Source organism: Drosophila virilis, unplaced genomic scaffold, assembly GCF_030788295.1.
Source record: "Drosophila virilis strain 15010-1051.87 unplaced genomic scaffold, Dvir_AGI_RSII-ME tig00000197, whole genome shotgun sequence".
Taxonomy (NCBI): Eukaryota; Metazoa; Arthropoda; class Insecta; order Diptera; family Drosophilidae; genus Drosophila; species Drosophila virilis.
Window position 1 is genome coordinate 1 of NW_027212802.1, and position 56,068 is coordinate 56,068.

General features: G+C 41.5%; 3 protein-coding genes and 2 non-coding genes across 8 annotated transcripts; 3 read left to right on the plus strand and 2 right to left on the minus strand.

Moving 5' to 3' along the window:
• The first annotated feature begins 2,056 nt into the window (after positions 1-2,056).
• LOC116651748 (dedicator of cytokinesis protein 1-like) lies at positions 2,057-16,755 on the plus strand. The gene is given in 25 exon segments (XM_032438756.2): positions 2,057-2,179; positions 2,752-2,776; positions 2,851-2,942; positions 2,944-2,963; positions 6,379-6,535; positions 6,595-6,843; positions 6,845-6,865; positions 6,930-7,064; positions 7,066-7,267; positions 7,270-7,352; positions 7,354-7,387; positions 7,390-7,529; positions 7,531-8,233; positions 8,347-8,635; positions 8,700-9,050; positions 9,113-9,287; positions 11,247-11,360; positions 12,007-12,850; positions 12,914-14,239; positions 14,308-14,539; positions 14,605-14,691; positions 14,920-15,001; positions 15,060-15,236; positions 15,308-15,452; positions 15,513-16,755. Coding segments are annotated over 25 exon segments (6,129 nt in total). The 3' UTR covers positions 15,836-16,755.
• Positions 16,756-16,851: 96 nt separating this feature from the next.
• LOC116649728 (cTAGE family member 2-like) lies at positions 16,852-36,766 on the minus strand. 4 transcript variants are annotated; one of them, XM_032438758.2, is made up of 8 exons: positions 36,627-36,766; positions 25,220-25,422; positions 24,967-25,153; positions 24,604-24,910; positions 24,434-24,546; positions 23,500-23,689; positions 22,621-23,011; positions 16,852-17,352 (listed from the first exon to the last, which is right to left on the minus strand). In XM_032438758.2, the coding sequence occupies exons 2-8, from the start codon at positions 25,404-25,406 to the stop codon at positions 17,183-17,185; spliced, it is 1,545 nt and encodes a 514-aa protein (XP_032294649.1). In that variant the 5' UTR covers positions 25,407-25,422; positions 36,627-36,766; the 3' UTR covers positions 16,852-17,182. The 4 variants fall into 4 exon arrangements, 3 of the variants coding, with proteins under 3 accessions (XP_032294649.1, XP_032294654.1, XP_032294672.1); XM_032438763.2 differs by lacking the exon at positions 36,627-36,766 and adding an exon at positions 25,506-25,769; XR_004304785.2 differs by lacking the exon at positions 22,621-23,011 and adding an exon at positions 23,217-23,408 and having other exon boundaries at positions 17,213-17,352.
• On the minus strand, positions 25,897-36,767 carry LOC6630530 (uncharacterized). Its single transcript, XM_032438757.2, has 6 exons — positions 36,627-36,767; positions 33,140-35,055; positions 32,275-32,433; positions 31,312-32,217; positions 30,096-31,246; positions 25,897-30,024 (listed from the first exon to the last, which is right to left on the minus strand). The coding sequence occupies exons 2-6, from the start codon at positions 35,034-35,036 to the stop codon at positions 27,682-27,684; spliced, it is 6,456 nt and encodes a 2,151-aa protein (XP_032294648.1). The 5' UTR covers positions 35,037-35,055; positions 36,627-36,767; the 3' UTR covers positions 25,897-27,681.
• An 11,538-nt stretch (positions 36,768-48,305) lies between these two features.
• LOC6630529 (U1 spliceosomal RNA) lies at positions 48,306-48,471 on the plus strand. Its single transcript, XR_049163.2, has one exon. It is a non-coding gene; the product is annotated as a U1 spliceosomal RNA (small nuclear RNA).
• A 1,912-nt stretch (positions 48,472-50,383) lies between these two features.
• Positions 50,384-50,548, plus strand: LOC116651779 (U1 spliceosomal RNA). The gene has a single exon (XR_004304787.1). It is a non-coding gene; the product is annotated as a U1 spliceosomal RNA (small nuclear RNA).
• The last annotated feature ends 5,520 nt before the right edge of the window (positions 50,549-56,068 follow it).

Below are 56,068 nucleotides of genomic sequence, written 5' to 3' on the forward strand. Positions count from 1 at the left end.
CAGTCACGATTGTTTTTTTTTTTTATGTACACACGTTGCTTGTGCGTGTGTGTGTGTGTGTTTCGTATGCTTGTGTGGTGAGGTAAGATGACGAAGCGTCGTTTTTTTTTTTTTTTTTTACTTGTTGGCAATTTGTTGTTATTGTTATTATTATGATGATGATTGTTGTGCTTCATTTTCTAGGCAACATTGGCAGCAGCCGCTACAGTAGCTTCGAGCTGTTTGCACATTTGCACGTGCTGCCACGCTGTGTTTAAAGAGAGGGGGGGGGGTGGCACATTCAGCTGCATCCGCCAGCCAACAAAGTCGTCTCCCTCACAATTGCGCTCTTTGTTGCACAATTTGTCCACAGCCTGGCTGGTCGTAAAGTGTGCAGAGGAAAAGGGAACTCGTCTTCGTGTTCGTCGGCGTCTCGTCTACCTGGCTTTTACCTGGCTTATGCTGGGCCAGTGCCCTTTCTTCCCAGACCATTCAGCCGTGACTTGGCCTGTTGCCACATTTATTTATAACCCTCAACGGTTTGCATTTCATTATTCACGATTGTTTCCGTTAGCCCAACGACGATTTTCGATATAGTTATAGGTCTGGCTAGAGTTAACAATCGTGCATCAGCAAGGGAAATGAGTTCAATTTAATAATGACCCTCTCATAGCCGATGTTGCCGAGCAAGGTGTGTGCCCCGCCCGATGACTGATTGGTTGACCGTCGTCGTCATCATCATCGTGATGAATCATTCGCCGATTCCCAGAAATTGTGTGCTTTATGCATTGACGTTTAATAATCTTGCATAAGAATATTTTAAGTTTAACTTATGCATAATCGCTTAGCGTATTGAAATTTAATACAAGTAACAGAAAGATAGAGAGAAGAGAGAAAGCCGAGAGCTCAAGTTCTTGACGAGCGGATACATTTGATTGCACCAAGAACACCCATTAAAAAAAAGCACAGAAATAAAAATGCTATTTTTGATTCAATGCTAAAACAATTATAAAAATAAGAAATACAAAAGAACTGATCTTTAAAGAGAGAAACTGGAAAATTCAAATTAAATAAAAAAAATTAACATCAAATTAAGCGAGATTTGGAGCATCTTGTAATTTTATTTCAATTGACAAGCAGAGCAACCAAATGTTATAAATCTAACCTACTGACAATTTTAACTACCTTTTTTAACGGCAGGTTAAAGCTTGACAGCCTAAACGCATTTCAGATTAGTTGAGAGCTGGCTACAGGGTATCCCATGGTCGGTTACTTCCATATTGTTTTCTTTTAACCGGCACTTAACATCCAATTTCCTCATTTGAAGCGTAGCTGTTAAAAAATGCGCATTAATTCGCATTTGCAGTCGCAATTTTTGCGCATAGACTAAATTTTGCTCGCCAAGCTCGACTGGTTTTTGCAATTGACCCACTCCGTGTCCAACTTTCCATGCAATTGGGCAGATAATGAATAACTAACTTACTCTCCAACAAATGCGAGTGAGAATACTGAAGAGAGCGAATGGAAAATAAGAGTGATCTGGGTAGTGCCCGACTCGGAGATACCCTGTACTGTACAACCACTCTAAGATTTTTTCGATATTAATATGAGAGAATGTTATAGAAATAGAAATAATAGAAAATAATATACGATAATATTTATTAGAACTTTCAAATCCTAGCTTCCATAGTCAAGAGATGTGTCTCTATATAATAAACATTTTGTCCTGATTGACTGACTGACTGACTGATTGATGTACCGATATTTTTACTGTAGTTCTCGTTAGGACGGGATTTTGAAAAATTTCACACGCATTTGTGGAAAAAAGTGAAACGCTAATATCTAAAAACGTGCCGCGGGCAAGGCTGGGCAAAAGCCTCTAGTAATATTTATGCCATTCTTAAACCAATACAATAAACGTTTATATTAAAAAAAAAAAGTGTTACATATGCTTGCGCTAAACCATAATACCCGGTTACAACCATTTTCAAAGGGTATCAAGAGATACCTTTGCAAATTGCTGCTGCTGTTGTTGTTGTTCTTCGTTTATGTGCTGTGGAGGTCGTTCTTGCTGGTTATGCTCGTTCATCAGAGCCACAGAGACCGCGTGTCGGTCATTGGACCGAGACGCCGTCACCAGCAGCACCACGAGCAGCACCACCATCGCCACCACCCGGGCGTGTTACGCGAAGGCGGCAGCGTTTTTATTGTTGTTGTTGTTGGTTTTTTTCTGTTGCGCTGCCTAATTATATCTACATACATGCATATAAAAAATGCATACACATGCATATGCATACATATGTATGTATATGTTGTTATGCTTGTGTGCAGCTTTCGTTATCGGGCGAGGAAGTGATGACGATGTCGCCAGCGACTCGACTTGGTTGACCGTCCCCGCCAGTTCCATGACTGTGGTGACAGCGGCTTTGTCTCGATCCTCATCTGCTGCTGCCCCGCCCCGCAACGCTGATTGCATTTCTTCGTGCTTCGAAAATGCGTCATTTAACTAGAAGTTTATCAGCTTTATGCTGTTGAGGAAGCGTGCAGTCAATGATAAATCTCACGTAGAACGGGGCATTGTTATCAGCCCCATCCGCCGGGCAAAGCGGACAACCCTAGTTTCCTATTCCCAGCATCACATATGTATATATATTTTTGCTAAACTAGTAATTGATAACCCTCGCCCCAAATTGCGCCCAGTGCCAGATCGGGGCTTTGGCCGAGCTTTAAATCCGACTGAGCTTTAATTTGCACGCACATAGCTCAGTTTAGCTTAGCCAACGAAGCCGCACAACAGGTGATTCCACTAATACATATATATATATATATATATAACATTTTTTATTAAATTTAATTTATTTTCGTTTCAAGCCAAATGCAATTTTGATCAGGATACGAAGCCACATCGCCTGAACTTGGATGTGGGCGATGCTGTCATAATTCTCAAGGAGACCACACACTGGTTTTTACGGCTACAAACAGAAGTACGTATACGGATTATGTAAATCCAACCATAATCTCTTCTCTAATCCAACATTTGCATAACTGCACTTTCACTTTATTTATATTCACACGTGCCCATCGTATGCTTTGCTTGTAAGAGACATAGATAACATTAGATCTCATTAGATCTCATTAGATAAAATTAGTTATACATTGTAATTGAGGGAAGCAATTTGTAGAGTCTGTTGTTTTGTTAGACATCTGATAGGGGTCCGTGCATACTGTGAAAAGAGTCTAGTTTAATAGTCTGTCTGGTCTCAATTACAAGTTCTTATCTTAAGTTCAATGTTTGTTTGGAATACTACTTAAGATTGCCTCTGAAACGATACGAACTTGCAGTTTTTGTTTTATTTATCATAATACTAATTAATAGTTTATTTGTTTTTTGCCCTCAATTGAAGTATTTGAATTTGAAATGTTTCTAAAACGAGATAGATCCAGCTGTTACAGAGTGCAAAACATTCTAACTTTGATAATTTCCCTCAAAATCAACTGAGCTAAATACAATATCTAGTAAATTCCTATATCTACCATATATAATAATATATAATATATATTCTATGTGCCTGTTCTTTTTTTGTTGTCATAAAAATTGTCTGTTATTTTTGGCCCAATGCAATAACACGTTAAATCGTTTTGCCTTTTGACCAATGTTGTTTTTTTCCCTCTACATTTGTTCACACACACTGAGTAAATTTTCCTGTCAAAGCACTGAAAGGCTCTGGTTTGATTAATGTCTTCATTGAATCTCGTTTCGGTTCTCGTTATGAGCATCCCAGCCCATAGTTGGGCTATTTGCTGGCATTGGAACTTGAGGTAAAAATTGTACTAAAAGTATTACGAATTATATGATATAAAAAGAAAATAGTATTTAGAGAAATAGTTGAGTCACCATATAATGTTTATTATAAATGGATTTATATATAAAATTTATAGATTTCTTCACAATATTCAAAATAATTCCTAAAATGAGTGTTTAGATTTTTAGATTATTTTAACATCAGGGCTTTTAAGTCTTGTGCTTGTTTGTGTGCATTGGTAATTTATTTAACAGAATTGTAAATAAATGTGTTGTATATATATGGAAGAGGGCGAGGGTTGTGAAAAATCTGTTTCCGTTGCTCTCTCCCACCTCATCTACCCTCTCTCTCTCTCTCTCCTCCTTCGCCCTCTTATTATTTCATCTGCCCTCCCTCCTACAACGCGGTGTTTTCCAACAACAATAACAAAATCCACATTTCTGGAACAAAGAGAACGGAACGGTTCCAGAATTGTTCACATGCCTAAATCAGGTAACCAGCTGTGGGCCAAGATGTGTTGTTTATTTAATCAATCTCTGTTTGAATCTGTGCCAAGTTGCCCAAGATGCTACAAGATGCACACTCGTTCCAGGCTAAACAGATGCGGCATGTGGCAAAAACTTCCATCGAGTCATTTCAAAAGGGCACAGATAAAATTGACCCTTTGCTCTGCCGGGTTTTCACAAGTTGCTTTTCTCAGTATCTGTTTTATATGTGTGTTGTATTTGGTGAAAGAGGTTTTTGTTATTTATCTATGTTGTTTTGCGCTTGGACACGCACTTGAGGCAGCTCTGGTGTGCCTTATCGTGGACAGAGGGAAAAATAAAACAGCAACAACAACGAAGAGAGAGAGTACAGTAGCTACAAAGAACAAGAACGTACATCACGATTGGCCAGCTGACCTTTTTCCATATTTCTGCTGACCCATAACCCAGACAAACGCAGCCAGACACGGCGAATGCAGAGCACGACATCAGTTACAGAATTCATGTTGAAGTACAGTTGAAACCAACTGATGTGCACTATTTTTTTTATAATATAAAAGAATTACTTGAGTTGACTTTAGTCAAACATAATTTGAGCATTGGAAAAATCATACGACTTTGGCTTCGATATGTTTTTTGCGTCGGTTCGTTATCGCCGGCTTTCACTGTGCTTAGGCATTTATTACTGTGGAGCGATAAAAAGTAAAATGAATGTTGTTGTTGTCAGAGTGTGAGGCGCATTTAAAAGAAATTCAATTGCGTCGTCTTGATAACCTCTTTGGTCCCGAAATTCGTATTTGTTGTTGTTTGCTAGCGCGATTGTTTATTTATAGTAAAATATCAATTTAATTGTGCATTTTCTCACGATTTTCAAACGATAAGCAATCCGAAAATCCAAGAATTTCTCATGCCAACCATTGATGCCGTACCCCGCCCCAATACGAAGGTCACACCAAGTCCGGTACCTGTACGAACTTCCATGGAATAATTTGGTCACAGTTCAACAAGAAAAACAGAAAGAACGGCTACGAAATACCCTTGCAGACCCAGCCTTTTCATAATCCATATCATTTTCGACCCATCGTTCCTATGCAGCTATATGATATAGTGGTCCGATCCAGCTGGACTGCGTGACTGACAGAAAGAGGGACATCTGCAAAGTCACGACAGACGGACATGGCTAGATCGACTCGGCTATTGATGCTGATCAGAATATATATACTTTATGGGGTCGGAGATGCTTCCTTCTGCCTGTTGCAGACATTTGCAACAAATACATGTTACCCTTTTTCAGGGTACAACAAAATGGGCTGAAGAGTCGGTTAACTATCGGTTAAATATGTATGTCTGCTGGGAGGCTACTGATTGATGGTTACCCAGTTTTGTTGTCTCGGGCAATTAAGGCGGCCACCCCCGCATGTCAAATGCTGAATTGAGCCAAATTGAAGCATTCCATTTCATTGCGAGTGTCACACTTTGCGCGCACTTCCTCTGCCCCGAGGGCATCCCGTACAATGTCCACTCGAGGGTTGGATTTGGGCTTGCGTTGGGTAATTCATCAGAATGAATTGTGTCATGCTGCAGCCATAAACATATCTTTTATGTATATATACATATATATACATTCAGATAAAGGCAAAAGCATGCGAGGGCAGCTCTTAAATAGCTGAATTGAATAATTGGTATATATGAAAAATTAATTATATTATTTTAGTTTTGACTTGAACTCAACAAACACAAATTCAGAATTGGAAATGCACTATTAAATATGTAAATGTAAAAAGCACTTGGCATATTCAATAGATTTATTTATTTATTTAATTTAGTTTATACAGAATCAAGCTTTAGAATCTCAAGTAATCTAACTTATTTCCTGCAATATTATTGTACATTACAAAACTCCCAGAATAAAATATCTTCAAGTGGTTTCTCAACCAATCTTAACTTCAAACTTTGCAGTTGCCCCAATTTTGTATTTCACATTTTATATATATTTTTTATAAGCACACATAATTGTCAAAGTATGTCTCTTTGTTGGTTTAGCAAAGGACCATATGCAGGCCACATTTTTAATGGTGTTGTCTTCCTTTTTGTTTCTGTTTCCGCTGCAGGGAGAAGCAAACACGCGGCATCTTCCCCAAGAGCTATGTGCATCTGTGCGAGTACATCATTGTCAATGGCGAGTATTGCATACAGCGCACCGATATTGTCGAGGAGATCACCAAAGTGCTGCTGGAGTGGGGTGGCATAGCCAAGAGTTACTTTTTGGTAAGCATTTGTCAGATTTTATTTTTGCAGTTGAATTGACTTTTGCTTCTCTCGCGCAGAGCACAAATCCCGACTTTCAGAAGATAAGACGAAAAATGAATGAGCTGAATAACAACAGAGCTGCCCTGATCTCCGGCAATCTGCCGCTGGACGAGATGCGCAAGGTGAAGCTGCAGGCGACGGCACAGATTGACACCGGCAACAAGCTGCTGGGCCTGGACATGGTCGTGCGCGACGAGAGCGGCGACATACTGGACACGAACGCCATCTGCACCACGGAACTGTACGAGAATCACGTGCATGCGGTTGCAGCGCATAGAAAAGGCAAATGTGAGTCAACAGCTTGTTATTCAATTAATTGTGTTACTCAAAGTCTCCATCCGTTCCTCTATAGCGTTTGTCCAGCGAGCGCGAGACGACGCGCGGCCTCAACAAATACTCGCACAACATACTGCTGCACGTGAATGCGTTCGTGTGCAAGTTCCAGGAGGACTCCGATCTGCTGTTTACGCTCTTCAACGGCGACACACCACAAGCCCATCAGCGAGAACTATGTGGTGAAGTGGTCGCGCACCGGCATTGCCCGGGACATCGATCAGTTCGATAATAATCGCGTGCTGTTCACCGATCTCAGCCGCAACGATCTGAGCATCTCGAAAATGTATCTGGTGTGCTATGCCATACGCATCGGTTCCATGGAGATGAAGGACTCGACCGACTCGAAGCGCACCAGCAGAACATTGCCAACAGCGTCCTCACAGCGGCCAGCCGGAAGCATTCGCAGCTGTCGGTCAACTCGAACGGCTCCTCGGGCAGCGCCAGGTGAGTACATGATGCGTCGGCCGTTTGGTGTTGCTGCAAGGATTTAACGCCCATCATCAGTAAACCCGAAGATTTTCGGGGGCAATCTCGACCTTGCCGTTCATCATGTGGCGAGAAGGACACGCTGGATGGCACGCTGCGCAAGCTGATCGAAAAGGACGTTGGCAAAATTCGAATCCAAAATGGCCGTTACGTTCGAGGTGCTGCGCGGCGACATCAAGCAGATCAAGGAGGACTTTCCACGCCTCGTGCACACCAATGTGCCGGTCGCACGCAAAATGGGCTTCCCGGAAGTCATACTGCCGGGTGACGTGCGCAACGATCTCTATTTGACCGTTTGCAGCGGTGAATTTGCGCGCATTGCCAAAACATCGGAGAAGAACGTGGAGGTGACCATTTGCGTGGCCAATGAGCAGGGCCATCTGGTGCCGGGCGTGATGAGCATTGGCGCCGGGCATCCGCCCATCGATGAGTATAAGTCGGTGGTGTACTACCACGACGACAAGCCCAAGTGGCAGGAGACCTTCAAGATACACGTGCCCATTGAAGAGTTCAAGCAATGCCATTTACGATTCACGCTCAAGCACCGCAGCAGCAACGAGCAAAAGGATCGTTCTGAGAAACCTTTTGGGCTGTCGTATGTGCGGCTAATGCAGGCAAATGGCACCACCATACCACAGGGTCAGCATGTGCTGGCCGTCTACAAGATCGATCACAAGAAGTACGACAAAACGCTGGCCAATAGCTACATGGAGCTGCCGGCCACCACAGCTGAGCTGCTGGGCACCAAGCCATCCATAAGTGGTCTAAGTCTCCTGCCCAAGGATCAGCTGACCATCGATGTCAATCTTTGCAGCACAAAGCTAACGCAGAGCGGTAAGATTTTTCCAATTATTATCCACATGATAAGTTAAATGTTGAATATCACACTTAACTTAAACTCCTCTTGTGTGGAAGTCTCTAATTTATCTCTGCTCTCCTTATTCCAGTAAGCCTGTTGGGCTTGTTGCATTGGTCAGCGCACAAGGAGACGTTGGAGCAATCGTTGAATGCTTTGTCTACAGTGCCTGGAGAGGAAGTCGTCAAGTTTCTGCAGGACATATTAGATGCGTTGTTCAACATACTCGTGGAGAACGATAATCCCGAGAAGTACGATCAATTGGTCTTCATGAGCATCATTCATCTGATTGAAACGGTCTCGGATCTGAAGTATCAACACTTTTTATCCGTACTCGATGTGTACATCAACGAGAGTTTCTCCGCCACGTTGGCCTATACGTAAGTGTTCAGCTCAGACTGTTTAAGAACTGTATTTATAATTTGTATTTCGTATTCTATATAGAAAACTAATGGATGTGCTACAGCGCAATATAAGCGATGCGATCACGCCGTGCGAGAAGTCTGCCGATGGCATTGAGCACGAGGAGAGCGCCGCAGTGCGTCGCCTCTACAAGACGACTCGCTATCTGCACTATGTGATGAAATTTGTCATCAGATCGCGCGTTCTATACGCGGCGATGAACTGTAATAATGACTATGTGGACTTTGCTGCGCGTCTGCAGGAGCTGCTAAAAATGTTCATCGATATGATCGGTTGCCCCAGCAATCTGTTGAAGTCGGAGGGAGCGCTGCTAAAGAATCTGCACATCATAGCCACCGATTTGATGGAGGTTTTCGATCAGGTGCATCTCAGGTACGTTAGAGAGAACTCCATGAGAATGTAGAAAAATATACATTCTTTGCGCATACTTGCAGCATTTCCATTGTGGAGATCTTGGAAAAGTTTCCGCCACGTCGGCTTACCCAGTCAAAAATGGGCTGCATCAAGGACTTTGTGGAAACGAAACTGTTCAGCTCGCCCAAATGCCGCGCCATACTGTTGCCCGTGTTCTGCAAGCACATCAAGGATCATCTCGAGAGCAAGGAGGAGGTATGTTCTGTGCCAGCCAGCTAATGCTCTGCTTGTGCCACTAATTAATAATCCATCGGGATTTGCATATTGTTTATAATCTAATGCATCGTTTCAATTTTGTGTTCGATAAATGGTCTTGTGTATGCAACAACAGGATGCAAAATTAATACATAACACGGCACATGTTCAACTCAAATGATCGAAAAGTAACTAATTTCAATTAACTGCCAAATGTCAGCGCTATTTTGTTCAATTTAACTGATCCTACACTAATCATACACTCGATTGCCATTGTCATATTCCTAAAAAAAAAAAAAAGTATTTATAAAAAGCGCTTTGCTAATATATTTTGATATTTTGATAAATCAAAGCGCTTGACATTGAATACCATCTGCTACATCAGATCATTCAGTTGCCAATTGGACATGTGAGCTGTCTTAATTTTGCTCAGTTTCAATCTAGATATACATATTTAGGTATATATATATGTGTAGTATATATATATATATATACATATATGTGTCTGTAGCCTCTTGAGATGATTTGTTAGTTAGTTTTAAGCATGCTGCATCCATATGTGTTCTTAATACTCTTGCAGAGGGTAATATAATTTGGTCGTGTCCAGGCATAAATAATTGATAAGCATCAGACTTGTTTTATTATATATGTATCTATCTTTAGATGTGCTTATCTTAACATTTTTTATAGATTTCTTTAACAAATCTATCTATCGGTGAACTGTTTTACGGTTCGAGCCAATGCCTCGTCTGGCACTACTTCATTTTACCAGCTCAGATTACTTGAAAATATCGTTGGTTATTTTTCTTATTATATTAAAAATATATTTTCATTCCGTATGAAATCGCCTTTAAATATATTTCAGTTTGAAAGATCATATCATCATATTATATATTATATATCATATATGATCGTTATATTGCCTGCCACTGCAAGGGTATTTGATCTTCGGCAGCCCGAAGATAACGAAATTTTTTGGTTTTTTTTTTATGTTGATTAATTTGGACTGCAACTGATTGAATATATATTGTTTGTGTCTGTTGTTTATTGTCACGTGTCCCCTAGGCTTAAGCACCTTGTAAAGTAGTCGCAAGCACATCAAATATATAAACTATATGTACTATATATGTCTTATCTTAACTGTAAGTGTGTAAGTATTTACACTATGTACCACATACAACAATGCAATGAAAATTCACTTAGCGCTCGAATTGTGTGTTTAGCGAGAAGATCTCACGATCATCAACGTCGTTTAGTTTTGTTTTAGTTTTTTGTTTAGTATGGGCATTATATACATACTATATGTATGTGCTTATATATTTATCTTAATCATGATATTTGTCGGGTTTAGCTGTTTGTTGAGCCCCTTCTCATCTGATGTCATATCTGTCATAGATCCTTCTATGCCAGCTACATATGGCAATTCATTAAAGCACCTCACATACACACCCCACCACCCATCCACCCACCTGTATCTGACCAACACGGTTCTAGTTATCCATACTATATGCATACATACACAATTATATATATCTAAAGATTTCAAGCACCGCACCAACACACACACACACACACGCACACACGCACCGTATATAATGCGAATGTATGTATGTATGCACATCTGGAACGTGCACCTCTTTAATATATATATCTCTCTCTCTCTCTCTCTCTTCACTTCTCTATATCTTTTTGTCACCCCTATATCATTTGTCTGTAATATTATATCTTTGGCTTTATGATCATAATCGTATTATTATTATTATATATATGCCTTAAATGCCTTGATATCATTATGATCAACCTAATGTTTTCCAATGTTTCTCTTATGTGCCTACCATTTGCGTGTATCGAAATCAAAAACTGATTCGACTCGATGTTGGGTGCGTTAATTATCTCGTTGTTTTTGTTTTTGTTGTTGTTGTTGTTGGTTCACAATCATAACTTGTGTTATACAAATAGGGTGACTCGAAAACCGATATCTGGCAGCAAGAAAAGAATCTTTCGAAAGCCGCTAAAGTGCTCGGACAGAAAAAATCCCACCTGCACACACGAGAAACGACTGCCAATAAAAAGGTAAAAAAAAAAAAAAAAAAACAAAACTATAGAAACACAAACAAATTGTGCACCAAACTCAGATCTATGTAACGCACGTCCAAAACTGCGCTTCAGCCGCCTTTCACGTTGTTCCAATCTATAAAGCTCTTATATATATATATAATTTATTAATTTAAATTGTTTTATCATAATTTTAGTTTAAGTTATGTTTAGCTTTTTGCCATTTTGCACAGCCGGTGTTTGGCGCACTTTACGCTCAATGGCTTTTAGTTTGTAAGCGTTTTTTTCTGTGCCAGTGTGCGAGCAATGCGTCAAGCTTTCGCACACGCACACGGCTCACGCACAGCTGCTGTGCTGCTGCTGCTTGGGAGCTTTGAAAGCTCACTAATACTTGTGCACTGCTCGCGTGTTGGTGTGCGCCACGTTTGTTTGTGTCAATGCCAGCCCACGCAATTATCAATGTGTTTTACTTAATTTACAACGTTTTTGTGTTTTTTCTATATTTTTATGCACTAATTTAAATTTAATTTCTTATGCGAAGTACAGCTAGGTCAACAGCTCTCGTGAGTTCGCGTTTTGAATTGTTTTGATTATTTGTAGGATATGTTTTGATTTCTCAATCCATGAAGAAATTCCAAACTAATCTGTTAACTTTTGTCGCTAGATCGCCGAGTGCATCAACATAATGAACAACATCCTGAAGCTGCTCTATCGCCCGGACGTGGGACCCACGCATAACGATGTGCGCGACGTAATGATCATATTGCTGCGCCCGGTCATGAAGGCGGCGCATTCACTGGATCGGGATACTGGCGTCGTCGGTCAATTCTTTGCCATCATGCTGGGCATATTGCAGCGGATGGATGCCCAGCATTACAAGTATTTCGTCAACGATCTGCACCAGCACGGCGAGCTGAAGGACTTTGTCATCGAGATTCTGCTCGTCTTCGAGGAGCTCGTGTCGCCGCATCAGAAGGCGGTATTTCCGCGCGACTGGATGGACATGATCATGCACCAGAATACGGTTATACTCGGCGCTCTGCAGCAGCTCAGCATGGTCATCACGGACTATTTCCTGTGCCCGGTGTTCGACAAACAGATCTGGTCGAATTTCTTTCAGTGCTCGATTGCGTTCCTGGTGCAGTCACCGCTGCAGCTGAACGACTTTAATGACAATAAACGGCAGATAGTCTTTGCCCGGTATCGGGACATACGCAAGGATACGGCCAAGGAGATACGCAAGATGTGGTTCCAGCTGGGCAAGCACAAGCCCAAGTTTGTGCCGCAGCTGGTTGAGCCCATACTGGAGATGAGCATGATACCGGAAACGGAGCTGCGCCGCGAGACGATACCCATTTTCTTTGACATGATGCAGTGCGAATATTATAGCTCGCGTCTGGAGGTGGAGAGCTACGGCGACACCAAGCACAACAATTCCCACCACAAGGGCAACTTTTCCGAGTTCAAGACGGCCATGATCGAGAAGCTGGACATTCTGATTGGCGCCGGTAAGTGCTCTGCTTACAGCCATTCCTCGGCTAGTTATTAATTGTTTTCTCTTTTCCCGTCAGGCAAGGGCGATGCCGAGTACAAGGAGCTGTTCAAGAAGATCATGCTGGAGTACTGTGCCGCGCACAACACGCTCAATGTGGACGGCACCAGTTTTGTGAATATGGTGACAAGGCTGATGGACAAACTGCTCGAGTATCGTTTCATTATCCAGGACGAGAGTAAGGAGAACCGCATGGCGTGCACATTCTCGTTGCTGCAGTTCTACTCGGAAGTGGATCTCAAGGAGATGTACATACGCTACGTTTACAAACTGTGCGCCCTGCACATGGAGTTTGAGAACTATACGGAGGCGGCGTTTACCCTCAAGCTGCACACGGAACTGCTGCGCTGGAACGATACGGAATTGTCTCCCCAGCTGCGCAGTTATCGCCATGGCAGCTGCCGCACCCATCGCGAGCTAAAGGAAGCCCTCTACTTTGAGATCATGGACTACTTTGACAAGGGCAAGCAGTGGGAGTGCGCGATTGATATGTGCAAGGTGCTCGCCCAGCAGTACGAGGAGGAAATCTATGATTACATCAAGCTGGCGGAGTTGCTGAAGCGCATGGCCCAGTTCTTTGAAAAGATACTCAAGGAGCTGCGCCACACATCCGAGTACTTTCGCGTGTGCTTTTATGGACGCGGCTTTCCACGACTGCTACAGAACAGAGTCTACATTTTTCGGGGCAAGGAGTATGAGCGCCACAGCGACTTCTGCTCACGCATGCTTGTCCAGCATCCACAGGCAGAGCTTATGCAAACGCTGGAGGCGCCTGGCGAGGATATAACGAACAGCGATGGCCAATACATACAGGTGAACAAAGTGGAGCCCATTATGGACGCTGCCTTCGCCAAGTTCAATGAGAAGATCATCTCCAATGAGATTGTCAAGTATTTCACCTCCAACAATGTGCACAAGTTTCAATTCTCGCGCCCCTTCCGCGACAGCACCGGCGGCGGCACCATGGACGATGTGCGTAACCTTTGGCTGGAGCGTACCGAGCTCGTTACGCAATTCCCACTGCCTGGCATATTGCGCTGGTTTCCCGTAGTCGATTCGCATACGTTTAAAATTTCACCACTGGAGCGAGCCGTGGAGATCATGAAAGACACCAACAAGGATATCCGACAATTGGTCATACTGCATCAGAGCGATGAGAGTCTGCACATAAATCCGCTCAGCATGAAGCTCAACGGCATTGTGGATCCCGCCGTTATGGGCGGCTTTGCCAAATATGAGGAGGCATTCCTTACCGACGAGTATCTGGAGCAGCATCCCGATGACAAGGAGCTTGTCGAGGAGCTCAAGGAATTGATTGCCCTGCAAATCCCACTACTGCAATGTGGTTCGTTTCATCGGGATTTTCTTTCTTTAATTTTCATGCTTCTAATCATATTTAATCCGCATCTGTAGCCATTCGACTGCATCGCCAGAAGGCGCCGGATAGCCTGAAGGCGCTGCAGGATCATTTGGAGGGCTGCTTTGCGGACATGCAGCAGCACGTAGAATCGCGCTATGGACGCAAATCGTGCGATTTGAAAATCGAACGGGATTCGGTTATCATGCGACGCACCAACTCTTTCCTGCCCGCGATCTTTGATGCCAGCAACAATCGATTGTCCGAGACCAGCATGGGCTCCTCTGAGTAAGTCCCGAATAGTTCAAGTCACATATAGTAAATGGTAATTCTAAAATCCGCTCCAATTGCAGCAGCGGATTATCGAAGTCAACATTTCTGCCGCGACCGCCAACCAGTTCCATCAAGTCCACGCTGGCCAGCTTGAGCTTTAACACTAGGTAAGCTGTAATTAATCATTTAATTAAAAAAAAAACCCTTCTCTAACTAAAAAAAAAACCCAATATCCAATTCTTTTTAACACTTTTATCGCTGCTCGCTGTTTTTAGTTTGAGACTTTAAGTTGTTTTCCATTGGTTTTGTTTGATTTGTTGCATGTGTTTTATTATTGTTTTTTGTTTTACTTTTGTTTACTTGAAATTTGTTGCTTATTGTCTACGCTCACATAGACCTAGCCTGGGCCACTCACCCAGCACGAAAGGCAACAAGCACAAGGACAAGACGCCCGCCAAACGGCGCTCCATGAAGAAGGTATTCAAACTCAGTTGTACGAAAAACCTTGCACTTTATTAACAACTTGTCTTTAAAGGATCGCGAAACATTGAGCTTGCCGGTGGCCAATTGTCAGTGGTATACGCCGCCACTGACCACCATAACGTCAACGCCCGAAAAGGAGATTAACACCTCTGTCAATTCGTTGGCCAGTGCTTCGAATAGCTCTCTAAGTGGACCCAAAACGCCCGATCCACGCGTATTAACCGAAGAGGTCAGTCACACATAAAAGTGCTCCGTTTCAGCTTGAACCCCCACTAATTTGCCCCTGCTTTATCCAAACAGCTGACACCCAAACGGCCGCTGCGCTCCGAAAAGGAAAAAGAACGTCGCCTCTCGCGGCCAGCCAGCATTGCCACGCCCACGGCTAGCATTAAAAACTTTGCGGACACACGCTCCCTATCCGAGAGCAGCAATCGCAACTCAGTTGGTAAGCATCAAGAGAGATTAGCTCGTGAAATTGGTAAACATTTTCTTTTGAATATGACAGAAACGACCGATTCCACGTCGGAGGAGGACATACGACCACCGCCTTTGCCCGCCAAGACGCGCGACTCCACCGATTTTAGCAGTTTGACGCACAGTCTCGACTGGAATCCCAATGGCTATACAATGTTAAATGTGCTGAGCAGCAACAGCAGCACCAGCGGCAGCATTAGCACGACAACCATGACAAAGACCAGTATTACAAACACAACGTACGAGTATTTGGAGGCCACAAATTTCAGCATGCCGGGCATACAAGATGCCAGCAAGCCGCGCCCTCCGACTCCGCCGCCAAAGCCATCGCGGCACAGTAAACACATTCCATGAACGAACGAACGAACAGCAGATGTAACTGCTGCTTCCAGTGCTGCGCCATATATAACATGAAAATGAAACGTTGTCAACGAGCAAGCATCGAGTGCCAAATATTCCTGTTACTACATACATATAGCTTATATCTTTATATAGCACTAATCCCCGAAAGAAACGAGCAACAATCGAGCATGATCAACACACAACATTTGCCTCACATGACCGACTACCAAATAGTGTCTAAACAAGCGATCGCACTAGATTTAAGTGAAATGTTTTTAGAACCTAAATAAGTTTTATGATATATGTTAAATGTTTAATTATGTTGAAATGATATTATGTTGAACATGTCATCATTTTGTTCTATGTTGATAGTTTATTATATATCAAAGCAGTCGCTGTTCGCTTTGAATTTGTTTTCGAACAAAACGCAATACGTAAAAATACGCAAACTACTTGTCTTCCACAAGTTTTGTACTTTGATTAACGATATAATAATGTTATCTAAAGCTTAGTAGCTTAAGCTCTTCTAATCACAATTCAACAACTTTGTACGTATCTTATGCAAACAAGTGCCACAATCTATAACAGGAACTTTATTCAATTTGAAGCACAAACTCAATCAAGTCAATTACAGTGCATGCAATACAAAACCTTTGAAAACTTTGTAAGCAATTAGCCAAATTTTTTAAAATGATAAGCTAAAACTATTTTTATTGTACACCAATTAGCCATAAACTCAAATTTTAATGTGTAATTTAGCTCGTCTACTTTTAAACTGAACAAATAACTTTTTAATGATTGTTACACGATTTACACATATATACTAATATATATATACATAGGGAAGCTTTGTGTAATTTTATGTAATTTGCGATCTGTGCATCGGCCAAAGATTAAGTAATAATAAAATACAGTTAAGCCTGATAAACGTATTATCCATCTATATTTATGTCATAATGCAATACGTATCGCAGGATATGTTTTACAGGATTCAAATACACCCCCACATAAATCAAATTGAATAATAATTAAGTTTATATATTTGGTTATAAAGTTTATTCAAAATATTTCGTTGGGTTTCGATTGTATAATAAAGCATAAATAATAATATTAATGAGTAACATGAACACATTGTTAGAAGTCAAAATCAAATACATGTTAGTTAATTTCACATAGGGATATTATATAAATTAGTTTAAAAATGGCTTGTTTTCTCCTTCAAAAGAAAGGCGCACACAAAGGCAAAATTAGTGTATTAAATAGGAGGGATTACGTATAAATATTAAAATGCACGGAATGTTTCGATGTTGAAGCAGAGAGCATAGGCTTTCGATTTGAGACCAAAGTAGGATAAGAAACTTATATTGTTGTATTCAGATCGACGCATATCTTCGAGTTGCGATTCTGCTTCTGACTTATCTCGAGTACTTGGAACATCTCCTTGAGAGCTTCGCTGGTGCCAGTTTTGCGACGATTCCGACGCAACGTGACGCGTCCAGATTTAAATTCACGCACTATAGCGTCAAGACCTGAAAGATAAACAGAATATTAGTATATATATATATTATTTTGATTATATTCAAAAGAGCTTAAACAGCATGCGGTTAGCTTATAGGAATGATAATAACCTTTGCCCAAATGACAAGAAAGAACCTACCTTTAAGGCAGCTGGCACGCGACATAATCAAGGCAGCCAAGGATTTTAAATTGAGGATTTTGGGCTACATAAATCACGGATGTCTGCCACAGTAAAGGCAACAAAAACAATAACAACAACAATAAGGAAAAGGAGTATGAACTAAGCCCACGCATTCAACAACTGTCAGCGGCAACAAATGAAGTTGCGTATACGACTTGTTGTACCCAAACAAAGTCAATCTTTGGGTATGTGGTGTTTGTGCGTGTGCGTGTGTGTGTGTCTGTTCATAAGAAAAGTGGCGCAATAAAACACGGAAATATAAAACGCACAAATAATAATAATAATAAGCCATAGTATGACAACAACGGAAACAACAATGTGTCTTGAAGGTGGCTGGGTCTGGCTCTGGGGCTGGGCCGGGCCATTTGGTCTGTTGTTTGGTCTACTCGTAAAAATAATAAATGGCATAGTCCTTGCCTTCATCGAACCTGATACGTTGGCGGCCGCCGCCGCCGCCGCCGCCACCGTGCGTTGGGTAACATAAAGCGCAGTAAGCTGCGAGTGAAACATGTAAACGCCTGAATGGCTGTTTAAAGCCAAAGCTGTCGCATAGACGACAGCAACAATGCCAGCGCCCCCCCCTCCCTCCAGCTCACTCTTCCTCTCGGTGCGACTGTTGCCAGGGCAGTAGCCACAGCCTCGAGAGCTCGGCCCCGGAAGCCAGCTAATAGCTTGCAGGTGGAGAGCTCTCCGGCAACTTCTGTGGCTGGGCACAAACTTTAAATCAATTCAAGTGCTCGGCATAATACACACATGCATGATGCGTGTTGTGTATCGTTTGGGATCGGAAATGACAGGGTATATATGTATATGTTGGTCGTGAGGAGCCTTTTTCAAAGTCAATTAATTTACACTGGCGGAAATTGATCCAAGTGCGACCTGCTTGAATATAGATAATGCAATAATGGTCCGAATTTCAAGCATAAACATTGCCATGGTAATCAACGCAAAATGATGCTGGATACACACAACTACAGGTTGGGCTTCGCTGGCAAGCGGCAGGCGACAACAATATTTCGTTTCATTTGTTTTCGAGCCGAGTACGAGGACTGCTGCCGCTGCCGCTGTTGCTGTTGCTGCTGCTGCTGCTGCTGCTGCTGCTGCTCTACTGCTGCTTTTGACGAGGACGAGCGCCAGGACACGAATGCCAGCAGCAGCTCTGTGGCTAGCTGTAAACTTGCTGCTCGTTGGGCTGGCAGCTCAAACGCTTCATGTGCTTCAAGTGGGGCGCGCGCGCTTCGTTCCCATCGCACGGCATTTGTATTGAATAGAGTCTGTGGCACATGCCATATATAAGATTGCTGTCTGTTAATAGCTCGCGTCGCGCACAATACGCGTCCTGATTGATTTCAATGTGCGCTCGTTACGCGTACGCCGCGTGCGACGCTTGGGACGCGCGCCAACAACCGGAAACCGGATGTGCTTAGTGCTACAGTGTGACAGTGCGTGCGGCAGCTTCTTGTAATTGAGTGAGCGCGTAAGTCAGTCAGTCAGTGTGCCCAGGTACACACACATATGTAAACGTATATATATATATAAATAGAGAGAGAGAGAGAGAGAGAGAGGAAGAGGTGTTGCCATTGTTGTGATTGGCATAAGCTTCAGTTGCTTTGATTGCACGGCTCCGGTGTGGCAGCTCGTAAGGCTCTCGAGAAGACTTATGTGTGGATGTTATCATATTTCCGCTGGCTTTACCATAAATCAGCAATAACCAACGGCATGCAAGGATTACAAAAAAAAAAAAGAAAAGCTTACTGCTTTTATTAACTAGTGAGTGACAAAGTGTCTAATTGAATAAAGTATTCAGAATTTGAGCCGTGGACTGAATCTAATTTAGATACATATATAGTAAGTAAAATGTCAACATTTAGATGGGCTCGATACCTCATATTTATAAATGCCTATTGGCTAAAAGTATTTTTAATATGATATACGCAAATATCACTTTACAGTCTGGCAACGCACGCACAGAGACAGACTCACACGCACACGCACACATGCATAGACAGCCTCTCACTGCCAGACATTTGCACATATCCATCGCCATGCTGTTTGGCTGTATTATGTTTTCTATACGTGTGTGTGTGTCTCTGTGTGTGTGTGTGTGCGTAGAGCCCATCCTACAACCAGTTGATTTCATTGTCGTGCTGTTGACATGGTTTGTGCGTTTGCATGTTGTGGTTGGCGCACGTCACCTGAAACCTGATTTCGGGCATAAGGCCAATAAAAATTACAGAAATTGATACAAAATTATATAAATTCTCATAATGCACCTTAAATGTGCCAGGGAAACGTTAAAATTCGAATATATTTTTTTTAATAATTTCATAAAATGCAAAGTATTCTTAATTGATACTTCAGATAATATTTAAATATTCTGAATTAAATTGGTTCATTAACTTGACAAAAACCAGAAAAAAACAGCTTGAATAAAGCAAAATATATTCTTATTGCAAGAATTTGCAATTTTGTTATAAGCGTAAAACGATCTCAAAGGAAACGCAAAATTGCATAGATTGAATAGTTCAGTGTTTGTCCTTGCTTTTAAGGAACTTACAGGATATTTATATTATTATAATTTTGCCATGAAATGTTGAACGCGTAGGAGACATCTCCGAGTCCATAAATTTGATATATTCAAGTTTAAAGAGTTGAGTCAATATGTCCGTCTGTTTGTTTATATGGAAACTAGTCTTAAAGTTATATTGGAACTGTCCGGATCGGGCAACTACTTCATTTAGTTGTCATAGGAACAAGCGCCAAAGAGTAGGTTATTGTATGAACAAAATTTTTGTATTATTAAGATATCTTGACACTATTCCTCCTCCTATATATATATATTTGAAATCGTGTGAACATATATAAGTTTTTGTATGAACAAACTTCTTTGTTAACAAACTTAGCATTCATTAGTTTTCCAATGCACTTCAATAACGTGCGAACCGAATCATAAATATTTTTTTAAAAATATATATATTCAAAAAATTCAAAATATAACAAAAATGGGTGTCAGTATTAAACTACAAATAAACCCTTGCCTTTTTCCCAGCTTGATAGATACAAATTTTGGCTTGAGTATAAAATGTAGCCCGCATCTTGTTATACTTATTTTTCGAAAAACGTTCGATTACAAATTGAAATTTTTTAAAATGTTGTGAAATATTGTCAAAAACCAGCTTCACGAGGGGCTGGTAGTTGTTTTGTGCCGTGAATCGAACCAGAAATAAGTTCTACTCACATTTGGTTGGGGCCAATCGGAGGCTGGCAGTTCACAGAGGCTAAAGCTCAAACTTAAATCAATAACAAACGATTGTTAAAGCGCAATTAAAGCGGAAATTAAACGCCAAAGATGTCCCACAAGTGCAATGGCAAGGCAGCAACAAATACAAATACATATACAATGCCAGCACGTACACACACACACACACACACACACACACACACACACACACACACCTTGTAATAAAGTATGTTGGTTTCATATTGATTGCAAAATATATCAAGGCTAAAACGAAATTCAGCCCCCCCAACCCAACCTCCCCTTTTTCAGAAGCGTAAAGCCGACGCTAATTAGATTTTTACTGCCGGGCTACGCCTCTACACACGGATATTATATATATATACACATAAATTTATATACATATATATATTATCCACGTGTGTGTGTGTGTACCTGGTGGCAGCAGCTAGTCTGAGCGCTGCGTCAAAAAGCTTCTGGCAAACTTAATTAAGAAGTTGCCGCTGTTGCAACAAGCCCCAGCACCAAAAGGGGCGTGGCATGGCAGCCTGCAACGTAGCCGTAGCCGTAGCCGTGGCGGACGTGGCAACGTTTAGGAAAAATCAAAAACAAAAACAGCAGCAACAGCAGTAGAAAAAAAAAAGAAAAGAAAAACGCACAAAATCAATTATAAACGCAAATGGGTTGTTGGCGGAGGCGGTGGAGGGGACGGACGTCGGATCGCGTGGAGCGCAACTGACAAGTGACAGCAACAAGTCGAGAACAGACAAAGGAGTCGACTGCGCCCAAGGATTAGAGGCAGCCTCCGACAGCCTATCGATTACACCACAGTCATTTTTTTTGTATGCTTTTGTGGTTTATGGCATTTGCATCGTTCCCAGTTTTTTTTTTAGCTTTTTGCTGCAAAAGCAGTTTAAGAATTCTTTATCGAAAGAAAGACATTATAAACTATTCTCTGGGTTTATTGATGCCAAGGCAATAAATTTTATGCTTACGGTTGGGATGGAATAATTCAAGATTAATTGATATAAAGTCTCTTTATCGGTTCATGTACCCATTGGGAAAGGAAATTGTATAATATACTAAGTATATATAATCTTGATCCATCTACCCCATGTCTATTTATCCGCCTCTCTGTTTCCATGCGATTCGCATAGGAGTCCACGTCTTCCTGCCGGATAGCTCTCTTGACAACTCCTGCTCTTTATATCTAAGATTAACAATTAGCAGCAGCAGACAACTTTTGTGCAACGCCAGCACAGAATGGGTCATCTCTTCTGACTTATTCCAATTGGGGACCGCTTCTTAAGAGATTAGAGGTTAAGGCTCGATTCAAAACTAGTTTGCAGCAGCTTAAATATTGCCCAGGCAAAAAAATGATTATCTGATCAGAATTGCCTAGCTTATTGCAACATTGAACATTAAGTCCATGGCTTTTCAGGCGCAACATGTAGTCTTAAATTTTGTTTTACTTTGCTGCTTAAATATTGCAAATAGTTTAATCACAATTTGTTGCTCAACTAAAATTGAACTATGCCGCGTGCAGAGCGGAAACTTCATAAAATTTCAATCTTGTTACGAAATTGCCTAGAATTCACACACACACACACGCGCAAGTAAATGCGTATACGTGATATGTGCAATGGCTGGCAGATTGCGCATACGCCCAGTATGGCCACGCACACGTACGATTGGAGGCGGGCCCATCAATAGAGAAAGGCACGCAAAAGGTTTTACGACACGACAAATTCCAGTCAAAAAAAAAAAAGTAGACAAAAATGTGAAGCGAAAGTGCTTCTTGGAGCATGTCCTGTCCATGGGCCAATGGCTTGTGGGAATTTTAATAGCTGGATGACATACCTGTTGCCGCCTGCGCCTGTACCTGTTGCTTGACGTTGTCGATTATCTTCTCGCCCAGGCCCTTGTGCAAACTGTGCGCAGCAATGTGCTGGCTAAAGCTGCCCGCGTCTCCATCCCCGCCAGCTGCAACCCTGTAAAGCACCTTGGCAGGCATGGGTGGAGGTGGCGGCGGCGGCGGCGGCGGGGGTGGACGTGACGCTGGCGCCGCTGCAACTGTTGCTGTTGCTGTTGCAGCTGGTTCCGCTTGCTGGTAGCGCACCAATTGCTCCTCGGCGAGATCGGCGCGTGTTAGCGCCTGACGCAGCTGCTCCTCGAGTATTTCCAACTTAAGTTGTAATTTTTTTAGTTCATCGTTAGTAGTTTTTGCAATAGCCGCATCCATAAGACTTTGCTACGTAAACAACAAGAGCGAGCGAGCGGGGGGGTTGGCGGCGGAGCGGGGTCAAAGGTAACGAAAATTAGTAGAACAAACATTAGTTAAAACGCCTTCGATGCGAGTTAGTGCAGAAAGCAATACAAAGTGTATAGAGATTTATTTTAATATAAGCAGCAGCAAAGAAAGGGAGAGAAGCGAACGGCAAGCGAGCTGCGCTTACGTGTTGCTCGGATTCCAGCACCGAAAATGTGTGAGAAAGGATACAACTAAAACCCGTCTGGACACATTCCATGCATATCTATTTCTTATTATTATTAAGTGGCCTTTTTAATTGTGCACCATTTGCCGCCGTTTAGTTGCTCTTAAATATACTCGAAAACGGCTTGAATATGTCAAACACGCTGCGTGTTTGCTTTGAGACGGAAATACAAATGGGATAGATAAATAGGATAGGTAAACCGACACCAAATATATAAAGTGTAACCATATAACCCTTGGCTCACCATTTCCACAATGCGCTCGTTGTGCTCGCGCGCCTGGTGCTGCACCTGATCCGTTATCTCCTCGAACTCCACCTGCGATTGCATCGTCGTCGGCGATGGCGTCGCCTGCGGCTGGCCGTCCGGCTGGTCGCGTATTTTGGCGGTCAGCTCATCGTTCCGCTGCTTCAGCCTTATCAAAGCCGCCTCCATTCTGCAATTAACATATTGCAATTATTTAGTTAACTCTAGAAGGCATTACTTGAGCAAAGTTGATAAACATAAAGGCTAAAGATTAAAATACCCCATATCGATTTCTTTCCGTTCAGGAAGTCATATAATAAAGCAGGTCTGCAAGCCATAAAGACTATTTGTGATTCGGTTCGCAGTACAAACCAACTACATGGATTTATCTTGCTTTGTTGCCAGTTTTCGGTTCACAATCTGGTTTGTTTTATATTTATAAAATTGTACTGCGGCAATTTTCGCTTAAATTTATAGCCTTAAATATTTCCATAATCATTTTAATTTGTGTCTACCAAGCACGTTTAGATGAATGCAATCATTTGCGAAGATGTCAGTTAAACTTTTGGGTGGGTTCTACCCCAAAAAAATTTAGTTCGAAATTTTTTTTGGTTTTTCTTCGCGCTCACAGATTTCGGTTCTTAAATGCCAAGAGAGTTTTGCCTAAATATCTTGCAAAGAAAGTCATATTTCAAATCATTCCTATGGCATCTATATGATACTCCGTATCACTAGTCCGATCCGGCTTATATGGCGTGCAACACAAAGACAGGACCTATGCAAAGCTCCATGCCGATGCCTTTGAAACTGGGAGACTAGTTGTGTGCTTTTTATGAACTCAAAAATGAAATGTCTCATTCCGAATTTTGCCTGAATTAAAATCCTTTCTTTGGGTTTGCTGCAATTTGAATATGCCAATGTAATCTTCGCTTACTTCTGGCTGGTCTCCACGCTTTCCTTCATGTTGTCGGTCAACAGTTTGGCCACCTTGGTTAGATTGCCGTTCTCGGTGCGCAGCGTTTCGTTCTCCTCCTCCAGCAAATGTTGCTACAATAAGAAGCAGAGCGTTAGCTTGATTTAACGAGAGCGTGGACATCAACTTACGTGCTCGACTAGCTCGGCTATTTTCTCATTGGCCTCGTACAGCTGCAGCTCCACGGCGTTGGTGGCATGTTTGAGCGTGAGGAATTCCGAGACGAGACGCTCCACTAGGCTGTTGGTAATGGGCACATCCAGATTGCCATCAACATCGATCAGGCTGTCCAGCTCGTTGCCAACCTCGCCGCTGTCTGTGCTGTCCTGTTGTAGAATCTTGAGCAGATTACGTTTTAGCTCTACGGAGCCGACTAGCGGAGCCCCGCTCGACGGTCCCAGCTGCTTCTCGCGCATGTGCTCCAGCTCACTGGTGAGACTGCAAGGTGGACAAATGTTTAATGCTGTTTATTGCGCTTTTATGATTTAGCTTACTTGTGTATCTGATCGACCTTCATTTTGTGCAGTTTGTCGAGGGCATTGCGCTCGTTGAGCGTTTTATTGAACTTGCCGGTGAGATCCTTGATGTCTGACTCAAATTTGCTCTGCTGCTGCTGCAGCAGCTCCAGCTGAGCGCACAGCTTCTCGTGCTGCGCCTGCTGCTCCTCCTGCGTGGTTTTATCTGCGCGGAGACTTGGACGTTCAGAGCACGAACACATATATCATTAAATGGGCTGGGCTAGCTTACGTGATTCGATCTCCAGTTTTAGCGCCTTGTTCTCCTCCCTTAGCGCTATGTTGTCCTCCAGCAGCGTAAACATATCATGCTCCGGGTCCTGATTATTGTAGTCCGGCTCGCTCACACGACTGCGACTGCGCGTCTTAGCCTCCTGGGTGCGAAACTTGGCCACCGGAATTCGTCCACGTCGTTCCATGCTGCGCGCTTGTTATCTGAGCGAGCGGAAAGAGAAGATAAGGAATAAGATCAGTTGTTGCAATACATATATATATAAATACATATTAAATCTGCTTACGTTTGTATGCGCTTCAAGCCTTAAAGCATTATGCTAAACCTCTTATGCTATATGCGATATGAAACTTAAATGCTGCCAACACCATGAATTGCCTGCGTATGAGTGTGTGTTATGTGTGTGTATGAATTCATGAGCGAGATGTGTGCGTGTGTGTGTTTGCATGAGTTGGATGTCCTTTGGCTGGCCCCATTGAAACGCCTTGCGGTTTTATTTTTTTTTGTTTTGCTTGTTTTTTTTTTCTTTTCTTCTTTTATTATTATTATTATTATTATTTGCTGTTTATAATTGTTAATCAGTTTTCATACCGCCCCATTAATCAGCTTTATGTGGTTTTTGAATGCGCCTGTTTCAGATTCTTGCTTTATGTCTTTTAAATGTGTTTTGAGATTTGTTTTTTATTTTTTAGAATTAAATTTTATTATTTATTATTATTTGCTTCCTTGCCAAAAATGCTTACAGTTAAAATTGTTTTTGTTTTGTTTCAAATTATCCCAGAATTTGGCTACACATTTCAAATGCATGCAAAGAATGCTAGAAGTTATCAGAATTTACTTAGCTTGGCTTTAAACTATTCGCTTTTCAGTGCAGAAGCGTTTTTTTTCGACAATTGCTTAACTAATATTTTATTTTTGTTTACATTCTTTTTTTGTATTTCATGCTAAATAATTTATATCCTTACCACTTTTTATATATATATATATATTTTTTTATATATTGATTTACTTTATATTTTATTTCTTGCATTTTGCCGCAAAACCATTTTCAATCTTTGCCACTTTCAGTGTTTAAATAAAACCAAAAATAATGTTACAAAAAAAAAAAAAAAAAAAAAAACATTCGAGCTGTGAAAATCTTTTACTATTGAAATATTAATTTTTGAAATTAATTTCGTTTTCCTCTCTTTTTTTTTTGTATACTTATAAAAATAACTAATTCAAGGCGGCTTAGAGCTCTTGGTTTTTGTTTTCAATTTTTTTTTTTTTTTAGTTTCTTTTTTTTTTTTTATTTTTTCGTTTTCTTTTTTTAATGCTGTGAATATATAAATATAGTTTTTAATTTGGTTTAAATTGCTATGTTTTGTTTTTGTTTTTGTTATTATTTTTTTTTTTTGTTTAAATTAAAGTTTATGTATTTTTTCATTCTTTTTACAGCTAATTTTAAATTGTATTTTTGGATTATTTGTTTTTGTTTTTGTCATGCACTGTATACTAAATACATACATACTTTACATGTCTTTTCTTGCTAAATGTACATTGTTTAATGTATAACATACATACATATATATATATATGTAATTATATAATTTTGTATACATGTATTTGAGTCTAAGCCTCGAAATAATTAAAATAGTCATAGATTCTTTAGAAGGAAATAAACGTTATCTGCTTTTGGGTTTGAGCCTTTTTTGCATGAGGAAATCACATCAATCAAATTTTGTAATAATTAATTTTTTAAAAGTAATTATAAAATAAGAAAAAAAAAACAATGCAAATTCAGAATTTTTTTTTTTTTTGTACTGAAAGGTAAACAAAATTTGCCTTTGTTTATGTGTAAAACAAAAGATTGCTAAACTATTCTGATAGAGCCCCCCGTCTTGGGGTCTTTTGACTTTGATTTTGAAGGAAACATAGGAAAATGAAATACTGTCCAGTTGTAGGGGTAAAAAAGTAAAATTCATAGATTGGTATATATATATATATATGAATATACATGTGTATGTGTGTATATATATGTACCCTGCCTTATATATATATATATTTAAATATATATTATGCTTTGTGTTTGATTTTTGAGAATACTTTTTGACGCCGAGATTCGTTTTAGTTTTTTTTTTTGTTATTTAATTTATGCGTTTTTTTGTATATTTTTTATTGCAATAGTTTATAATATTTGCCGTTGTTTGTCGTCTGTTTGTTTGTTTCTCAGTTTGTTTCAATTGCAATGTAAAAGTGGTTTCTGTCTGTTTGTATATAGGTGTATATATAGGTGTGTATGCATATACGACCGCGCGTGGTGTATGATTTAAAGGCCAAATGGCGCTGTTTCAATTGTCATATACATATAAATATGTGTTTTGTTTTTATATATATATATTTTTTTTTTGCCTGCGATTTGCTTCGTTGTGGTTTTTGTTGTAGTTGTAGTTGTTCCTGCATTGGGTGTGGGGGAGCTGTCTTTACATTTCCTCGATAAAAGCACGCAATTTGTCCATAAGGGCCCGAGGGTATCCGGCAGAATGTTCCAATTCCTGCTTGAACCACTTATCAAACGAGTCCCGCGATATTACTTCACAGTCGTACAGTACGCTCCAGGTGCTGCAGATGGTCTCGCCCGCAGCCATCTCATCCTCCATTTCGAGCGCAAAGTGTTCCTGCAGCGCATCGACCGTCTCCTCGATGCATGCAATCTCGTGCGCCTCCTGCGCATCAATGCACAGCCGCAGCAGCGGAGTACAATGTCTCCGGAAGCTCTCCACATTCAGCTGCAGTTGCAGTTTATTCTTGTTAGTACTATGGTTGTTATTGTAGTTCTTGGCTGATGGATTGCTGATCACAGTTAATGCGAAATCACAGCAAAGGAATTTGGTAAGGTGACGCACAAAATTCACAGTAATATGCACATTGGTATTGATATAGTCAATGGCGGTGTCACTGGACAGACGCAGTAAATAACTAATTCGTTCCACATGCTCCGCCTGGGTGCGTGCGATCTTGGGCCGCTGCATACTAGCTATACCTGTGGTGTTCGGCTCCAGAAACTGAAAGCTATTCGATTGCAAAAAGTCACGATACTTGCGGGCATCGCTCCAAAATAACTGGCCTCGATCCAGCTTGCTGTCCACATGCCACAGCTTGTGTGTATATCCGGCGCCGAATTCTTGAACAAAGTAGCTGACAAAGGCGCGTACAAAGCGTTCCGTGAACTGTGGGTCCTCGAGCCAGCGCTGCTGCCACACATCCTTGAACTCGAGACCACCCTCATGCATTATGGGTCCGAGAAACTCAAAGACATAGGTCCAGCCGTTGGGCACATCCACCAGCAGATCGCGAAACTCCTCCCCGAAACGGCCGTACGCCTGAGCAAAGCTCCCTCTGCCGAATGCCTCCTGCTGCATTAGATACGAAAAGACATTGGCGCATGCCAAGCGCTGTTGTCGCTTGACTTCCGCACGATGCACGTAATCCATCAGGACATAGTATATGATGGCCACAGCAGCCTGTTGCTTCGCATTTGAATTACGCCAAATGGCTAGCACTTCGCTTTGCCAGTCTCGGGTGCTGAGCACTTCTTCGACCAGCTTTGTGAGCATCTCTTGACACTGTTTCCCATCGAAATCCACCTCGACGCTACTGGGCTCCGTGTTGTTATTCCTATTGGCTGCCAGGGGCCCGACTGCCGCTGGCGCCGTTTGCTGTTGATACGTCGGATAGTTAAAAGAGCTTGTTGTTGGCGGCATGCGCTTGAGCAAACTGGGCTGTGTCGTTGGTGCTGCACTGACCGGACGATTGCTGGCATTGCGCCACTGATAGTGCGAGGAGTTGCCCAGCTTGGCGGTCACTGCGTCGTCGTTGTTGCTGCTGCTGAAGCGCAGCTTGTTGGGATCTATGCTCAAGGATTGGTTCTCATGCTGTTGCGCCTTGGGCACCTTTTGCATAAAGTAATTGCTGCTCTCATTGTAGCCATGATGATGATGGTGTTGCTTTTGCTGTTGATACTGGTAGTTCGACTGTTGTTGCTGCTGCTGCTGCTGTTGCTGTGGCAGGTGTCCGCCACGTCCGCTGTGCTGCTGCTGCTGTTGTTGTTGCGGCTGTGCCTTGGGCTCGTCGTGCTGTTTGTGACGCTGACGACTGCCAGCGGTCGAGTGCGTTGTCACCGGCTGATCCCAGTTACGCGAGCGTAAATCAAGCACATCCTGCATCATAAAGCGCACACGGCTGCTAATCTTGATGTTAAACTGATGCTGTCGACTATTGTTGCTGTTGCCACGTGAGCGCTGCACAATATCCTGGATGCGGCGAAAGATCTTCTCGATGCGTACACCGCTCTGGTACTGCTCTGGTGGGCCAGCCTCCAGCAGATGGCCAACAGTTGTGAGCAGCTTGCACATGTACTCCAGTTTCTCCTCACAGCCATGCTCCAGCAACGATTCGACGCAGTGAAGCACCCGATCGCTGGTCAGCGACTGCAGCTTGAATAGCTCGCCAATGAATCGCACAGTGCCCCAGGCACGGCGCCTAAACTGATACTCAAGATCCTCCATTTCGGCACGCAGTTCGGCTTTCTTGGCCGCATCCGTGCACGCGTTAATGCGCTCCTGTGTGGGCTGCAATTTCTTGGCCTTGGCATTGGCATCGTTCACATTCGACTCAAACTCGTGCTGAATACGCGTGATAAGCGAGCTGGTGAACAGCGATTTGTTCTCTGCCTTGATCTCGTGGAATAGCACCTTACAAAATCGCGCATAGGTCGGCGCAAAGTTCGGCTCACTGATGGTCTTCTCAAATATGAGCAGCATAACCTGTTGGCAAGAAGAGATGCAATCAGAATTTGGTTAAAACATAGATTTTAGAATAAGAATTTCTTTCTCACATTTGTCATTTTGCCCTGGGTATCCATCTTAATGCTGGACATCTCCTTGAGCAGCACCTCAAAATTGTCCGGGGTCAGCTTGTTGAGTATGCCGCGTACTTTCTTCAGCACCGCTTCCATGTCATCATCCGGGTCTTGTTCCGTTGTGCTGAACATGGACATGCGACGCAGCGTCTCCGGCTGCCAGGCATTCTCGCATTCCGATAGCTTAATCTCCTCTTTGAGCGACAGCTGCACACGTATTATATCCATGTGCCGCTGATTGGAGCTGCCCATGCCGCCGGGCCCGGAGCTGTTGCCACTCGAATTGCCGCCCATCTGTTGATGGCCATCATGATGTTTCTTATTCGGCCCATGGCCATGACCGCGCCCGCGCTTAACAGACCCATAATCCATCGAATCGTGCGCGTGCTGATACTGCTGGCCATGCGGATTATGTGCGTGATGATGCTGTTGCTGCTGCTGCGACTGTCGCGAAACAAAAAGCTGTGCAATGCAGTCGCCCTTCTGACAGGGCACCAGCGGCGGCTTGCGTGAATCACTGAGCTTGGATAATTCGCGCAGCTCATCTATGTTGTACCTTATGAATTTGCTGATAGTGGCGCTCTTGGCGATTGAAGTCGGAGTTTTGACGCCCGCGGCCTTCTGAATTGAGCCAGATATTTTGGCTGGCTGATGCATGGGCGATGCCTTCTTGACGGGCACCTCAATCTTTTGAGTGCTAACCTTTGGTGCACAATCCACATTATCCTCGGACATGGTGGTCTGCGAGCTGGTCACATCGATGGGCTGTGAGCTAGACCAGGTCGAGCTACATATAAAACTGGAACTGTGTGCAGGTGTCTCCTCACTAAAGTCACCAAATTTCAGTTCGCCCACATTGCTCTCAACGCACTTGCTGGCAGTATCAGCGATAAGTTCGCCGCTGCCTGCGTTGCTCTCGGTTAACTTTTCGGCAATGCAAGCGCCGCTTAGTAAGTCTTCGTCCTCGCACATGGAACTGCTGCTGTTTAGGAATTCCAGCTGTGTCTCAGCTGGGCTGGGCGCATCGTCAAAACTCTTTTGCAGAAACTTGGCCACAATATCCTCGTTGGCCATGTGCTTGTCCAGCTGCTGTGTCATATCACACGAGTCTTTATCCTTGTCGTCAACTGAAAAACGCAAGCAGAAGATTAGTTACAGCCCAGTGGGTTGCCAGCTAATTCGGTTTACTTACATCTATGTTCGATGGCAGCCCCATCGTCATTGTTGCTGCTAGAATGCTGCTGCTGCTGCTCTTTGGGTTGCTTGTCTCTTATGCTAGAACTTAAGCTAGAATTATTACTAGTTGCACTAAGCTTATCAGTCATCGAGGACGCCGTTTTGTCCAGCGTTGCGGACGCGACAGCGGCTGTCGCTTTAGTTGTTGTCACATATGTGATGAAGGTTTCGGCGCCACTTGTTGCACTGTTGTTATTGCTGCCGTTGCCGTTTCCATTGCTCTTTGAGCTGCTTGTGGCGCCACTCTTGCTGCTGCTATTATTATTATTATTGTTGTTGCCGGGCACATTGCTGATGCCGCTGCCGCTGGCTGCTGTGCCGCTTGTGATGTTAGCGGAGGCTTTTTGCTTTTTCTTCTCCTGCTCCTTGCGCTTTTGGGCCTTGCGTTGATTCTTTCGGCTCATGTTGTTTGGCGGCAAGGCAGCTGCAGACATAACTGGACTTGGCCCTGCTGTTGGCGCTGGAGTTGGGCTTGGCCCTCGGCCTGTGCCTGTGCCTGGTGGTCCTGCCGCTCCCTTAACATGCTTCGGCTGTTGGAGCTGTTGCGACTTTTGCTGGTGTGTGGGCGTCGAGGCAGCTGACGAAGAACTCGACGGCAAGAGTGGCGCCTGTTGCTGTTGCTGAACAGCTGCTGGTTTTTGTTTCTGGGTCTTTGTCGGACTAGCTGGAACCGTATCAGACCCCAAGCTTGTGCTCATCGCTTTTGTTGGATTCTGCAAGAGCGGCTGCTGCTGCGACAACGACTGCGGTTGTTGTTGTGACGCTGAAGTGTGCTTGATGCTGGTCAAAATGCTGATTCCTTTGTTACTGCTGGTGGCTGCCTCTGCCACAGCATTGGCTATAGATGTTGGCGTTGCGGTGCCTGTAAAAGTTTTCACAATTAAACACGTGCATCAACTTAGACAAAATATACACCAACTTTGCTTGTTAGCCGACTTGGGGCGCTGCTTCTTGCTGGCTAGTGACTCCTCGAACAACACGGGCACGCCCGTGCTCCCACCAGTGGGAGATAAGTCATCGAAATGAGCATCCACGTTGCCGCAGGGTAACTCGGCTGCATTTTCTGAGGCATTGTCCACTTTAGATGGGATGGTGGGATTTAAAAAAAATTGATTAAACTTTTGTGACATATTTTGCAATCGCAATAAACTACCAGTCCATTCTTCGATAATATATAACTATATTATTCTCCAATTATGATGTGATTAACACGTGTAAGCTTTGTTAAAATTAGCAACATTTTTTACAACTTTATTAAGTTAAGCTTATGAACGGAAAGAATACCTGAATTTGACTAAATAGTTTAACAAAAACTGAAAGGGAAACAATGGCAATCAATTGGTAATGATTCAAATAGAAGCAAGTCTTGCTTTGAATGTAGGCATAAATAATTTGGTTTATATTTAAGAAATTAGCTTCACCAGCTATCGCTGGGTTCTAAGTATATTATTTTAATTTTTCTCATGACCCCTTTCCTTTTTAAAAGATTTGATTTCTGAGAAAAATACCATATTCAAGAATATAATACAGTGAAAAATCTCTTGACTGTCGGGCTATTGTTTACTCTTCAAGAGAAGTGTCCTAATTTAAGGTGAATGGGTGTAGCCTTATTTATAACTACGTTGACTGAGCGCGTTATTCGCCTAAAAGAATGCGTTACAAGAGTTTTCCGCGTATTGTTCTTAATCTATCTGGAGCTTGGCTTATAAGATCAGACTCTAACGAAGTCTTAAAGCAATTTGTGTGTGCTGCCATTTAAAGTAATCTTTTCGGTTGAAACTTACCATCATTATATTGCCAAAAGCTGAGGTGTTCGTCTGGATTGCCCGAGTGGGCCAGTATGTCCTTAACAATGACGCTGACCTTGTCCTCGTCGGTCAATGGGGGCGATGATGCAAATGCGGCTGGCTGACAGACGCTGACCGGCTGAGAAGCTTTCTCAGTTTGCATTTGATGATCCACCATGACGCCGGACAGCATCAAGGTAGTTGAGCCTGAATCCGATGATATAGCGGTCGATTGGTATTGGGGAATGCTGCTCTCGCTTCCCGTACTCGATGTGAGTGTGCAGTTCGAGTCTTTTTTAATGAAAACCGATGAATTTGGATCCAGGACATTCTCCTTGGTGTCCGGATGAATGATGGGTATAGCATGCCGGCGCTCTTTGAATTTATCACCCCCAGCCAGCTGGGCGGCTGTGGTCAGTGAGGTGGACGAAAACGATACAGTCACACCAGGAACGGGTCCCACAGCTGTGGCACTGTTGCTCTGCAAATGAGGCGCATATGTGTGCAGTCCGGCCGTTGGAGCCGGCGCCGGCGCACTCATTCCGGCAGCCGCTATCATTGGCGCCGTGCTCAAGCTGGGCGGCGGCATAATCGGTAGGCTGGGACAGAATGTTTGCGGCATGTGAAAGGCTGCCGTACCATTTAGGGGTGTACTCCGTGAATTTATTAGGGGCTGAACAGCCGCCGCCGCTGCTGCGTTATTGACCAAAGTGGGACGCGGCGGCGGCGCAGCTGATGGCACCGCATACGCAAAATAGCTGGGCTGCTGCGGCGGCGTCGAACGTTGCCCGCCACGCATATTGCCACGATGGCCGCCATTGCCGCCAGCGCTGCCTACGGGATTGTTGTTGTTGCTGTTGTTATTTAGCGGCGCCGGCGGCATCGCCGTATGATAGTAGGTAATGGTCTGTTGTTGTGCTGCATTTGCGGCAGGTCCAGGATTAACGCCGTGCTGCTGTCCAGACGGCAACTGTTGTTTCTGTTGGGCTGCAGTCGCATAGAATCCGCCAGCGGGCGCTGCGTTACCACCGTTAGATGCAAAGGCTACGGTCTGTGCGCCAATTAGGCCGGGATGATTGAACGGCATATAGGTTGCCGATATATAGGTGGCCGTGCCAGTTCCACCCCCATTAGCGCCGGCCGGTGCGATCATGCCAGCTGATTGCGAAAAGTGCGGCGGCAGCGTCGGATTGCTGAGGGCGCGCACCAAACTTGTATTGCTGCTGGCTGGCGTAAGGACGCCATTCGCATGCGCGTGACCATGACCATGGCTGTGATGGTTATGGCCATGGGCATGTCCCAGCGAGCTATTGCTGGCGGCGCCACTCAGTTGTAGAGCGGCGCCACCGCTGCTGCCATTACTGCTGCTGCTGGACGAGTGTTGCGCGTGGTTCACGTACGGCAGCGCCGGCGGCGGCTGATTGGGATAAAAGATGATCGGCTGCTGTTGTATATGATGCTGCTGCTGTTGTTGTTGCTGTATATGTTGCTGCTGCTGCTGTTGAAGATGTTGCTGCTGCTGTTGTTGCTGCTGTTGCTGCTGTTGCAGCTGCTGTTGTTGCTGTTGCGGTAGGGGGTGGTGGTGATGATGAAGACTACCGAGACTCGAGACTCCGCTCTGCTGCGGCACGAACACCGCGTGCGCTGCCTGTTGCTGCTGTTGATCCTGTTGCTGGTGCAGATGAGAGATGCGCGACTGTTGCTGCTGCGGCGGCGGCTGTTGTTGTTGTTGCTGCTGCTGCTGCTGCTGCTGTTGCGACTGGTTCTGGTGATGGTGGTGCGAATGCGTGTGACCGTGTGACGTCTGGTGGTGCTGGGTCTGGTGGTTGTGGTTCTGCTGGTGTGTTGATTGTGGCCTGTTTCCCTTCCCACCCCCTCCCGTTGGCATGAACATAGGAGGACCTTCGTAGGATCTAAACACACACGCACACACCCAACGGTGCGTTTAAGTCAGTGTGTGTGTGTGTGTGTGTGTGTGTCATATAGACCGAGAGAGTGAGAGAGATAGAGAGAGAAGAGAGAGAGAGAAAGAAAGAGAGGGAGAAAGGAGCACACGAGCATGTGGAGGCGACCACAAATATCGTTGGCGTCGTGGAACAGAACAAAATGTACAAAATTTTATTGTTAGTAAGATGAAAATGGGGAAAATGAAACGCATTATATATTAAAAGCCATGGGACATCGAATGCGGTGAATGATCGTGCGAGATTTAAGCAAAAAGCGCATGCAAATTATTAAATCTAAAACAACTTACAACAACTTAAAGATATAAGAAGCAGCACAGATTAAATTACTAAACTATTCAGAATTTTGATATCGTATAGGGAAATTAAATTTCTTTAACATTATGTTATTGCTGGGAAATTGTAACAACTGGTCATTAAAAATGCATTTAAATGTATTTTTATTCAATAACAATAATTTTCAATCCATAATGTTACAATTTTCAAGCGAATGCACAGATTAACCAAAGGCCAAAAGACGAACAATTATCCAAGCTTGGCTGTCAATTATTTTCCATTCGAGTGACTTGAGTGTCGAAACTTTTTGGAAGTAGAACCAATAAATTGGAATTTTAACAGCGTCGAATGCATTTGCATTCTTTGCAATGAGAGAAACGAGAGCTACAGAGCGTGAGAGAGAGAGAGCGAGAGAGAGACTCTTTTGTGACAGTTTTGCAGTTAATTGAGCTCATGAATTGGCATGATGTCACGTACGGGGCGTGTGAAATATTCACACACACACATGCATACACACACAGCTGTTGAGGATGGCTCACTTATCGGCTGCTTTTATCAGAAGGTATCACATACTAATGCAAAATATACAGTGTGTACTTCATGTAAAATAAAAATAAAAAGAAGAAGAGAGCATTTAATAAAGATAGCGAACCATTTGGTGACACACAAAACAACAGGTGGCGCTCTTAGTCAGCGACAAGGCGAACAGTGCTGTTAAAGATGACAGCAAAAAGCAAGCAAGTGCCGCTCAGCGTGGGAGCGAGCAGCGGCTGCTGTTTAGACGTTCCACATTCAGTGAATGCCCATCTTCGGCAGAGGATGTGGGCAATATCTGGCACAAGTGGCCACTGAACTGGCATCACAGGCGTTTCTCAAGTGTTTGCTTGCAGAAAAACCTGTTTCCAATGTCTACTCTACAGTTTGTGCAGCATTTGCCACTGTCGGCCAGCAAAGAAAACCGAAACGCAAACCTGTTTCGTGAAATTTTCACACTTTTCGTTGTTTGTAAACAAAAACCAGTTGTGGCCCAACTGGCGTGGGTGAACATGGTCCAATTGGAATGGTTCTGATTGACAATCAAGCTAAAATAAAGCCAGATTCACAGAGCGAGCGAGAGTTAATTTGAAAGCAATAAAATTAACTAAAAAAAAAAAAAAACAAATATATGAAGCGCAATAGCCATATTCTATTTTCTAATTTCACTATTTTCACTTGTATTTATACAGGGTGTGGTGTTAACTTACCGCTTCCTGCGCTTTTTTTACTGTTCCTGTTCTGCACACACGCTTACGTTTACGTTTTTGTGGTCTCCTACCGCAGTGGCTGTTATTCCTTTTTCCTTTATTGTTTTCTATTTTGTTGCTACAGACGCGTTGTTGCCGTTGCTGTTGTTGCAGGGTCCCCACGACGAGTTTCGAAAAAAAAAAAAAAAAAACAAAGCGACGCGCGTTTGTTTTTATTACTTTAATTGCGTTTGTTTCCCCGATATTTAACAATTCTTTGGGCTCTGTGACTTGCAATTTGTCGTAGTACGCAGACTCAAATGATAATTCAACTCTTTCTCGATTTTGTTTCGCTTTGTTATAATTTTGCGAGCTGCTCAAATGCAGGCTCGGGGGTTTGCGAAAATTTACGCGCTTTTTTTTTTCTTTTTTTTTTTCGTGGCCGCGTTCAATTTTCGTTGAATTATAAACCATTCGCATGTATAATTAACGAAATGCAAATGTTAACGCACATCGACATTTAAGTAGACGAAAAACGAGCACGCACATATATACGTTCAAAATATAGAAATAAGTACTGCTAAAATTTCACGGTAATTTTCTCTATAATTAAAAGAAAAAGATAAACGTTTGCTTTAATTTTGCATGTACAATTTGGTCAATTCAAGGAATTGTAAGGCAAAGCTTGCTATATTGTTTTCGATTGAATTTGTTTTTCTCTTTCACACACACACACGCACACATATATACACTTACATACACAAACACAAACACAAACCCACACACACTGACGCACACGCACACACGGATTTTCGTCGAGGCGTTGGTGTTGTTTTTGCGTTTGTTGCCTCTGCTGCTCGGCTGTCGTCTGTCTCTTTCGGTTGGTGGTACTTACTCGCCGCCCAAAGCTGCTTACACACAGCCACACATCATAAATGAAGAAACGAAAAATTGGGTTCCACGTGGGGAACACGCCTATTAAGTACTCGCGGTGTGTCTTTACATTAGTTCATTGTTTTTTTTTTCTTTTGGTTACAGTTTTGTATAGTCTGTATATATTCCTATTACAAATAATTTTGTAAAATGTAAAAACGCTACAGAAACACGTCCGCTCTTGACAACTTCACTAACAGAATGTTATCGACTAAGTCGATTGTCGTTCGCATAACATATGTTTTTGACAGCCAAAAGCTAACACTTTCCTGAACTGTTATTAACAGTAGATATTCTGTTGAATTGACTTAAAACGCCGTTATTACTTCAAACAAAAATAAACCATATTTTGTTTTGGTTAATGCGCTTTATTTGTTGTTTAGTTTGTTTGTGTTCTTACTGCTATAATTTTAATTTAATAGTTGATATTTCCGTCAAACACTTTGTAAAAAACAATTGACGAACGCGGCTCTAACCTGAGAAGTGCCAATACCGTCTCTAACAGCTGTAAGCAGAGCAATAACAGAGCAGAACGTTATTCGATAATTATTAATGTAATTACAATTATTTTGTTGATCTAAAATTATTGTTAGTTTCGTAAGAAACTGTATTTACAGAACGCATCCCTTGACACGCGCAACTCCTCGATAAAAGCTTCACACGAATTCTATAACTTCTTTAACTTTAATTATCCTTCTATATTTTTTCTATTCTATGTTGATTAAAATTAAATTATTATTCTTAATTCTTTAATCAAATTGTGTATAAAGGAGTCTCAAGCCGCCCAAATGGTCCGATTTTGTACTGTATATGTGTTTGAGTATAGTAATTTACCTATCGGTATGCTATTGGCATATTTATAAATACTGAATGTTATTATACAAACGGTCACACTATGTTATTTTGAAAATGTTAAATGGGCGACTGAGAGCTTGCGGATGTAGCACTCACATACCATTGTTCGTATGCTTGTAGTCCGATAGATGGCGTAAAATATAAGTGTTCATTTCTTTATGTTTAATTTAAAAGAGCAGATATTTTGAGCCAACAACAAATTGCATTATATTTAACATTCAAGCTGGTTACTGGTTACTCGCACTTTATTTATAAAAAGCTACGCCTACTTTAACGTTTAGTTGTCGTCTTGTTGATATGCATAAGCCGGCATATGAGCTGCCTATGTAAACTCTTACATATTTATTTATGCATATATAAAGTTGTCTTTGTAGTTGTATTTTACGGACATGCGCCGTACATCTGCTTCCAATGCGTATTCGTCACCCTGTACGGCCTTGGTGGAGCTTGGAGCTGGAAAACTTGCAGTATTTACGCGCCCAATTCTTGGGGACATAGTAAAAGTTGTTTTCTCCCCATTTTGCCGGATATGCTGTGAAAAGCGCCATCGCTGCGGCTCGGCCCCCATTTTGTATATGCATCCTACACCCCCCCCTCCCCCTTCCACCAACCCCCTCGCGCTGTCACAAGGCTGTGGCGCATTTCTGGCTGGCTTTTCTTGTTGAAGGTTTTTATCAGTTGAGTTACATTGCGGCTCTTGCTACTGTTATCGGCCAGCCAGAAGTTCTGGGCCTTTTTCTAAAAACTTGCATTGCAATGACGGACCGTTTTTTGTTATAATCAGCTCTTAAAGTCTGATTTGTTAACAATATTCATATACCTATTTATGCATGTTTTAAACTGTGTCTAATTGTTCATTTTGGTAGAAACAGTTCTGACTTTAGGTTTGACTCAACCAATTTAACTATCCACAAGACTGACAAAACAAATGGCGAAATAAAAGGCTTGTTTTAGACCAATGGGACAGCAAAGGCAGCTAACCGCAAATGCAAATGTGCAAAATTGAGAAAGTAAACAAGGGAAACACAAACCGCAGAGCACACACAACCACATTGTGGGTAATTTACATTGCACATTTTCCCGCAAGTCGATTTATTTATTGCAACATTCAACATTTTTGTCTGAGACTGGGCTGGGCGAAATGCAGGTTTTTAATGTTAATATATCAAATTTGAATATAACGTCTACTTTGGCAGCGCCATCTATCTTCAATAAAAGACGCATTTTCAAGTGTGACCAGCAGCTACTAATGTTGATTTATTATTTTATTTGTATTTTATTTTCTCTTTTCAGGCTTACATTGAATCAGATGAATCAGAATTAATCACAAAAATAAAACTGAAAATGCAATAGAAAAAACGCGTTAGATGGGCAACTAATTTGTTTGAGTGTAAATAAATACTAAATCCATAAAAGCACTTAAAAATACCGCACGTGCAAGCATAGCATAGCATCGCGAGCGCTTCCTATTGGAATTTGCGCGGCACTCAGTCTGAGGCCGAAGCTTGTTCCTGACGCGCGTTTTACGAGCCGCGGCGTTTAAAACGCTTTTTTCCGTTTTATACTCTTCTGCACACATTTGGCGTTAATAAATATATAAACAGTATCGAAGAAGGATATTTTAAAATTACAACAAACAATAGCAATATTATATCAGTTAACAAACAAAACTTTGTTTTGTTTATTTCAAAAGTTACATTAAAAACGAGTGAAATGATAATAACACAATAAAAGTGGGCACGTGTTTTACGAATCTATAAGAATGGGCATAGCCCAATTAACAATAATTTCTTTTATTTTTATATAATTTAAAAGAGAAATAACAAAAAAGAAACAAGAAATAATAATCATAATTTACAATTACGCGACAATAAAGTGTTATTTGGCAATAATTTAGAACATTTCTATAAGAAATTAATAAGCGAAACAACAAAACAAAATCAAAAGCAAAATCAATTAAAACCAATGTAGATAGTAAAATAAATAAATAAATAAATAACTCTTAGAGTTGCCAACGAATAAGAAGAACAAATACAAACCTGCGCCATTTTGTAGACCAGCTCGCGAATGTAACTGTAAAAAAGCTCACACCAACACATTGACACAAAGAAGATTGTGTGTATTGGAGCCTGCATAATGTGATGTGAGACCTTGAAATAAAAAAAGAAAAAACACGCCAACGATTTGCCGCCAACTTGTCGACAATATCTCAACTAGAAGACACCCACCAAGAGAGAGAGAGAGAGAGAGAAAGAGGGAGAGGGGAGAGAGAGAGAGAGGAAGAGAGGGAGCAGAAGACAGCAGCCCACCTGAATTCGGGCCTCGTAATACCTACCAATAGATTTAAATCCAAGTACACCGACGCAAGCGCATGTCCGGCAACAACAACAACTGAAGCTGCGTTCGCCTTGGTTTTTGGTCATTTTGTGGAATAAAACGCTAAATTTTTGGTTGGCATGGAAACGCCGTTAGTGCGGAGAAAAAACGCGTCGTCAGGGACAAACAAAAGCATCAACAGCAGCAACAACAACAACAACAACAACAATAGAAGCAAAAACTTCAACAATGGCAACTGCAGCCAGGGACAAGAGCCAGGATAACAGCACAGGCAACAACCTCAACGGCATCACAAGGATTTATCGGCACATGGTCCCAGCTTGTTGTTGTTGTTGTTTTTGTTGCTGTTGCAATACTGCTAAATTGCCACGTCTGTCAAGGTGAGTATCCGACCAATTGCCAATGTGTGCGTGGCGTGTGTGCGTGCGTGAGTACGTATGTGTGTGTGTGTGTGTGTGTGTGGGTGCTAATAGCTGAATGAACACTTTTGCTCTCGCCCGAAAAAGATTTAGACCACATTAAAGTGAGTCTTAGTCTTGTCTGTAAATATTTGTTATGCTGAGATCAGTCTGGAGACAATATATGACACGACTTTGACACATTGAAAAACACCGAAAACAATTAGCAATAGCTCAAGTCAACTTTTTTTTAGAGGCCTCTTGGCAAGGTCTTCGGGCACTTGAAAGTTGCCCAGCTCAAGTGAACGCACGCCGAGTGTGGGATCTACAAAATGACGAGCTCCAAATGTAGATACATTTTTTTACACTTTGCCGCAGTCTGAATAATTTGCACCTCGAAAAAGTGTTGCGTCATTTGCACAGCCAATGATTCTATAGTTTTTTTTCAAATAAATTTAAAAAAAACTAACTCTTTACTACCCTCCTTATATGTATGCGCATCGCAATTATCAATAACTCATTTGGCAGTCAACAAATAAATGAGCAGCTGCAAAATAGGTTAATAAATTGATCGACTAATAGACACGCTCAGAGCGAATTGAATATTCCATTTGGTGTTGCCACATCAGTTAAATTCTTAAATTACATGCAGTCTGGCAGCACAAGCTGAAACGTAATGACCATGTTAAGTTGGCTGCGCCTGACAATTTTTTGTAATAAATAAAATTAGTTAGAATATATTTAGAGAGATTTAGAAAATTGACAGCGATGAAATCGTGGCGTAACTTTGGATTACTTGTATGTAAATTTGTGAAGGGAAAATCATCTGCTAAATTTAATTAATCATTTTTTGTTTTTCCTTCTGTCTGACTTTGATTATTCTTAAATTTAAACACGAATGTGAATGCCTGACTATAAAATTAACTGGCTTTTTTTGTGTATTGTTTCTGACATTCATTATTCTTCAATTTAATCAGGAATGTGAATGCCTGACTATAAAATTAACTGGCTGATTTTTATTATTTGCACTAAAATCAGCTAATTGAAAAGTAAGAAAACAAAGTATTTAGTCGATAGAATTAGAAGTGTCTATTTTAACTTGAATGATATTTAAAATGTGCAATGATAGGCTGTCTATTATGGCAGCTCGACTGTGAGATCATTAACTTGTGTCAGCTACTTAAACATTTAATTATAATGCATTACAGATAACAAATGTAATTAAGAAACGTAGTTTTGGCCAGGTGAGCAAAAAGATGCCGTCAGTTGTTTTCAACATAGTGAAAGCCATTACGAATTGCTTGTAATTCGCTTTAATGCGCAGAATTCATGCTCACTGATCTCAGGCAAAAACAAAAGGCGCTCAAATGAGATTTACTACTTATATACCATATAAACATAGAGAAGATTCCTCATAGCAGCTATTTTTTATTTGCTGACGGATTGGTGTTTCGGCTTTTTGTGTCGAGGTTTCTGTTTTACAAGCATTTAGCCATTTATGAGTACAGCCAGTAAATGTGAGTATTCAAATCAAAGCATAGCCATTGTTTTGCATATTATTGAGTCCCGCAGATAATACATGGCTTTGCCTGCCTAATTATCATAATTAGCCCGGCCAACAGCAAGCGCAGGCCGCTTGGCTTTCAGTTCATTGAACCGTTGACAACTTACGCGCTGGTCCACGCAATTGGTCAGCAGCGAAGAAGAAGAAAATAAAACAAAGAGGATTAGGCACACTGTAGTCGCGTGTGCTCGACTACAGAATACCCTGTAATCCGCTGTCAATATAATATTATGCTTCATTGCATCATTCTTTCAATTCTTTGAATTAACCAACTGATTATGCAGGTTATGTAAAGTTATATCATGTTATTTGGGTAATATTTTGGGCGAAGTTCTATATATACTATACGAGTGGCTACATATCAAATTTGGTGTATCAAGCTGTTCTAGTTTTTGAGCTATGTTTAAAAGATCAACTTTTAAAATCCATTTTCATCAATATTTTCGAAGTACAACTGGATATTGACCATTTATGGTAAAGTCGTTTTGCGTAAGGTATAGTAATATAAATATATTTTTCAAATTTCAAGTCATTCACTCTTGTAGTTCCGATATCGACAGACGGACAGACGGACAATCGAAAATCGATTTAATTCCTTGTTTTAATCAATCAAGGCTCAAACATACCTCACCCAATATACCCCATCTTTCTCAACGAGTACAGGTTTAATACAGACTCAGACTCGGCTTGTGGTTATTTTAAGGTTTATGATGTACATGTGTATCGGGCAGAACCAGGAATCTCTAATTGATTACACAAATATTTTGTTTGTCTAGAAATATGACAGTAAAGATATTGTTGCAAGTGGATTCGGCTCGCCAGGTTGACATAGATAATGCACAACTTTTTTAATAGGCATGGTCGTGCAAATATTCTGGTATAACATATAGAAGCGCCTACTCCGACCCCATAGAGGATATGTATATTTCTCATCAGCTTTCAATCTGGCTTTGTCTTTCAAAGTGTCCGTTTGTCCTTCGTATGGGAATTAAATATTTTGAATGTAGGTAGTCCAATCCTTTCACGAAAAGATAGTGTTTTTTGAAATTATTTAATTTTTGACTATGTCTCGTAACTCAGAGATAGATATACTAAATTCAGCTCTGGTAGTTCTCTGGTAGCTCTGGTATAATAGACCCATAATATTTTATCTAATGGGGAAATATTTCTAAATTTTTTTATATCAAATTCGCCTTACCCCGCTTCTATAGACAAAACTTTTAAATGTTTCTTTACTTTTATTCAATTTAAAGACTTGCGACCATGATGGGCGTGAAATGACCCTACCCTGGAATGACCCTACTTAAAAATCTAATGTATATTCTAATTCTAAACGCATTTTCCCACGTCCACTGTGCGAAACTCAACAATTGTTTTACATCTTTTTCTCACACTTTTAAAGCGGAAGTCATCAAATTTTGTTAAATTACGGATGAGTTGTTGAAAGATGAAACCAAAAATGCTGTTCCAACTCCGTAATCATTTTTTTTGCCACAACCGACTTGAGATAGGAACATTAACTTTGCAGGTGGTAGATCAGAGCTCTAAATTTGTAAAGTTTTTAATTTTGTTTTTTCTATATTGATTCCGATTTGTGCCTCTTGACCGAGCTAATTAGTCCGCATTTAATCAGGAGAGCATTTGGATACTGTGTGTCTGGCCATATATCTCTGCTGTGGCATTATTTATGTCCAAGAATATTTCTTCGCAGTCGCATTAGACATTAGGCATTAGAGAGGCCAATGAACCGCAAGCAAACTATATCATTCATACTATCTGTGCTGAAAGTGTAAATGCTGGCAGTGTGGAGCGTTTTCTTCGGAGACAACAAAGTGCGAGTACTGCCAAAAAGCGAATGGTGTAATGTGGAAACCGGTTGACGATTGTCCGACAACGGCTGTGGCAATGTCTTCTCATACTTGGCATACAGTTCCCAACACACAAACACACAAACACACAAACACACAAACACACAAACACACAAACACACACACACGCACACACGCAGACTTGGCCCAAAAGTTACACATCAAGAGCTGGCTGCCAAGCTCTGGCTGCGGCTGCGGCAAACAGAAGTGACTCGGCAGCTGGCCCAGCCAGCCCATATGCCGCTTACGTAACACAAGTCTTTTGAGCAAAAAGAAACAACAAAAAAAAACAAAAACAACTCAAACTCGAACTTTTAAAATGAAAAGCGCAGTCGCAGTCGCAGTTGAACTCAATTCCATTGGCATGCAGTCGCTCGTATTGGCGGTTAATTAACATTGCATAAATATGAGCAGCGGGTAGCGCAAAAAAAATAAAATAAAAAAATAAAAAAAAATGAAAGTGCGTGGCAAGCATTACGTATGCTTCTCGGCTACCCAGAAACACTTAAGCCCAAAGCTGTCTCTTAGCCAAAGCCGCAGAATGCATTGACAATATCGAACAGGCTCTCTGATGTGGTTGAAACATTTCATGCATGCTTATGGATATATCATTTTTTGGAATTTTATTAACAATTTAAAATATTTGAATGACTTAAATGTAACAAAAATGTTGGCAGTACTCGGTAGATTCGTGGCCAAAATCACTTGGCCATTAAGCTAAGTGAGGCTGGCTTTAATGTTGTAAAGGTTTACCTGAAATCCAAATCGTATGGGAGCTAGTCCAATTTGTAAAGTTGGGTCGATTGTCTAGGCCATATTATACAGTTATTATTTTGAAGAAATCGTCTCAATAGTCCTTTTTTATAAAACTGTTTGTCCTGATAGAAAGCTGACCTTCGACCCCGTAAAAACAACTAGGCTGTAATTCTACGGAAGCATTCTCTTGAATTGAAGAACTGCCCTAGGCAGGGTTGTGGAAAATTTGAATTTTTTTATGAAAAATCATCAAAAAGCAGGCAAGCTATAAAAATGTAATTTGCAAACTTAATGTCATGGGTTTTGGCCTGGAACTAGCGAGCAAGAGCTCATTTGGTTCAAATGCGGCAGCAATTGTTTCTTTAAATTTTTATTATTCACAATGAAAAGAACAATAATACATTAAGAAATAACAAAAATGGTTGCTAGTTAATAAAAATAATTGCCATTTTCCTTTTGTTTTGATTATTTTGCCAACCACACGATTTTCTTGGCAGACCCCACTCGAATGATTGGGCAACGTGTTAGGTTAAGAGTTCCAATTCAAGAGGAAATCTAAGACTTTTTACTCTCAATTTAAATTAGTAAATGTTTGTGTGTTTTTTTTAACAAATTGACAAGTTGACTGATGTAAAGAAAAAATGTATAATTTTTAAAGAAAATTAAATAATTTCAATATCATCTTCCAAACTCGAGAAATACGAATGAAACAGCAAATCTTTGATGTGGGTTATCGTATATTTTTATATTTTATATATTTTTGGAGGTGAAAGGAATGACATCTTTAACATTGAGTTTAGTAACTTTAAATAGTAACTATTTTTAGATAAGATCAATATACAGTGAATTTAATATATATGTACACAGGCAGAAGAACCACATAAGTCCGACTTTCTTCAGCTCGTTTGTTCGTGTCTGAGAATCTATAAGATTATCCAATAATCGGTCACTTTCCCTGCTTCTGCGCAATCGATAAGAATCGAAATCGATATCGGTATTTGGGCATATCTTGTAGGTATTGCGAGCAGTTTAAAGATAATTTATTATACCCAGAGACCCATAAGGTTTGTTTTAGAACTATTTTTGTTGCAAGAAAAGTTAAGGACATCTTCTAGTCAGGCATTGCTGAATCGACAACTATTACTTGTTTTTTATTAATTGTTGTTAAAATTGAAGGTGACAAGACTATATTCGTTCAATATTAATTGGTGTCTTAAGCTCTTCTATTGTTGTAGTCCAATGAAATCCGATTGTGCTTATCATTCAGGCAGCACAATGGTTCAACTTGAAGCTAGTTGCCTTGATGGGGAGCTCGACGTATGCTGCATTGAGTTTCAATTGTCAAGCAATCAAAATTATCAACTGCTGTGGCGATATTATAATGTGGCTTATTTCCCATACTAATTGTCAGTTTTGGGGACACAGATGTGGCATTGGGCTGTGGGCTGCGATCGTGGCCATTGCGCGCTGACAAGCTTATCGCGTATTTGCAGTCCGACGGCATTTAACAAACGATGGCCATAAAACTACTTCCAGTTTTCAATGTAATTTAATTCGCACCAGCTACTCAGCAAGTGTCAAGTAGTGGGTGGGGGGGAGGGGTCGGGGCGGTCGTATGTATCACTTTTCACGTGTGTAGTTCTAATGCCGCGCAGATTGTCGAGCAATTTGCAGAGATTAAATTAGCTGAAGCGTGCGCTGCCAAGCAAGAAGCAATCCCTGCCGTTTTATTCGAGTTGTTGTTGTTGTCCGTGTTGTTGTTGTTGGTGTTTGGCGTGAAGGCTCCATGCCGATAGCTGTGGTTGCATACGAAACCACCACCGAAACTGGCTGCGTGCGGAACTGAGACGGCGATGTCTGCGCAACTTTTGTGTGGGTGTTAATGCGCCACGCCCCTGCCCTCATCTCACCGCGGGCCAGCTGTGAGATGCGCCCAACCGCCCCAACCTTTGGTGGGCAAAGCATTTTTCACTCGCTCTCTCTTTCTCACGGTGTGTTGTTGCCGCGCAAAATGTCTAATCTGTACGCTGGATTTACGAATTGTACAGCTTCCCAGTTCCCTGCCGCCAGCCTCCCTGTTCCCTGTTCCTTGTTCCCAACTGCTCCCGAATCGACTCCCCGTCGACCGCATTGAAACTTTGTGTACATATTTGAGTTTCATTTCGTTTGTGGTTTGGTTTTTTCGACAACATGGAGTCATAAAATTGAAATAAATATAAATGTGAGCTGCGCTCAATTCCCGCTGAGCGGTACCGCCCACTTTTCAGAGGGCGAAGGGGTCGGCAGAGTAGCGTGTAGCTAACAAATCTCTCACGAGTGTTGGCTTACCAAGGAACAATTGAAGACCAAAGCCGGAAAAAAAAACGAAAACTTATCGTCAGGGTGCAGAAACACTGTTTGATTTGTTCGTTGGGATTTCCTTAAGATATATGCATATGCTGTAATCGGATCTAAAATTAAATTTAGCCAGTCAGGTGAGAGAACTTAAACCTCGATAAATAAACCTATATCAAAACTGAACTGACTAAAGTCTATATATACGATGCGGCTATATGGAGTAAGTTTATAGTGCATATCTTAAATATTTATTTATGAGGTCGGTTATTCCTTCATATTGTACCCTTTAAATAGCTAGCTTGCAAGTGAGGATTAGTTTATCCAATTTAAATCAGAATTAATCAAGGATTTAAGAACGACACAAGAGCTATGTAATCAAGTAATCCGATTCGCATAGCACCCAGCCCTTAAGGTCTGAAAAAGATCTTAATATAAAACCCTCTGTTGGTACCTGGTTTAATGGTTATCGATTCAGCTACAGCGCTACATCTTTCGCATATTTTTACCTGAGTTCAATTACAACTTGCCTGCTTTACATTAGATCAATTGTGTTGCCTATTTAAGGGCGTCATAGTTTTACAGCATCATCTGTAATTCCCAAACGGTTTTAACAATGTGTACATGGAAACCTTAGCACAGAGCCGAAAAAAGCATACTTACCTGGCGTAGAGGTTAACCGTGATCACGAAGGCGGTTCCTCCGGAGTGAGGCTTGGCCATTGCACATTCGGTTGAGTTGACCTCTGCGATTATTCCTAATGTGAATAACTCGTGCGTGTAATTTTTGGTAGCCGGGAATGGCGTTCGCGCCGTCCCGACATTAATTAATACATTTGACAAAACTCTATATAAACAGTATGTTGGCTTACAATGATAGTCGGGCATTATTTCAACAGGAACTTGCCGAGGAGTTTACCGAACCCGATTCTTTTCTGCGTTACTGATAAAGGATTATGTATAAGTAAAAAGGGCTCAGTAAAACCTGTCTTCATAGATGTTCCAAACGAGTATACGAACTTAAACTTAAGTGAGTTGGTTTGAATTCGAATTGCTGAGCTCTACACGTTTATGTAAATGAACATGGCTAAAAAGATTTAGATTGTTGTCTAAATCAATGTATAGTCCAATGAATGTTTGATGTCACAGCTGCCGTTTTTTATGTCTACCTCATTGCAGTATCAGAACTTCATAATGCCTCATTATCCTGCAAGACAGATTGCATTGAATATAATGATAATATCCTTTCTCCCACTTTAATTAATCTAGTAACTTATTAATTAACTTATAGTTTTTGACTTCGTCACTTAGGCAACCTTGCTGTCGAGGATGGCATATATAAGTTACCCAAGAATAATGTTGCCTGACTTGAATGCCAAATAGATAAAAAGGCCATGCCCCCATGACAAGATATCTAACCTGTTGACATTAGGATACCCAGCACCTTGGGGTTATTTAAAACAACATGTAAATACCGTGTGTATAGCTTATAAAATAACTGCAATACCTTGCATCGGTTTAAAATTGGTTAAATAGGACCATTTTATATGCCAGTTTATGCTGAGACGTCGCTTTACACTTAATATCGACGACAGTTCAGCTGATCGATTTATCAATATACATCCCCGAGACCAAGTAAAAGGCAACCCATTCCAATCCAACCGTTTCCATTTGATTCCATTCATTAGCCGCTTTTCTTTATGCTTGTCCAGCCTTCTATTCCGCGTTTCCTTATTTTCCTTATTTATTTATCATCATTTATTTCGACGTCTCGGTCTATGGCGACACGTCTTAAAGCCCGTGCCAAAAGAAAGGAGTCCGAAAATTGTCGCTGTCAGATTACGGTGCAATATTGCTTCCAGTTGCCATATCCGCCAGCCTTTCCGCCAAAACTCACGACCGGGTCGAGGGCGAGGACGACCCCCTTTTTGGCTTTGACACAAGCAACAATTTACTCGGTTTCAGGTTAAAGTCATATCGTTAGCATTAACGCTTTTTGATTTTTATTGAGTCAGCTAAATTTTATTCGATTTGCCATCTATACACATACACACAGAGACCCGGTCACGCTCGGGGTAAAAACAGCAGCACGCATCCCCCGTCCAGGGAAGGGAGGACTACATACAGCATAGACAACAACATTCCTGGGGGAGGAATATTTTCGAGCTTTAATGATGTTGGGCGACCGACCAACCAATGAACCCGCCGGCCTTGCCAGGCATTTCGGTTGCGGCTGCGGTGCTGGCTGGGACGCGGGGACGCGGGGGTAACCTGCTTGCAGAGAGTCTATTTGGCAAGTAAATGAAAAATTTGATTTGGAATTTCGTGCGTTGTGCTTTGTGAGACGTGCATGCGGCACAAGGACCCCTGTTCACGATAATGTTGATGACGACGTCAAAGTCGAAGATGGGCATGTGATAAAATAAATTACGGGCAGATTAGTGCGAATTTAATTATCATTTGTTCCTTTGATGTAGCCACGGGTAAATAAATAGAATAAATACCCGTCATACAGATTATACTGAGCAGTTCCCGCTGCGGCATTTATAACATCATTATTCTGGCTCCTGGCTTGGCAGCGAGGCAGTTGCAAATTGCAATTAATATGTCACAATCTGTGTAGAGAATCGTCAAAAAGGGTTGCCTACTTTCTAGCTGAGATGTGACTGTATATAATTCCCAAACAGTTTCAGCCGCGCGGCAATGGAAACCCAACCGTTGAGCCGGAGAAAGCATACTTACCTGGCGTAGAGGTGAACCGTGATCACGAAGGCGGTTCCTCCGGAGTGAGGCTTGGCCATTGCACATTCGGTGAGTTGACCTCTGCGATTATTCCTAATGTGAATAACTCGTGCGTGTAATTTTTGGTAGCCGGGAATGGCGTTCGCGCCGTCCCGACATGTTTTAATAAATCTCAACCAACTTAATACGATATATATTAATAGCATTTGTTTACTTCTTCTTTCTCAGAAGTCGAACAGTTGTTCATTCGGATTTATTTTTCCGCACTAATGCCAGCATTGTATTAAGGCTTCGCATCGGCTTAATTTTCGTCAAATTTTGCCGGTTGCCTGTGGTTACGGCATTTAGCTTTCCCCGTAGTAGAAACTGTTGTCAGCCTTTATTCTCATCCCTTTTTGATGACGATTTCGAGCAGCAGGAGACGCACTTGCATTTTGGGGCGGAGGAGATGATGGGCCTAGGCTTTTCGTGCAGGCCAACCCTTTGACCAACTTTGATTATTGTTCCAGGCAGTTTGATTCTGTGCGTGTTTATCCCCCTTTCAGTGTGGCGAGAGATGCCCATGGTTACCAGTTAATTTAGAGAGCTTATGCTGTCTGCCAAAATGCAAATGCTTTGAGCAGATATGCCCGTGGATACTGTTGCAATTCGGATATTCGGCACTTAAATGTGATTTGCTGGGAGAGCAGTTTATTGCTGCAAGAAGAGGATTTTACTGCTGCTGTGAAACATCCCTTGGCATAAATGTTGTGTGTGCTCCCTTTAAACTTAATTTAAATGTGGGTCACATCGTTGTCACCTCAATCAAGCAGCCAAATATAAAGGCATTCTTTTTCCGCCTGGCAACGTCTTTGCCAATCTACTTTATCTGCTGTGAGAAATCTTATCATTCTCAATGATGAAATATCAGTAGACACAGACGCAGCCAAACATTCAGCCAGTCAGGCAGAAAGATAGACATGGCCAGTGGGCTATTATTTGCTTGGCATGCAGCCTCCTGACGCTGTCAATGCCCATCCGTTCTCAACAGCCACCAAACATTATTAACAACAACAACAACAACAACATCGACATCAGCCTTAGGCTTGCTTGGCCTCAGGCTCAGTCCCAGCCCTTTATGAGTATTTCATTTGATGCGGCTGCAGACACGGACACGGACACGGGTACAACATCAACATCAACGTCGACGTCGTCGTCAACGTCAACGTGCTCGTCATCACATTGTATAAATATCCTCGAGCACGTATATTTCATGGAGACACGTGCTGCATGTTTGCGGGCCGGTCCAAATCTTCAGAGATTAATGCACGCATTAGTAGATTTAATGCATATTACGTTGAGCGCACGTCCTTGTCGTTCTTCCTTCTCGTCCTTGCCGCTGTTCGAGTTGTTGCTATTGCTATTTGCATTGTTGTTGCTATTGGCGTTGCCTTGGCTTCCATCATCGCCATTGTCGTCGATACAATTGAGACATTCTGGGGAATACCCTGGCATCATTTGTTGAGCCACCCCCGTGCCCACAACAGAGCAGCAGTTGCATGGAATACTGAAACTACGACATACTTGTAGCATAGCAAGCTTACTGTGGCAAATCGAAGATCGTATACCCTATCTATGATTTGCTTGGGGCACAATTTTTTCACATATATATATTCCTTAGGGATTTCTTTAGTTATTACTAAATTTTGCATAAAGGCAGCAAAGGCTACAAGCTGGGTTTGAACTGCACCGTTTCGAATCCAGAATTCTGTTCATTTTTTGATGCTACGAACTAAACCTTAAGCCGAAACAGTTTGACAAATAATTACCGAGCCTAAGCTCAAATCAAGACCAATCTCAGCATTGAAATTTTGTAACAATATATATGCTCAACGTTATATATAGATCTATAGATAGATGTTTATGTACTGTGAAATATTTTGTTTTTTTTTTTTTAATCCAAGTAAAAAAGCTGAAGTTAAATGTTCTAGGCTGTAGATACTCTTTAGCTCATTTTGGTATTCAATATACAATAGAATATTTAACCATATTAAACTATTTCGGGGGGTGTAAAACCCTGAGAGAGACGTATCTGACCCTTTTATTATATTTACATATGGCATTGAGCTGAATCGAGTAAGATGTCTAAGTCGAACGGTTTGAACTTCTACATCATTTTATGTGCTTGGCAAAGATTTTGTTCAAGTGCATTTTATCTCAAAAATATCAAAAACCAACTGATTTTACTTATTATTATTATTATCAATTACATTAATTAATTTGCTAACGCAAGTTTTATTGGTTTTCCATAAGCCGATTATCAAATGCGTTAGACAAATGGTAATTAGTAAATCGGCCAAAAACCTTTTTGGATATCAAATATATAGTTCTTCTCATTTTGTGCATGGAGATAAACAGGAAGATTTAATGTACATCTATTAAACTTTTTAATTCCTTGCATAGATAAAATCTTCAGACATTGCGACACCAAAGTTTCTAATCGTTTAAGTTGAGCCTTGAGGCACCTGGTCTTATTCAAACATCAATTTCCAACTCCAAAGTTGGATAAGAATCCGCAGGCAGATTTCTGCACCGTATAATTTAGCCTTGCATTTGAATATATTTGATGGTTCTCAATCTATTTCATGGTAAAGTAAATTATTGAAAGTGTTTGAAAACTTTCGTATAACAGATTACGATTGGACACCAAAGTTTCTAATCGATTAAGTTAGGTCTTGGGGCACCTAGACTTATGCAAACATCAAATTGTGAATTTCGAAATGAAGTTCGCTTGCAACTCGAATGTTTCATTTAGAGTCCCCGGGTAGATTTTTGCACCCTTCAGCCGAGCATTGAGTTTCAATATATTTCATGGTTTTCAATCAATTTCATGGCAAAGCCACAGCGGGGTAGCAACAACTCCCCAAGGACCTGTCAAGAGTATTGCAAACAGAGCTGAAAGCTACCATCATCAACATCATCAGCATCATCATAATCGTCATCAGCATCATCAATGTCAGCATCATTTTCATAAGAAGCCGCAGCTCGTCATTATTCAAAGCAAATGATAGTCTGTGGAGCTAAGAAATGCCGAAGGGGGGGGGGGCCGGGTGGGAAGGGGGGTGTTTCTAGCAACTTGGAGATACGAATTGTACTTTCGACTAAAACTGAAACTTTTTGCAACGTGCACTTTTTGTGTGTGGCCAAGTTTTCGGAAGCGGATTAATTTGTAAAGCAGCTGACGGTTTGGTTTTTTTTTTTTTCGAGAGTCTAGGATTGTGAATATGACAACTAACAGCTGCATTGCCTTAACAATTTGTATCTGTAACTGTATCTGTATCTGTATCTGTATCTGTATCTGTATCTGTATCTGTATCTGTATCTGTAATCTGTATCTGTATCTGTATCTGTATCTTATCTGTATCTGTATCTGTATCTGTATCTGTATCTGTATCTGTATCTGTATCTGTATCTGTATCTGTATCTGTATCTGTATCTGTATCTGTATCTGTATCTGTATCTATCTGTATCTGTATCGGTATCTGTATCTGTATCTGTATCTGTATCTGTATCTGTATCTGTATCTGTATCTGTATCTGTATCTGTATCTGTATCTGTATCTGTATCTGTATTTGTATGTATCTGTATCTGTATGGTATCTGTATCCTGTATCTGTATCTGTATCTGTATCTGTATCTGTATCTGTATCTGTATCTGTATCTGTATCTGTATTGTATGTATCTGTATCTGTATCTGTATCTGTATCTGTATCTGTATCTGTATCTGTATCTGTATCTGGATCTGTATCTATAACTGTATCTGTATCTGTATCTGTATCTGTATCTGTATCGTATCTGTATCTGTATCTGTAATCTGCATCTGTATCTGTATCTGTATCTGTATCTGTATCTGTATCTGTATCTGTATCTGTATCTGTATCTGTATCTGTATCTGTATCTGTATCCTGTATCTGTATCTGTATCTGTATCTGTATCTGTATCTGTATCTGTTCTTACTGTATCTGTATCGGTATCTGTATCTGTATTGTACTGACTGATCTGTATCTTATCGTATCTGTATCTGTATCTGTATCTGTAATCTGTATCTGTATCTGTAATCTGTATCTTATGTAGCTGTACCTGTATCTGTGCTGTATCTGTATCTGTATCTGTATCTGTATCTGTATCTGTATCCTGTATCTGTACGTCTCTGTATCTGTATCTGTATCTGTATCTGTATCTGTATCTGTATCTGTATCTGTATCTGTATCTGTATCTGTATGTATCTGTATCTGTATCTGTATCTGTATCTGTATCTGTATCTGTATCTGTATCTGTATCTGTATCTGTATCTGTATCTGTATCTGTATCTGTATCTGTATCTGTATCTGTATCTGTATCTGTATCTGTATCGTATCTGTATCTGTATCTGTATCTGTATCTGTATCTGTATCTGTATCTGTATCTGTATCTGTATCTGTATCTGTATCTGTATCTGTATCTATCTGTATCTGTATCTGTATCTGTATCTGTATCTGTATCTGTATCTGTATCTGTATCTGTATCTGTATCTGTATCTGTATCTGTATCTGTATCTGTATCTGTATCTGTATCTGTATCTGTATCTGTATCTGTATCTGTATCTGTATCTGTATCTGTATCTGTATCTGCCTGTATCTGTAGTTAAGTGCATTACTGTATGTGTAAACCAAAGTGCGACTTGCAACTAACTTCATTTTTGGCCAAAGTCTTGGAAGCATCAAAGTAAAATTCAGTCTTTATGGCTGGAGCTCATGTTAAGCTCTTTTACCTTAATGTATCTCCATCTGAGTGGGTGTGTGTGTCTTAGTAAACAGAAGAAAAAGATAAAGTTACTTAATTTTGGTACAAAGTTTTGGATCAAAGCGAATTACAAGCCAACTTCTCATTTTTAATCGCATCCACCTGTTCTTCTTTTGCTTTACAGGAGCCGGTCGCGCACCACCGGAACCCCTACTTTGGCCATCGGACAATTCACGAACTTTGCGCACGGCATAAAGGTAGGCGAACTCAAAGGATTTCATTCGAGAAGCTATTAACAATGAATTTATATTCACAGGGCGCCCATCTATGCCGTAGACGAGTCGACGCTGTTTGTTAAATCCTTTGCGTACGATGGCACCGGACCGGATGCTTTCTTCTGGGTGGGCAAAACACCGAGACCATCGCCAGAGGGCTATATTATACCCTATCCGGAGGAATATATCGGCTCGTACGTATCGCTGACACATTATCAATGCATTGGAATTGGGCAAATTTTTCGGGGTGCCAGCTTCGGCGGCGACAACTCGAGCGCAACGGGCCATTTCCTAACTCAGCGTCTGCCTGTGTATGTGTGTGTGTGTGTGTGTGTGTGTGTGTGTGTGTGGGAGTGAGTGCGGGTGTGTTGTGTCCGTGCCATGTATCCTTGCAGATTTTACGTTACGCCGCTTGACAATGAAACCACTTTTAAAATTAAAAACATTTTTCATCTTGGCTGCCATTTGCGAAGTCGCCTTCGTTCCGTTCGTTTAATGCTTTCTTCTAGTTGTTGCTTTTGTTGTTGTTGTTGTTGTTGCTGTTGTCGCTTGGTTGCCTCCTAATGCGAAAAACTCATTTATTTCTTTACGTTAGATCTGCGGTCATATGTACATACATTTATGTATTGTGTGCGAGAATGT

Coding starts and splice junctions, on each gene's coding strand:
- LOC116649728 (XM_032438758.2), bottom strand. CDS start 25,406: ATGGAACGACGTGGACGAATTCCGGTGGCCAAGTTTCGCACCCAGGAG. Junction 23,012..23,499: donor ACGAGCGCATTGTGGAAATG/GTGAGCCAAGGG, acceptor TTGTTTACGTAG/CAAAGTCTTATGGATGCGGC. Junction 17,353..22,620: donor ACAGGCGCAGGCGGCAACAG/GTATGTCATCCA, acceptor TTTATCTTTCAG/GTCTTGACGCTATAGTGCGT.
- LOC6630530 (XM_032438757.2), bottom strand. CDS start 35,036: ATGTTCATGCCAACGGGAGGGGGTGGGAAGGGAAACAGGCCACAATCA. Junction 32,434..33,139: donor CTTTTGGCAATATAATGATG/GTAAGTTTCAAC, acceptor TCCCATCTAAAG/TGGACAATGCCTCAGAAAAT. Junction 32,218..32,274: donor CAAGTCGGCTAACAAGCAAA/GTTGGTGTATAT, acceptor AAACTTTTACAG/GCACCGCAACGCCAACATCT.